This window comes from Pyrgilauda ruficollis, unplaced genomic scaffold, assembly GCF_017590135.1.
Source record: "Pyrgilauda ruficollis isolate IOZ18807 unplaced genomic scaffold, ASM1759013v1 scaffold95, whole genome shotgun sequence".
NCBI classification, from domain to species: Eukaryota; Metazoa; Chordata; class Aves; order Passeriformes; family Passeridae; genus Pyrgilauda; species Pyrgilauda ruficollis.
Window position 1 is genome coordinate 409,293 of NW_024531599.1, and position 61,034 is coordinate 470,326.

General features: G+C 52.8%; 3 protein-coding genes across 11 annotated transcripts; 2 read left to right on the forward strand and 1 right to left on the reverse strand.

The window, feature by feature from the left end:
* Positions 1-19,347: 19,347 nt before the first annotated feature.
* On the forward strand, positions 19,348-32,910 carry TMEM183A (transmembrane protein 183A). 2 transcript variants are annotated; one of them, XM_041489555.1, is made up of 8 exons: positions 19,348-19,502; positions 20,209-20,298; positions 23,328-23,483; positions 25,645-25,804; positions 27,223-27,403; positions 30,598-30,678; positions 31,305-31,460; positions 32,437-32,910. In XM_041489555.1, exons 1-8 carry the CDS (start codon positions 19,406-19,408, stop codon positions 32,620-32,622), a joined length of 1,107 nt encoding a protein of 368 aa, XP_041345489.1. In that variant the 5' UTR covers positions 19,348-19,405; the 3' UTR covers positions 32,623-32,910. The 2 variants fall into 2 exon arrangements, with proteins under 2 accessions (XP_041345489.1, XP_041345490.1); XM_041489556.1 differs by having other exon boundaries at positions 25,648-25,804.
* Positions 32,911-33,047: 137 nt separating this feature from the next.
* On the forward strand, positions 33,048-49,094 carry LOC121365391 (alpha-1,6-mannosyl-glycoprotein 4-beta-N-acetylglucosaminyltransferase-like). Of its 7 annotated transcripts, XR_005957008.1 has the most exons (5): positions 37,630-40,537; positions 40,828-40,978; positions 41,925-43,798; positions 46,458-46,597; positions 48,686-49,094. XR_005957008.1 is itself a non-coding variant. In XM_041489540.1 (4 exons), exons 2-4 carry the CDS (start codon positions 40,436-40,438, stop codon positions 43,064-43,066), a joined length of 1,395 nt encoding a protein of 464 aa, XP_041345474.1. In that variant the 5' UTR covers positions 33,048-34,019; positions 40,417-40,435; the 3' UTR covers positions 43,067-44,212. The 7 variants fall into 7 exon arrangements, 5 of the variants coding, with proteins under 5 accessions (XP_041345474.1, XP_041345475.1, XP_041345473.1 ...); XM_041489540.1 differs by lacking the exons at positions 46,458-46,597; positions 48,686-49,094 and adding an exon at positions 33,048-34,019 and having other exon boundaries at positions 40,417-40,537; positions 41,925-44,212; XM_041489539.1 differs by lacking the exons at positions 46,458-46,597; positions 48,686-49,094 and having other exon boundaries at positions 36,947-37,766; positions 40,417-40,537; positions 41,925-44,212.
* TMEM9 (transmembrane protein 9) lies at positions 44,347-50,952 on the reverse strand. Of its 2 annotated transcripts, none has more exons than XM_041489566.1 (6): positions 50,883-50,952; positions 48,478-48,579; positions 48,290-48,381; positions 47,750-47,858; positions 46,718-46,849; positions 44,347-45,433 (listed from the first exon to the last, which is right to left on the reverse strand). In XM_041489566.1, exons 2-6 carry the CDS (start codon positions 48,568-48,570, stop codon positions 45,284-45,286), a joined length of 576 nt encoding a protein of 191 aa, XP_041345500.1. In that variant the 5' UTR covers positions 48,571-48,579; positions 50,883-50,952; the 3' UTR covers positions 44,347-45,283. The 2 variants fall into 2 exon arrangements, with proteins under 2 accessions (XP_041345500.1, XP_041345501.1); XM_041489567.1 differs by lacking the exon at positions 50,883-50,952 and adding an exon at positions 50,610-50,842.
* Between the last annotated feature and the right edge of the window lie 10,082 nt (positions 50,953-61,034).

The window sequence follows — 61,034 nt, forward strand, 5'->3', positions numbered from 1 at the left end:
TGGTTTGGAATGGGTGGATGAATCTCAGCAAGGGATGAGCAGGCAGAGGTGGAGATAACCAGCCCCAGTCCAGGCTGGAATGGCCCCGGTGCCGTTGCCCCGGTGCCCGTGCCGGGAGGGCCAGGGCGGTGTCAGCCCTGGCAGCCACAGGACCTGGCAGGAGCAGCCGTGCGGGGACAGCTGAGGACAGCGACCTCACAGGGTGGCTCAGGCACTGGAGCCCTGTCTGCTCTGTCTAAATCCACATCAAGCAGGGTCACATCTTCAACCCACACCCTTCAGGGGCAAAGTGAGCCCCTAGAATGAGCCCCAGCCAAAGCCCACCTGGCACACCTGGCACAGCCAGTACACCTGGCACAGCCAAAGCCATAGTGCTGCAGAAAGGACTCATCCTACTCCTGTCTGGCATTTGAAGCCTTGTTTCATGCAAGAAGGACTTTCCAGGAGAGTCTCTGCCCTGCACATCCCAACTCCTGACACAGGGGAGGATGTGCCCACTCACGGCACCAGCAAGGCGGAGGGCCTGGAGATGCTATGCTTTAGAAGGAAAATTCAAGTTGTTCCTCCTTAGGAGAATTGTAGGATTAGCTCAGCCCTTATTAAGCATCAGAAGAACCACAAAAAGCACCTCAAAAATAGCCTGCTAAGGAAAAACTCCATCTGGAGCTCATTCCTCCTGGATGTAGGCCACAAGGAAGATATAAGGGATATAAAAGTTCAGATCCCTCCAGAAATCCCAAGTACTGGAAAAGATCAGGAAGAATAAATCAAGGTTTCCATTAATATGAAGAGCTGAGTTGGATCCAGTAGGGAGCTCTAAGCAGAGCCCCTGAGGGCTTCACCCAGCATGGAATGAGCAGAGGAAGGGACCACAGGAAACACCATGTCCCACCACTGCTCCCTTCATTTGGGGATTGGAGAAAACAGAGAAAAGGAAGGGTGTTGCTTCCCTTCCAATCGAGGGAAGCAACACCAAATTGCTCCAGAAAGTGTGGGGAGTGTGGTGGTTTGCAGAGGGGTGGCAGCCCTCCCCCATGGCAGCAGAGCTCTCATCTGGGCATGTATCATCTCAAAATCCAGGACCAGGTACTAGTTCCGCTCAACTTCCAACGTGCTCCCTCTCAAAATGTCAGCTCCATGGAGCCCATCCAATGCAGTGTGCTCAGTGTCCCCAGGGACTGCCCTGCCTGGCACAGGAGCCCCAGGAGCTCTGTCCTTGTCCTCACTGTCCACGTTGTCCTCATTGTCCACAGGCTCCCATGGCCATCCCAGCTCACTCAAAGAGGAGCCCCAACCATGGCATCATTGAGCCTGACCCCTGCTTCCACCCATCACCCCCAAAGGGCACCCAAGAAACACTGAACTCATTTCACTCTTTGGTCCAAAGCCCCTGGGAACACCACTCTGCCACCCCCAGTACTTTGGGGGCTCCTGCATACACTGAGTTCACAGGATCCCAGACTGGTTTGGGTTGGAAGGGACATTTAAGCCCATCCTGTTCTACCCCCTGCCAAGGGACACCTTCCACTCCCAGGCTGCTCCAGTCCCTGTCCAACCCAGCACTAGGAACCACCCTGAACCACCTCAGGATGTTAGAGCAGGATTTGGCCAATCCATGACACATCACCAGGAGAGAAGGACACATCTGCAGCTCAGCAGGCTTTCAAAGGAATGAAATGTGGGTGATTACACTGGTGCACCACTGGTGGGAAGAGTTGCAGGTGGGGTGGTTTCCTACCTGGTCCCCCTGTTTGCTCCTGTGGACACTCAAAAACATGGGGGCCAGGACATCTTAAACTCCCTTGGGGGGGAATGAAGGAAAGGGGATATCCCAATGCCTTGGAAAACATCTGCTGCCTGAGCTGAGGACGTTGTGTGCTCTCTATTAAAAGCCAAGAGCATATCAAAGCTCACAAGGCAAAGGGACACAGGTAGGGCTGGGAATTTCTCTCCACACACAACCCAAGAACAGCAGCTAAGCCAATGCTTTCCAGAGGGTTTAGTGACCATTTCTGCAGACAGCTTTAAATTTCTGGCTCTTTTGCAACACAGTTTTGGACCCTGCACACCTCCCAGTGCCTGCTCCTGCAGGCAGCAGGCAGAGCCCAGCTCCAGCTGCACTGGCTGGGGGGTTCAGGCTCTCCCTGAGTCCCAGCACTCAGCAGTGCCAGGCTGTGCTGCTGCAGAGCTGCAGCCCCCCCAGGGCAGCACAGGCAGAAAACCCAGCATGTGTCAGGAGTGGTGGGATGCTCACCCAAGCAGAAGTGGCTCCCTGCCCAGCCTCCTGTGCCCTCCTCCCACCTCCCCAAGTTCAGAGCTGCCTGCAGGCACCAGCCCACCTGAGGTGACCTTCACCTGTCATGCTGATATGGGGACATTCACTGAGTGATGCTCACATGTGAACACCTGATAGGCAGAGCCCCTTGACCTTGTCTCCTCTGGGTAAATGCACCAATTTATCTTCGCTAGCTCTGGAAGGTGCCTGGTTTGGACAACTACAATCGCTTCCCTGCTGAAATACAGTGATTCCAGACCTTGCCACCACCACGAGAGGACCTTCAGCCCATGCAGACATAGCAGCAACAGCTCCCTGGGAATGCACCCAGTGCAGGCGCTCAGAGGATGGAATTTACCCTGCATCCAACTGGGATGTAATTGGAGGTGGGATTTTTGTGCCTTGCCCTTTGCAAAGTGCTTGGCCCTGCTGAAGAACATGGACTCTGGGCTTGATAGGCAAAGCACTCCCAGAAGCTCTGGGAATGTACACTAACACCCATCCTGTAGATCTCCTACTCTCATGGCACAGCATGAGGTGCTGTCCAAAGGCCCTTTCTCCTCTCCAGCATCACAACCACAGTTGTTGGCCACCATCCTTCAGCTCAGCAGATCCACCTTCACCTGCCTGGACCTGCTCAGAGCTGACATGGAGCTCCAGGGCTGGGCTCACATCCAGCAGTGCTCTGCATCCTTACAGGCCATACAGGCTCTCCAGGGTGCTCCCTCCCCGGATGTGGAGTGGACCTGAACAGGATTCATCTCTCCCTACAGCCAAAGCCACCTTACTCCGAGGCACTGGGTCCCTTTGGCACCTTTGCATGTTCAAATCCTTCCATGCATAGAGCAGGGATGGATCCAAGCCCACCTTGCTCCTTGCTCTCAGGGATTTCTGAAGAGCATCAGCCAGTCCTGAGGGCTGAAATGAGATAAGGTGGAGTCTAGTTCCTGAAGCTCAAGAACCAAACACTCTCCCAGACTGGGTCTCACCATCTCCTCTGCCCTTTGCAAAGTATGTGGCCTCCTCCAGCTGTGTCTGGTCTGGGGAACATCGGACAGGGCAAGGCAAGAGGGTTTCTGGGTCAATCCAAGTCTCCTGAGGGGAAACAGATGGGTTTTCTGGTGGGGACTGATGCTCTGAAAAGCAATTACACATGAAGACATCCCCAACAGACTCTGCTCTGCTCTGGCCCAGAGCCCAAGTCATCCTGGGTTTGGATTTTAATTAGCCCCGTTTTGGTATCTGCTCTCTCTTCCCTCCAGATAATGATTTAATTATTACAGACATGTCTTCAAATTAGCAGCTTCCTCAGTGGTTTATTCAGATCTCCTCAATTACAGAGCCCAGCTCACCATCATCACAAGAGAGGCTGGAGAGAACAAAGAAAGCCCAAAATGCTTCCTGGAAAGAGGAACCCGCAAGCACCTGTACAAGCAGGGGTCACTGCCAAGCCCTTCTCCTCCATTTATCCAGGTCTCCCTCACAGCTGGACAGGAAACCTCGCTCCAAATCACGCCCAAAGAGCTGCATCGTGTGTGACCATGGCCCTGTCTTCCCACCAGGCCTTTGTGCTCAGCAGAGCACAAGCAAGGTGAAAAGGACATGGGATAAGCTGGGACGTGGAGCCACCTCTGTGCATCCCGCTCCAATGAGATCACAAGATCACATCCCCCAGCAGAAGGGACCCTGTGGGGACCTGGTAAGTGCCCACTGCCACACTACAAGTGCCCTTGTGCTGGCTGTCACCTAGTAGGCTCCTCACCTTCCAAGGGACCACAAGGGATGTGGGACCAGGCAGGGAACAGGGAACAGGGACCAGGAGGTGGGAATGGCAAGTGCAATCTCCTCCAGCAGTGGGACTGGACAAGGGCCTGGGGCTGAGCCAGGCTCCAGGCCTGAGGGATGCTGACTGAAGAGAAATCAGCAGAACAGGCTGCCAAAATAAAGACCAGAGGTAAATGCAATGTGAAGGAAGGGGGAAACCTTCAGAGCACAGCTCCACAGCAGATTTGGTGCCAAGGAGCAGGGACTCACCTGCACAGGAGAGGAGTCCCCAGCTGAACTGCCAGGCAGACATGTTGCTCCCTCACAGTGAGGTGTGGGCAGAGCATCTCCAGGCTGCACGAATTCCCAGCAAACTCTCCTCCCCAGCCTGGCACAGACTCACAGAATATTCTGAGCTGGAAGGGGTGATCCCTGTCCCCAGGACAGGAGGGGACACACTCAAGAGGTGCCCCATCCCTTGCTGCAAAGGGCAACAAGCTCCAAGAACACCCCAACAAGCACCTTGGTCCCTTTCCACCAACCAAGCACCTGAGCTCTTGACTCCACATCATGCTTCTCCCAGGACCCCCAAGATTTCCCTCACCAGCACTGCTACAATACCCACATTACTACCAAAGGAACCAGATTTTGCAGCAGCCACTGGGAAAGCTCTACTGCCTCTCCCTGCTGTAGCATGGGCAGGAGCAGAAAATCTCTTTTGGCTCCCCTGTCACTGCAGTTTACACTCCAGGAGACCAGCTTAAAGCAGCTGCAGCTCCTGCTGCTGCAGGAAAAGCCCTCGAGCACAGCCACGTGTGAGTCTGCACCTGCAAACACAGCCTAGGCCTCCCAAATCTCAGGCTAACCCAGCATTTGTGAGGCTGGATTCTCCTCTGAATCCCTCCCTGAACTCAGGAAAAGCTGCTGTGCAGCACAAATAGCCCAGTGCTGTGGCCTGGTATCCCAGCTCACATTCCTCATATTCCTGGCTGGATTCACAGCCCTGTTCTCTGGGCAATGAGCCTCAGCCCTGCACCACTGGTTTCGTGCCCCAAGTCCCTCTGGGGTGCTCCCTGGCTCTGTCCTCTCCAGCAACCATCACAAACCACTGAGCATTCCGAGCTCTCCACCCCATCAGAGACCAACACATTCAAGAGCAAGCAGGGGGAGAGTAAAGGTCACAATGGAGCAAGGCTAAATTTCTTAAGAAACCAGGCTAAAGAAGATGGGAGTGGAAGTGACACACAAAAAAACAACCAGAAGGATTTTCATCAACCCAATCAAACCTCCTGGAATATTATAACAGAGGCAATAACAGACACCTCCCCTCTGGCCAAGGACAAAGAAAGGCTTCCTAGTTATGAAGAAGATGAAGAAAATTGGAGTAGAAGAAAGGAAATGACTCAAAAATGGCTGAAATGTCAGCTGTTATTAAAAAGCCTTCACCTGGAGAGACCTATTGAGTGATGAGAACAGGGATATGATGGGGAAAGCTGAACAGACAGAGAACAAGTGGGGAAGCAACCACCCGAGAATGGTTCTGAAAGCCACGCTGGTGACTACAGGGGTGGGCTGACCTCCAGAGCTGTGCTTGCGGTGACCTGGGAGGAATTTGGGGTCCTGAGAGGCCATGCCTGTCATGAGGGTGACAGCACTGCAGGTGACAGCAGCCCCGGGATATCCCCCATCGACGAGCGAGTCCCAAAGAGACACAGTTAAATCCCCCCGGATTTTGAAACATCCTTCCAGAGGCGCTGATCCCGCCGTCCTGTCACCTCTTCTCTGCTGTGCCTGCTCGAGGACAGGAACAGGGACACTCCTGCCGTGCCAGCAGCACGGCCGGGAATGCAGCCGCCAGCATCCCGAGTGGAAAAGCAGCTGGCATCACCCAGGAGGGGACACCCACCCCTGTGAGCCCTGAGCCGGGGCGGCCGCGGCCTCGCACGGCCCCGGCGCTGCGGGGAGGGAGGGGAGTGTCGGGGCTGTGTCACTGTCACTGTCACCGTCACCGTCACGCAGCACTGCGGGACCGCCCGCTCCCGCTCCCAGCCACGGCAGCTCCATCCCCGCCGAGCCGGGCCGGAGCCGCGCTGCCCCCGCTCTCCCGGCGCGGACACAAAGCCCGTCCCTGCTCCCACCCCGCCATCCCTCCGGCATTGCCGCAGCTGCCGCGCCGGGAATTCTGGAGCACGAGCCGCTCGCATCCCCCGCGGCATCCTCCTCTCCTGACGTCTCCTTCTAGCGCCTACCAAGAGCTGCGTTTGCGGACACGCGGCTCCATCCATCCATCCATCCATCCATCGGCAGAACCCCGGGCACGGCCCCGGCTCCCCCAGCCCAGCCTTGCTCTGTCCCACGTTCACAGCCACGGTGTGGCCAGAGTCCTCCGAACCTGACAAGATTCACTTTTTGGACGCAAGAAGTGAGAGTTAAACCTCACACATTTCCTGCCGGAGTAAGGTCGGGGTAGCAGGGAGTTGGGAGCTGCACAGAGGTTGGACTTTTCCAAACCAGACTGTCACCTTCAGGGGAAAATACAGAGGCAGTAAAGCCATCCCAGCTGTCACCATCACCTTCAGCATTCTCCTCGCACCACCAGTCTGCACCAGCTCTCCCCTGCCAGCCTGCTCTGGTTACTGGTGTCAACAGCACCTGCCCTGGGCCAGGAAGTCCTCTCATATTTACAGATGTTTTGGGTACCACCAAGTGCACTGAGCAGCTGCGTCAGAGTGATAAGCCTCAATTCATGCCAGGGGGGACAGACAGGGACAAAAGGAAACCATGAGGTCCCAGCTGCCTCAGGGACTGGTTAAACTGGGCGCTCACAAGCAGCTTCTGATCATGGTTTAGTGGCCACAGTGGTATTAAGTCAAAAGTTGGACTTGATGATCTTGGAAGTCTTTTCCAACCTTAATGATTTTATGAGTCTTTGATTCTATGATTTGGGGATAAATCCTGCAAATTCTCACACTTTTGGGAGAACACATTCAGAGTGACCACAAGAGTGACCACACAGGAGCTGACCAATGTCATTCTCCTCTCCACCTGCACCAAGAGAAAAGAGAGAAAGCTCCAGGTGTAGGCAGCAGCATGGGAAGATTCTTCTGCTTCCTTCCCCACACCAGGGTTTTGGCACTTTGAGGCACCTCAGGGCAGCCCATGAGGAGTCAAGAGTCCTTGGAAGGAGAAAGTCCAGGCACGGAGTGATGGAGGACCTGACACACCTTGGTCTGACAGACTAGGGTGGCTCTTCCTGATGGGTCACTACATTTGTTTCCAGGCCAGGGCAGTGACAGCCCCTCCCTGGCATCTCCAGTGGTTGGATTTCCTTTGAGTTGTAGTAAAGAAAGGAGGAAATCAAGCAGCCAGTGTCCGCTAGCTGGTGGGGCTGGTGACTGGTTTCCTCACCTTTCCAGACTGAAAAATAAACATTCTTTTCTTTGCAAGACTGGGGGAACTATCAATGCCTGTGTCCATGGCCTGACCACATTGCAGCAGGGTGTAGGGCTCCCAGGGAGCAGCCAGCCCTGTGAATGTGTTCCTCGAGCCCCTGCTCCTACACTGCTGGATTCCAGCTCCCTCATGAACTTCCCAGCAGCAAATAGGGCAATCACATGGAGATGGAACAGGAAAATCCAAATACCTTCAATCCAAGGTCTCCTAAAGAAACACATCCCTTGAGACCATCACTCCTGTTTTACAGCTCAGTACCTCCCAGCTGTGTTGAACTTCAGTTTGCACAACCCCCACACCCAGCTCTGCTCCCAAATCCCCATCAGTGCCACAAAACCTGTTTGTCAGTTCCCCCCAAGATCACAGCACGTGACATCAGCCCTTGGCTTCATTCATAGTTCAAGTGATGAGCTCTCCCTGCTCTATCACAAGCCAGCAAGGTCAGGAGGCTGAAAGCTGCTGGAGAAAAGAGCCTGCTGCCTGCACACCAATCTGCCCAGTGCCCTGTGTGAACTGGAAACACCAGCATTCACCTCTGCATTCACCCACTGAACAGAGACTTGGCTCTCAAAGCAAAACCTTTGCCACCTTTTCTGTATTTCACATCTCAGAGCCAAATGTGAAAAGGAAACTTGTTTATTTACAAAGAGGATGGAGCAGACCCCCAGGACACACACAGAGAGTTAACAGAGGGTTTTGAGGGTATTTTGCTTGATGCTGCATGAAGTCCCCAAAACTCATCCTTTCCTCAACCAGTGATTTCCTCAGTGGCCACCAGAGAAGGTGCCATCATTTCCCTCCTGGACTCTACACCCCTGATCACGAACACACCTCACAGCACGGAGTAAAGGTAATAAATGTTCATTTACCCCCAAATTGCTGCAGCTGCTGCATTACCTAAAGGCTGCACCTGGAGGGCAGAGTGTGACACTTGGGAGCGCAGCACATGTCCTGCACTGAGCCATGAGCAGGATCTCAGGCAGGAATGGAGGCTGTGCAATAGCCAAGCCATTGGAGAATTCAAGCACTGGTATTTTTAGGCAGCGGGAGGATGTGTGGGAGAGCTCTCCCCGTGCAGGCTGATGCCATTTGCTGCAGGGCAATCAGAACGAGATTTATTGACAACGTGTGATTTGAAAGCGACACCGGTGCTCCCAGAGAGGCAGGCACTGATCAGCAGTTTAGGAGACAAAATTTTTCTATAAATGTGTAAACACGAAGGACACATGTAACAAAAGCCATTTCTGCTTGCAGGGATGCTCTGGCTGCCAACTCCAAAAATGGCCACTGTGAAAGTCTCCTAACTAAACTAACTAGAAGCAGATGATCAAAAGCGGGAAAAAATGCTCTTTTTTTAATATGGCAGCCCAAAGTGTTGGCTGTAATCAAGTGATTATCATCCAGGTTTTGATGCTGGGGAGAAGATTCTCTCCCTATCAAACACAATCTGCTCTCTGGGTGGCACATCTGGATGTCAGATAGATAACAGCAGCAAAGCAAACCTTTTCTGGATTTGGGATCAAAGGAAAGACAGCTCAGGTCAGGAGAGATGAGCCTTCTGGATCTAATTAAAACCTGATGGGTTAAAATTAGTAAAGTCATGTTATTGAGCACATGGTGCATGGAGAGCCCAAGCTCCCGGAAGGGTTCTGGGAGGAGGCTCTCCCAGGGACCCTGGCAGTGACCTGAGACTCCACCCCATGTCCCAGTAAAGGCACATCTGCTTCCAGGTGCTGCGATGCTGGGGCAGAACAGGGACAGCAGCTCTCCACAGGCACAGATTCTGGGAATCTCCAGAATTTCCACCCATCCACTCTCTAGCACACCAGGTTTTCCAAGCAGCAAAGCTTGAAAGTTTCCGTTGGTTAACACCTCTGTGGATCCTTCAGAGGCTTTGGTTTTCTGATCCTCTACCCCCACATGGCCTCCTCAACCCTCCCCAGCCTGCCTTAGCCCAAACTGCTGGCAGATAGCCCTGGCTGCAGGAGATGTGGGGATCGGGTGCCCTTTGCCCATCCAGCAGTGCATCCAGGCTGGACATGGCCTTCACTGATGCTCCAGTCCCACAGCAACCTAGAGGGACAGGACCTGTACTGCTGCCAGCATCTCTGCACAGGGACACAGCCAAGAGTGATTCCATCCTCAGCCAGGTGGGAGACACGTCATCAGCATGCTGGGATGGCAAAGGCTCCAGCAGCACAACATCCCAGTGATTCCCATCCTGGCAGATCCCGATCCATGGCCAGAAACCAGCTGTGGCCACACCAGAATGCCCCAGAGAAACATTCTCTTCTGCAGATACAGAAGAAAAGCAGGATTTGGCTTTGCCACCCTCACACTTCACTCCCACCACCCCTTCTCAAGAGTAGGAGCTCAGCTTCACAGCATGCCAGGGAAAGCAAACACAGGAGGGAAAAATCCAGGAGCACCAGAGCCACTACATCCTGCAGAGAAACCATCCCAGACACTGCGGCCCTTCCTGAGCCTCGAAACAACACCATGCCCAAAAGAGCCCTGAAACAACTCCCTGCACTCCTCAAATCCAGGTGTCACCCAGGGAGACCCCAACTGAGCTGGGTACTGCTCGGGATGGAGTAGGAATTGTAAGGCACAGAGGCTTCCACCACCCCAGGACACAGGGCTCAGGTCCATCCCCAGGGACAGAGGGTGAGAGGGCACAGAGCCCGTGTCCCCTGGCTCTGGCCTTATTTGAGGAGCCTGAGTGTGCTCACAGGACACGGAGCCTCCAAGGGGTTCCTGACAGCTCCATCCACAAACAGGAGTGTCATCCCCCAATGTCTCCCAGGGAAACCACACCCACACACGGAACTTGGTGTTATGTGGGGCAGTGTGGGACCAGAATAACTCCTCTCCTGGCTGATCAGTGTGTGAATAAATCAGCCACAGCCAAAAATAACCTCTGGACATTTTTTGACTCCTTCCTGGAAAACAGTTAGGGGCTGCTGCTTGACAGAAGCCCAGATCTACTTAGTTACAGCTGCCAGACACTGAATTACAGGGCAGATTAAGTGGATTATGGATTTTGTACAAGCCCATCTTTCCCCTCTGTGCCCGCAGCTCCTGGCACTGGGAATGTCTGCATGGGGAGCAGTTCTAGGCACCACCACCAAGCCTATTTAACTCATGATCAGCTGAGATCAGCTTTATGACACCTGTGTTAATGCCACAGCGAGGCTATAAACACCTTCCCAACTCTGGAACCAGAAAGGCCAGGCTTTGGCAGGAGAAAATCCATGTGAGGATGTTCTGCACTAATGAGACTCTGAAAAGGTGAGAGTTGGGCTTGGGCCAGACGTCCCCTTCTCCCAGGCTCCAGGCATCCCATGCTCAGCCCAGCTCCTTCCTCTGGGCTATGGACCCCTCAGGCACCCCACAGCTGCAGTGTTTGCCCTGTCCCAGCACATCACATCATGACGTGGCCAGGAGGGAATTTGGAATTGCAGAGAAATTTCCACCAGGAAAGGGTGGAAATGAGAAGTTTAAATGCACGCACCTGCCGCATGGGCAGCAATTCCGGGAGGGGGCCCCTTCCCCGCCGTGTCATCCTGCCCTGGCGAGGGATGCTCCTCTCTGGAAGGCGAGATGCGGAGTCCAGGCAGGAGGAGCCTCCTTCCTTTCTTTCTTCCCTCCCTGCCGCACATCCCTGCTCCCGCTATTTAAAGCAGCCGGCCCCGCTGACAACGCCTCGCCGCCCCACGGAGAAGCCGGCCCGGCCCCGCGCTCCCGGGCACGGATCTGCCTCGGGACCCCCGACAGAGGGGATGGACACGGCAGCAGCTGCAGGCACCATGCAGCAAAAATCCCCAGGAACTGCCTTCTCCTGGAAACCGCTCGACACGGACAGGAGGATGGGGAAACGAGCTCTCATCTGCCACTTGTTTTCTTCTTTTTTTAATGTTTGGATGCAATTAAAGGCAGCCACCCAGCCGGTACCTCCTCGCGCTTGCTAAGAGAAGCATGGCAGGAACTGAAAACCAGGAGCAGAAAAAAAAAAATAAATCTGCATTTCAGATAAATTCCAGCCTTGTCAGTCCTGCAGGATTACAGAGCTGGAGACAGCGACCCATGAGCTCCTTAAAACATCAGAGTGAAGATTCAGCTAAGGAAGGACAACAGGGTCAGTCCCCTCCTGGCCAGCGACTTTTGGAGAAGGTCAAACACCCAGCTCCCAGATCCTCCTGTGGATTGGGAATCACTGTGCTGCCAGTGCTGCCCAGGGCTGAGGGGCAGCAAGTTTTGCACAAAAATGAGAGAGATGAGCAGCTACTTCATTCATAAAACCACAGAATCACAGCATGGCTTGGGCTGGAAGGGACCTTAAAGCTCAGCTCATTCCAACCGCCTGCCATGGGCAGGGACACCTCCTACTAACCCCTACTAACCAAGCCCTGTCCAGTCTGGACATGGACACTTCCAGGAATTCAGGGGCAGCCACAGCTTCTCTGGGGAACCAGGTGGTGTGCCAGGGCCTCCCCACCCTCACAGGGAGGAATTCCTTCCCAATATCTAATCTAAATCTCTTCTTTCAGTGTGAACCTCTTGTCCTGTCACTCCATTTCCTTATGCAGAGTCCCTCTCCAGCTCCTCTGTAGCCGCTTCACACCCTGGAAGAGACTGTGGGGTCTCCACACAACCTCCTGCTCTCCAGGCTGAACTGCCCCAGCTTTCTCAGCCTGATTCAGGACATCCGAACCCTACAAATGAACTCAAGGTTTTTACCCTGTCCCCACAAGGGTTTGAACCTGCTTGACCACACAACAAACAGAAATAAAATCCAATTATATCAGTACAACTTTTTATAGCAAAGAGCCTGGAATAATTTCCCACAACTTCTGCTCCAGATGGGCCCAAGCACAGACCTGTCCCCCAACACTGCAGTTGTTCCATGTGATATTTTCCCTCCTCCCTCCCAAATGCCAGCCCGTGTGAGCACACCCACACGGGAGTCCACCTCCCAGCCTTTCGTCTGCTCACAGAAGAGGCCTTTAAGCACTGAAAACTCCCAGCCACGTCCTCCAGGAGCCTGGCCAAGGCTTGGACCCACCTGCAGGGCCCACAGCAGAGCCCTCAGCCTGGGTCAGGTCTGTCACCCCACACCTGGTGCTTGGAACATCCCAGAAACCATCCATAAGGAAGGCGCTGTCATTCACACCTCTCTAGGAGGGCAGCTGGGCAACGGATCCAACAACCTTCTCCTCTAGTTAATATTCAGAGACCTCACAGCTCAGTTTTGGGAGCCATCTGGGAAACCTCTGGCTCAACAAAGCATTATTTAGGAGGAAATTAATTGTGAATTAAGGTTTCAAGGTTAGATAAAGAATACAGTATCTTTCTGCTTTACTGAAAACCCTGAAATGGCATTTCCCAGGCAGAGGATGGACACTCATGTCACCGATGTGCACAGAGTGGAGCCCTCCAGAGGTATTCCCAGTTGGGCCCCAGTTTGAGTTCAGCTCCCTCTGAGGCTCCAAGAATGCCTCTCTCAGTTCCAGTGTGAACTTCCAGCTCCAGCACAGTGTCAGGCTCCTTCCCAGCACTGACTCAGGACATCCTCACCCAGCACAGTGGGACCCACAACTCACACTCACTCAGCCTCCTCCTCATCCCAGTCCTCATTCCCAGCCCCCAGTGGGAGCTGCCCCAAAGGACAAGACTTGCAAAAATGTCCCTCCAAAGATGCATTTGAGAAGGGTTTTGGTGGGGGTTTTAGCCCTGGTGTCTTCTGAGACAGCTGAGACAGGCAGGAACCCAAATCTCCAGCTGTCCAGTTCCTCTGCATCTGCACTGGAGCTGCTGCCAAGCTCAGCTGGACCAGTACAGAGCAAGAGCCACTCACCACGAAGACACAATGCTGCAGAGGGATGAGATGTTTAATCCCACATCTTCCAAACTGGACACTCCAGAAAGCTGGATTTGTCCATCAGTCCCACCACTGGTGTCTCAGGAACCTGCCAGTGCAGAGGCACCCCACCCTCCTGCTGGTGACACTGGCCCCAGACAGCCTCTGGTCTGACTCCTGGGAAAGAGCTGCAGGAGGAGCAAGCGCTGAAGCTGGGATGGCACCTGTGCACCTGTGCCCCACAGGGTGCCAGGGAGATGGCAGCAGGGACCTGTGCTGATGGCTCCCTGACAAATCTCCAGGGAAGTCCCTACAGATCAGTCCTGTTCCCCAACCAGCACCTGCAGGGAGCAGCACAGTGTGATGTCTCAAAGAGCACAGGTACCTGAGACTCTCAGACTGATCATCAGAGACACAAAGACACCAAACTTTTCCACCTCCTGCTGTGTGGGCAGCACCACAACCAAGAAACTCCCAAACCACACAGGCACATTCATCCAGGTCCCAAACTCTAGCTCACACTTGCCTCTGGACCAGCTCCTGCTCACACAGTGGCTTGGTGGTATTAAACCCACCAGGAGAACCTCATTCCAGCATCCAGCAGATGGTGGCAAATGAGCTAAAATGAACACTTTGCCAATCCTGACTTGGCCAAAACCAGGGCCTCCCCAGAAGGGTTTGCACAGCTTTAACAAAACCCAGCTCCCTAAGCCAATTGCTGCTCTAATGATGCAATTGAGGGGATAAACAAGCCCTTCAAGGATGGTTATTCAGGAACAAACAGTGCTGTCTGGAGGCAGCTTGCAGCAGCCCTGTGAACAGAGCTAACAGAGGCTGGGAACCAGTGTGGGCACAGCTGGAGCTAGCCAAGCTGGCCAGATGCTCTTCTGGTCCGGCCCCGAGCACACAGGCCAATGTTTATGCTGAACCAGATCCATGAGCATCTTCCCAGTTCCGAGCTGGCCCAGCTTGGAAGGCATTTACCTGGTGCTGAGCTCCAGGAGCATGTGTGTGGCAGCATCCCCACGAGCTGGTCCAGCCCAGAGCTCGGAGCCAGGTAGATGCTCAGTGGGGCTGACACAGAGCTCGGTGCTGGGTGGATGCTCCAGGACTGGAGGCAGCACTGAGGAAGGCAGGAGGAGACAGCACTGGGAAATCAGAGGACTAGGAGAAGGCCATGGTAGGACCAGGCTCACCCGCATTCCTGCCCTCCCCTCGGTGTAAGGTAGAATCTCGGGAAAGGGATGCAAAGGGACAGTTTGGGAGCATATGGGGGCCTGCCAGAGGCAGAGAGCAGCTGAAAATCAAGTCCCCCTCTACCGGGTTAAGGAATCACTGCCCCCTTTCTGTCCCCCATACCATGCGGCCTCGGGGGATGTGCCCACCCTTCACCCCCTGCCTGCACACCCAGTGGGGATGGGGCAGCACATCTCCCCGGTTCTCGGTCCGCGGCCAGCAGACTGAGGGGAGCAACCCTAGCTCAAATGCTCGGTCTGCCGGTAAAGCCGGGGCAGAGCAAGTCCCCCCTCCAACCCAGCTCGGGGTAAGAATGACACTCCCCAGCTCAGACTCAACCCAAGGGAAATGAGGGAGCTCAGCACACCCTGACTCAGACACCCCCTCCAAGGGGTAACGGGGTGGGAGATGAAGCACCCTTGGAGCGACTCAGCCTCTTCCGGGGGGGGAGGGGGGAGAGCATCTCCCGGGGCACGGCAGGGCTCAGCATCCCTACTGCGGCCCCGCCCGGGGGGCAATGGGGAGCATCCCCAGTAGGGGGGTGGGGGGGACGAGGGCAGAGCATCTCCGGGGGGTGGCAAAAAGGGCAGAGCCCGCCGAGTCCAGCGCCACCGGGTGCTGAGCATACCCACGGAGGGGGCCGAGCATCCTCTCGGGGGGCAGCAGAGCATCCCCGGGGGAGGCAATACGGGCAGAGCCCTCCGGGTCCGGTCCCACCGGGGGGCTGAGCACCCCCCGGGCGGCCCCACGGGGATCACGGGGGCAGAGCTCCCCCCGGGCGGCCCCGCGCAGGGCTGAGCATCCCCCGTGGGCAGCGCGGCCCCGCCCGCACTCACCGCCCGCCGAAGTCGCTGGAAGCCGCCGCTGCCGCCGCTGCCGCCCCGCCCTGCCCCGCCCACTGCGTCACGGTCCCCGCCTGGACACGCCCCCGAGCAGGCCCCTGAGCGGCCACGCCCCCAGGGGAGGGGGTCGGGGGTCAGGGCGGAACCGGGGGCCGGGGACCTCCCGGGGACAGGAACCTCCCTAGGTACAGGATCCCCCTGGAGAGGGGAGGGACCCCCCCTTTGGGCCTTAAAAGATTTTCAGGAGCGACAGGAATTCCCCCAGGGAAACTCTTCTTGAGGACAGAAACCCTCTTGGGGGGCAGGAATTCCCCCAGGAGGACAGAAGACTCTGAGGTGGGGCAGAAATGCCCTTGTGGCAGTAGGAAACTCTCTTGTGGGCAAGGTTCCTCCCTGGGGAATGGGCTTAGAATTCTCCTGGGGGCAGGAACGTCTTGGGGGTTTATAAGTCCCCACAGGGGCAGGACTCCCCAGGGATCTTGTCCAACCCCGGAGGGAGGGAGGCAGGAGCAGACATGGGCTCTGGGGTGTCCCAAGCCCTGGGTGCCCCGTCCCCCACCACCATGTGGGGAGCAGCGATGGGGCCAGGCAGTGACCCCCAGACTCTGTCTTAGCCCCCTCCTCACGCTGCAAAGCTCAGTTCTGAGCCCTGGGGGGATGAGATGTGTCACGCCAGGCCCCCCTCGAGGATGTCTTCAGCATCATAAATGGGACAGAGGGCACTTCAGTGGGAGCAGCCAAAAACCCACCTTGCTTCATCATCCTGCCCTGCACAGGAGCATCCTTCACAAACAATTAATTTGGGAGCCTTGGAAGCACAGCCCCTGGCACAGGCTTTGGGATCCCTCAGCAGTCTTCACCCAGCCAACCAAGGCGGAGCTCCTTTCTGTGACCCCGCTGGGAAAAACTGGGATCAGTAGCATCATCACAGAGCAGCACCCTCCTCTCTCCAGGAAGGACATCGAGCTCATCCTCAGGATTTTTGCTGGACCACCCTGGGGAAGTCTCACATAAATGCCTCCAACCCACCAGAGGAGGGAGTGTGCTGGATCCGCCAGCCAGACTCAGGAACAACTGCCTTCAATCCCAAGAACATTTCATCTCTTTTCCACATGCCAGAGTTTTCTAAGCCAAGACAAGCTTCACTTTTTAAAAATAATACTGTGATACAGTTCTCAAATAACATTGATGAATACAATAATCCAAGGAAAACATTTTCAAGTAAAGAGGGGTGTGCAGCCAGGAGTACCAGGATCTGCTTTATTGACTGCCATCCACATTAATTTGTATCCATTGCTTTAAGAAGAGATGGATTAGGAGTAGCCTTTCTGTCAAGGCATGGCATTTCCTGCCTGGGATGATCAGAAATTTTCTCAATCAAATATGTTCCTTGCTGATAAAATGCTCTTTGTGTATTTAAGAAACACTGAGAGAAATAGGGTCAGGCAGGGAGGTTATGGACATACCATCTCCTGGCCATACCTGGGAAGCAGAAGGAATGTGGATTTCTTGGATTTGTCCATATTCTGTGCTTTATCCTGCTCTGGGGAGGCCCAAGAGCTGACACCACAGCTGTGAAAACATCTCACTGTCATTCCAATCCTCTCCTGAAGTTTTGTAGGAAAGGGCACAAGTGGGAATGCAGCACTCTGGAGTGTTCAGAGTCATTGAGGGAGAATGGGGCAGGGCTGGGCTCTTCAGTCGCCGTGTAAACCCCAAAGGAGGGGAGCAGGATTCCTTCCACCCAGTTTACCCCAGGACTGGGCAGGACTCCCAGCCAGTTCCTGCCAGTGCCCACATCCCCTTGTGAGCAGGGCACAAGCCCTCAGGGGACACAGGCCCCAAAATCACCATCAGCCCCTGGGCTGCCAGTCACGATTTCCCTTTGCAGGTCCCCTGGAACCAATTCCTCCCCCATGGGGTGGCACCACTCCTTCAGCAAGCTCCAAGCACCCATTTCAACCCTAAAAAATAGCAAATGCAGTTTACAGCTGGTGCCCACCCTTCGCTGCTCCCACCACAGAGGTGTGGGTGGCACTGAGAGCCCGTGGTGTGGGCTGTGCTTGGGCACTGCTCAGTGGGTGTCTCCTGGGAGACTCCAAATCCTCTGAAATCATCAGGATCAACCCTGCCAAGACTGTCTTTTTAGTGTCAGTGGCATTACTTTATCCTTGGCCAGGGTGTGTGTGGCCAACAGAGTTCCAGCCTCCACACAGACAGAAATACAAAACCTTTCTACGTGTTTATACAAAACAAACAAACAAACAAAAAACCACCACCACCAACAACAACAACAAAAAAAAAAACAGGACTGGAGAGTGAAGTTACCTCAGGGGCTGTCGTTACAGGGAGGACGTGGGGGCAGTTCCCTCAGAGATCCATGTTCTGGGAGAAATGGGGACGCACTTACTCAGAGGCCCTCATTACTGGGAGCACTGGGGAGCCAGCACCCTTAAAGGCCTTTGTGACTGGGAGGACGGGGTTCTCCTCATGCCGTTCACCTCAGCGACCCTCAGTACTGGGAGGACTGGTGTGTGGGGATCCCCTCAAGCACCCTGCTTTACTGGGAGGGGGCAGTTACCTCACAGACCCTTGTTATAAATGAGAAGCTTGACTAGGCCAATATTCAAGCAGCAATCAATTTATTAATTAATATGGTAAAGTATGAGCAATACAGCGCTGGGTACAGTGGGGAAAATTTTCCCTCCAACTTCACGCCAATAGTTGGGGCTTACAGGTATTTATAGGGGTACTCGTAAGCTTTCTCAGCAGTTTCTATTTCAAATTTTTATGTCACAATTCTACACACTATTGTGATTTAGTTTTTCTCAGGATGTATCCCAGAAAGGAGTATCCCCAGATGGTGGGATCCAGCTTCCGAAAGAAGAAAGAAGTCTCCCAGCTGCTGGTGAGGACCAGATTCCAGATGTGGGTCCACCTTTTAATTGCAAGGACTATAAATCTCATAGCAGTGATGTCCAGCTTCCCTTGGTTGAAACCATCAATCCTTGAGTTGATGTTCATCTTCCTTTCTCAAGCTGCTTTTCAATGTTTTGTTAAGGCATCAAGATAAGCATGTTTCCTTTTTTTATATTCTAAAGCTATAGTTTCAAAGATCCTGACTACAAGCAATGTTCTAAAATTATACTTCAAAGGTTATTATTGCAAAACTTTTTTTTTGCTAAAGCAGAAAGTTCCTGTCAAACAGCAACATCCTTAAAGCTTTAATTCGAATGCTCCTAAATCAACTTAAGACTACATAATTGCAAACAAAGGATAGGTTCAAAGGCCTTCTTCCATGCTTTACTTCCTCAGTTATTTATTAGAATTTTTATAACTGTCCCATGGTCAGTTTCCACACATATCACAATCACAAATACACACGTTGCTTGTATGTACCTGACACGAAACACAGCTGTGTATTTCACACCCTCATACTGGACAGGGAGGATTACGGGAGCCCCATTACTGGGAGGACTGCGGCAGGCTGGAAGCCCCTCAGGGCCCCTGCTAATGGAGAACTGGGAGGGGGCAATCCCTCAAACACCCCCATTATGGGAGGGGCAATTACTTCACAGATCTTCATTACGAGGGGGGATCTCCTCAGGGATCCCCTTTACTTGGCGGAAATCTCCTGAATTTGAACGGGGGGAGTTTCCTAAAGTGCTCTTGTTACTGATAAGACTGTGAGGGGAGGGAGAAACCCTCAGGGACCCTCAGCACTGGGAGGGCTGGGAGGGGAAGCCCCTCAGGGGTCCCCGTTACTGGGAGCGCTGCAGAGGGATCCCTCAGCACTGGGAGGGGAATCCCCTCAGGGGTCCCCGTTACTGGGAGCGCTCCCTCAGCACTGGGAGGACTGGGGGTTATGTCACAGCCCTGGTGACGTCAGGGCGGCGCGCGGTGTCGCGGGGGTGACGCGGCGCGGGGCGGGCGCTGTGGCGCTGTCCCCGCTGTCCCCGCGGGGCCCGGCCGGACATGGCCCCGCGCGGCCGCCCCGCCGCCGCCGCCATGCCCCGCAGGGGCGCCCGCAAACGCCTCAAGTTTCGCGCCGACGACGTGTGCTCCGAGCGGGGTGAGAGCCGGGCCGCGCTGGGCCGGGCCTGCAGGGCCGGGCCTGGGCCGCGGCTGAGGGGGGCCGGGGCTGATGAGGGGAGCGGGGACTGTGAGGAAAGGCGGGTCTGAGGTGAGCTGGGCCGAGCTTGGCCGTGCTGGTGCACGCCGAAGAGGAGGCCTGGGCCCGCATTAGGGCCTGAGAGAGGAGATAGTTAAAGGGCCTGGGCTTGGCCTGGGTGAGGGGGATGAGGGGAAGGAGGACGGTCTGGTCTCACCTAGGAGTGAGTTGGGCCCTCTCGCGTTTGTGCGGGCAGAGAGCTGCATCCAGGAGGGATCCCCTAGCAGGGTTCTGGAGGGATGTGTGGCAATAAGACCTTTTTGCCTGTGGAGGAGGAGCCTGAGACCAGAGGATCAGCCAGGCTGGAGTTGGGCTGTGTGAGGGAGAATGGGATTATCACTGGCTGAGGTGGTGGGAGAAGGAGAATTGCATTGAGCTGGGTGGGGACGTTGGTCCCCTGAGCCTGGTAGCCTGGTCTGGAGTAGAGACTTTCTGGGGACTGCTGGTCTGCATGTCTCTGCTGAGGCTCATTTTCTTGTTTGTGCATCTCCTCCTCGAGCCTCTGCTCCTCTGGGGACTGTTCCCTTTAATCATCGTGACTCTTAGCCCTTTTGTCCCCTCCCCATAATCCCTAATCCCTCTGACTCCTGTTTCCCCCTCTCTGCAGTGACGGTGGCAGATTATGCCAACTCAGACCCAGCTGTCGTGAAGTCTGGGCGGGTGAAGAAGGCTGTGGCCAACGCAGTGCAGCAGGAAGGTGAGTATGCCACGGGGCCCCAGCCTTACCCACACTGCCTTCAGGTTTTGCTCTGCATGACATGGGAAACTCCTTTTCCTTAAACTGAGAAAATGTGTTGTCCTTTAGTGCTGAAAATGAACCCGTGCTACTCTGTAGACAACCAGATTTAGACAGAAGGTTTTGCAGAGATCCTGCTGCAAGAATTGCTGAGTCTTTGTTACTGCCTGAAATGGAAAGGCTTGGGTGTCATCTCCTGATTGAAGCAGAAAATAACATTATAAAAGTCTTTATTACCACATATTAAACTGTAGATAACTTTATTAGCAGGCTAGACAACCAGATGTTAAGGATTTAGACAGGAAGTTTTGCAGAGAGCCTGCTGCAAGGATTGCTGAGTCTTTGTTGGGTGTCATCTCCTGATTGAAGCAGAAAATAACATTATAAAAGTCTTTATTACCACATATTAAACTGTAGATAACTTTATTAGCAGGTAAAGTTCTTTGCCAGGGGAGTAAGGTTGTAATAGGTCTGTCAAACATGTGTTGTGAGGAGGTCTTGGGAGGGTGTTGCTGTTTTTTTTGTGAACTTTGCAAAGAAGGAGTTTTCCTGGAAAGGTAGTGCAGTATTTTGTTATCATCTTTCTCCTTGTCTGGGAGCTTTCTGAGCTAACACACCCCACTTGGTTGAGAAATGGTGATGTTTAGGCCTTTTAAATGTAGCTGTCACACGTGTTGGGGTGGATGTTGTGTTGACAGTGATGACTGAACTTTTCATCTTGCATTGTTGGAGGCAGTATGCATTTGGCATGAGTGCCTGTCAGGGGCAGTGGTGCTTCTGAACATCCTCTTCAGCTTCTACTTCTCAAGCTTTTAAGATCAGGACACTTCCCTCTTTTGTGGCCTCCTTTGTTTGGGGCTTCCCTCCTCCCAGTCCTGCTCCTGTTCACCCATCTGTGTTCTGTCTCCTTGAGGCAGAGTCCAGCACTTCAGCATCATGCTGGCAAACTGCTGGTGTTCTGTTCTCCCTGCCCCCAGCATCATCTGCTTCACCCAGTTTATCCCCTTTCCTGCTGTGTTTCTGGCTCACCTTCACCTCATCCTGGTGCCTCCAGGTCACAGCAGTTCCATGCCCACCCCTTTCCCAGGTCTTTGCAGTGCAGTCTCAGGGGTTTCCCCTCCGGATTCGTTCTTGGGATCTCTCCTCCCCAGCCCCAGGGCTGTGCTCCAGCCTTATCTGGTGCAGCCATGACTGTGCTGCAGCCTTATCTGGCCCAGCCTTATCTGTGCGTCTTGGGGTGCCACGCGTGGGGACAGGAGCTCCAACCTTTGGCCTTGCTGCCCTCCAGAAACTCCGCTCAGAGTAAACCCCCTGCTGGGTGGGACTGCAGCGGGCGGGGCGCCTCCCACAGCGAGTATCCCATGGGAGCTTCATCATCCCATGGGAGCTTCACCGACAGGGGAGCCGCGGCCAGGAGGAGCTTTTCTGGGCTTCTTTCTTACCCATTTTAGTGCCCAGGATGGGAGGATTGCAGGAGTGAGGTGAAGAGAGGGTGCCTCTGCAGGATTGCAGCGCAGCCATTCACTGCTCGGTGGACTCATGCTGTTGACTCAGAGGTTGACTTTTTCGTAGCAGAGTGGGGTGGACTCTTCTTCTAAACCCCACTCTGAGTCCCTGTCAGTTTTGTACTCTTGCTTGGCTGCATTTGATGTCCTAACTCACTGCCATTTGTGTTGCCACATATTTCACTCTCTTTTTACCTATGAAAGGTCATGTGGAGAGGGCAGTGGGTGAACAACTGCCATGAATACATCCAGGTGCCAGGAAAGCATCCAGTTTACAGAGCAAACTGTGCAAAGCGAGGTAGAACTGGTTTAGCAAAGCACTGAGGTGTGTCTAGTCAGTAGGTACAGTCAAGCCCTGTCTGAAGACTTTCTATCTGCTGTCTTTTCATTTTATTAAAACCTTGTTTGGTGGTTAGAAATGAGAATATTTTTCACCTGAGTATATTTTTAGTTTCTTGTTGTTGTTGTTTGTTTTTCTGCCACTCTGTGATTCAAAGAGCACATTTTGCTCTTCAGTGACTCTGGTGACTGCAGTGACTGGAACTGGCATGTATAAAACCTTCCTAGGCTTCAGTTTGTGCTGAGTAGAAAAGCTTGAACACTATAAGCCTCCTCTGACCTCACTGGTCATGTTCTATTCTTCACCCGGTTTGTTGGGTTGAAATTCAGCTCTTTAATGAATTTCACAGGCTGTTTGTTAGCCTTGGTGCTGCTGTGGCAGTGCTGGTCTCTGTGGCAGTGCCTCACACAGCTGTAATGCAGGGCCACACCTTTCTTTTCCAAGACTGTCATTACTGACTCTCATGTGGACTTTTCTGCCCTAATGAGCCCTCAGTTTACAGATTGAGTTTTAAGAATAATATTCCTGAACAGGAATATGTCTAAACATGTCCCCAGATACTGGAAAAAAACGGCGCCAAGCTCCAGCTGACTCAGCTGGCTGTTTTCCTTGCTAGGCCAGAGCCTTCCCCTTCACTAAATTCCAGGGTAAGTGGAACTCCTGTGCACTTGCCACTGAGTTCCAGCTCCAGTGGATTGTGTCATCGGCCACAGGACGGTTGTTCTGCTGCAAAGGGAGTGAGTCTTCTCCATGCTCATAAAACAGTTCCAGAGCAGGTGCTGGCTCCAGGCTGAACGTGGCCATGCAAAGCAACTCTGCTGTTAAGGGAAACCAGTTACCCCTTAGAAAGAGCCTGTTGTTTTATTTGGAGCTGTAAATAGCTTCAGCTAAATCAGTAGGATCTGCATAATGTTCTGGTAATCATCTTCATTGTTCGTTACTTAAAACAAGCAGCTGAATAATTATGTTTCCCATTCACTCACCCCTGCTAATCTTTCTCTGACAAGGTAATCCTTGAGCTCAGGATTTACTTGCTTGTGTCACTCACCAGAAGGCTTTAAGGCAGTGGTTCCACTGAAGCATCTCCTGGACTTGGATCACCTTTTCCTCTCTGCTGTTGTACTTACTGTCATTTTTCATTCCAGTAAAATCCCTGTGTGGTTTGGAAGCTTCCTGTGTCCCTACTGAGGAAGTTCTCTCCGTGTCAGGAGAATCCTGTGACAGCAGTGATGAGATGGATACCAAGGAGAGCATCAACGGGAGGGCTGCCTCGAGGAAAAAGAAGAGCAAAAGGCACAAAGGTGTGGTCACCTGTCATCCTAGGGCTCTGTGGGCTCCTGGTGTCCAGTATGGGGGATGCTCATGCTGGGGATTTACAGGATGGTCATGGGGCTCTTGGAGCATTCTGGAATTTGTGTGTGCACAAAGAAATGCCAAGGGTTTAGTCACTTGTAAATCTGCTGGCACTTGGTCACAAGAGCCGCATTTGCACAAAGGCACAGCCTGGGGCATGAAATCAGAGCCTGAGAGCTCCTTGCTTTTAACAAATATTCCTCAGCCTTGGAAAACAAACACTGCTATTCCAGAGTTGTGCAACATGGGGTGGTGGCAGCAGGTTTGCTTTGGGGTTGAAATGCTGCTGTCCATGATGCATTTGTTGGCAAAACACAAGCTCTGTTTTCAGTGTGTTTCCAAGGCTGTGGTTTGTTGCAAATGGGTTTACAGGGCTCTTTTTCCAGCAAGGAAGTGCATTTGATCCTAGTGGCACCTTAATACATTAATTCAAGGGAGATGTATCCTTCATCAGTTGCACTTTGTGCAACTCCATAGAAATCCATTGACAATGCAGTGTAAGCATCAAACAGCTCTGCTGGACTGGGGAACCCTGCGGAAGTTTCTAGTATCAAGTTGCTTTCAGGTTGAGAATCAAATTTTAACCAGTTTTCTTGAGCTTAATAGCAATTTACGTAGCACGTGATCATCCATCCACCACAGACTGAGGGTGGACAGTACTTCCTCTGGGAAGGGAGTTAAAAGAGGTTAACCTCTTTTATTAAGGCATCCTTCAGAATCCTGGCAAAATAATATCTGAGTGGCTGGAGCTGTGAGACTGGGAAGACAATATTCTGTTCTATCACAGCCTTGTCTTGTTTCTGCTACATGTTTAGGGAGGAAAAAATGGTGCTAGAACAGTGATGCTTCTGGCTGCCCTCTGAGTTCAGCAGTGTCAAGTTTGATGGCTTCTTGAGGCAGAGCTGACCCAGCAAAATGGGTGTAGCAGCCCATTGTGGGTGTGCCTGCCATAAATCTGAAGTGCTGTGGGGAAGTGATCACATCCAGAGCTTTCTTTGGCAGCTATCACATGAGGATAAAGAACTGCCCTTTGTATTAACCTGACGTCTCAGAGTTAGATCTGGCACCCTCAAGTTCCCAAACACCTCTTCTATGCCAGAGACCTCACAGCAGCTTTTCCTATTAGCATTGTGCACAAGTTGTGTTTTCCTTCTCTGTTCTTAACTTTCCTAATGCTCCATATTGTTCACCTACTTATATTCTTTAAAAGTATTTTTTACTCCTAAAGTTGGAGCAATTCTGTAGAAAAAAGTGTGGTGTAAACTACAAAACACTCCAGGAATGAAAGGAGTGTGAGCCCTCAGTTCCGGCTGAGCAGCTCTGACACCTCTGAAAGGAAGAACAGGCCTTTCTCTCCATCTGAATTGCATTAAAAGTTCACATCCAATAAGTTTTAATGAAATTAAGAGATTTAAGAAAATAAGCTGATTGCCAGATGCAGAACAGAATTTCCCTCCCTGACAGAGATCCTACCAAAATATTGTGACCACTGGAACAAAGACCTGGTGGTACCAACTGGACAAGCCTGGCAGTACCAATGATCACAGTCTTCATGTGTGAAGCTATTTTAGTGACCTGTTGAAAAATGTGCCCTTTTCATTAAAAATGCAGGAACTTGGCTCTCCTTTACATAAAGTTGCCTCTTTATTTGACATCCAGTTTTTATTTCTCAACTTCAGTGTGGTATTTCAGCTGTGCCAGGGTCAGGCATCACAACAGGGTCCAGAAAGGCTTTGTGGTTTCCATCCTTGCACACAGCACTCACTTGGACAAGATGCTGAACAAAATGACCTAATTGTGTATGCTTTGACCTGAGCTGCTGGATTAGAAACATCCAGAGAACCCTTTCAGCCTGAATTCCTTTATGAATCTGCCACTTTGCCCATTTGTGCAGTGGGGATAACAGTGGCAGGGGAGGTGTCATGGCTGCGTGGACACTGATGGGAACAGAGAGCAGGGCCCACTGAGGCTGTGCAGACTGGGGCTTGGGCTTTCCCTGTGTGTGTAAATCAGCGGCCCACGTGTGCTGCCAGGTGTGCAGCATGTGTCTCTGGGTGGGAATTGGTGCAGATGTGATGGCCCGTGCTAATACACCCTCGTTGCCTTTAGAAGATGCCGAAGGGGGAGGAGGAGAGGAATATCCCATCGACATCTGGCTGCTCCTGGCTTCCTACATCCGCCCTGAGGACATCGTCCGGTTCTCTCTGATCTGCAAGAAAGCCTGGACTGTCACTTGCACTGCTGCCTTTTGGACCAGGCTCTACAGAAGGTGAGACTCTAGAGGGTTTTAAAACTGGTTGTGGGAGGTGTCGGTAGAGAGCAGTTCTCTGCAGAGCTGGAAATAAGGGAATAATTCCCTGTAGGCCTGGGCCCTGTGTTTGCACATTGACGTGGTGATGTGGGCCGCTCTTGTGGAATATTCTTATCCCTCAAAAACAAACTGGGAGAGCTGGGGTTGTTCAGTCTGGAGAAGAGAAGGCCTGGAGAAAACATCCCTGTAACCTTCCAGTACCTTAAGGGGGCGTATAAAAGGCAGGCAGAGAAACTTTTTATGGGTGGGTGGTGACAGGGCAAGGAGTAATGGTTTTAAATTGAGGGCAGAGGGCAGGGTTAGATTGGATGTTAGGAAAAAATTATTGACTGTGAAGGCTGTGAGGTCCTGGCACAGATTGCCCAGAGAAACTATGGCTGTCCCATCCACAGTGGTATCCGAGGCCAGGCTGGAGCACCCTAGGATAGTTGAAGGTGTCCCTACCCGTGGCAGGGGGTGGAATGAGCTGAGCTTTAAAGTCCTTTCCAACCCAAACCATTGTACGATTCTAAAATCACATCTGCTTTGGGTATGGAAATGGATCTTTGTGGTGTATTCCTGTATGTTCCCTGTAAAATCTCAGAGCTTTATGTCCTTTTCTGCTTGCCATGGCCCAACACTTGTATATATCAACCTATCCAAGTGTGTATGGCATGGTCGGTGCTGAAAGGCAAATGTCATTGATGGACAACTTGCCCTGCCTCAAGCTTTAATCACAGTCACCTCCGTGTAATTTGGGAATTCTGGAGCTGTACAGTGACAGGAGTAAGTGAAAGCAGGGAGGGCAAAGGGGTTGTCAACACTTGATACAAATCCTTCTGTCCCAGTACATTCCACTGGGATATTCCTTCAGGAGAGAATATTTTCTTTACACAGCTCTACCTGTTGCCCAGGAGGCACAAGCAGCAGGGGCACAGAGTAGAGTGGCTGTGGTCATCCTTGCCCCTGGTTTTTAGTGTGACATTCCCTAGCAAAGGCTCCTTTGGAATGTGATCAAGTAATAGCCCTTGAGTGCAGGTGTTCAGGCTGCTCAGGCAGTACTGAGAGCTGCATTCAGTTCACCTGGGAGTCCCTGGGAACCTGCAGCAACCTGCAGCCCTTTGTGCAGCCTGCAGCTACATCCCCGGCTGGTCTCTGGGCAAACTACAAATTATTGGGAATTGTAGTAGGATGTGTGGGCTGGAAGCCTGCCTGGGGCAGGTCAGGGCTTTGAGCCTGCCATGTGATGTCCTGTCAGCAGCACGCCCTCCTCACAGCCCTCAGGGTTGACCAGAGTCCTGTAGTCTGTCATACGTGGAGTTTTCCCCTGGCACGGCTCTGTCCCTGCCCTGCCCTGCTGTGCCCTGGAGCTGACACCATTCCTGTGGGTTCTGCAGGCACTACAGCCTGGACGCGTACCTGCCCCTGCGCCTGCGCCCCGAGTCCATGGAGAAGCTGCACTGCCTGCGCGCCTGCGTCATCCGCTCCCTGTTCCACATGTACGAGCCCTTCGCCGCCCGCCTCTCCAGGAACCCAGCCATCCCAGACAGTACTCCCAGCACTTTAAAGAATTCCAGAGTAAGTGGCATCACTCAGGAGCTGGGATTTGTCTGAGGTGTTGCTGTTTCTGTTTGGTTTTTTCTTTCTAGAAGAAAAACAGATGATATGAAGATGGTCACCAGTGAAGCTGGTGTAGGATGTCATTAACTGGGTATTCTCAGTGGGATTTGTAAAAGTGGGCTGGTTACTTGTACCTGTAGAGTTACTCTTTGGAGTAACTTCTGCTTAAGTCCTACACTACACTATTTTAACCAGCAAAAGGGCCCTGGTATCACTGGATATCAGAACTGCCAGGGATGTTTGCAGCTTCCCTTCTTCTGATCAAGGCTCCATAGGATCAGCTTTTATATGTTTTGCTTTATTCTGACACTGCCAGAGTACATCTTCTCTCTGTAACAGGCCTCTGGAGAGCTCAGGAGTGACACTGATGTCAGGAGCTGTGTCACCCTGCTTTCCTGCAGGTCATCCATGGTCTGGTGTGTGGGTGAGGTGGGGTGGTGATGCTGGGGTGAGCATGGCAAATGTGCAGAGCCAGTGTCTGCTTTGGGACTGGGCTGCACTTGTGTTGGGCTGTGAAGGGTTTGTCTGTGGTGTGGGCAGGTAATTCCCTGTGCTATCCCAGCTTGGAGCACTTGCATATCATTCCTCTTTAATTGCTGTTGACCATTAACTCTGAAATGCCTTTGTGTCTCTTGTTTGGTTTGAACTTGCAACTGGCCAATAATCTGTGAGCAGCTTAAACAACGATGTGAATTCTCTACCCTCCAAATCCTAGGTCAAAAACCTGTTGAAAGAGGTTTTTGGAGCCACACTGAAGTTGGTTTCGTTGAGGAGTTGTTCTTTCTCTTCTGTTCAAAATAGAGGAGCCTCATCTATCTGTACATGACATCCCACCTTTCTTCCTTCCTCTCCCTGTCACAGGCTGTCATGGGCTTGGGGAGCATCCAGCAGCACACAGGAGGTGGTGCTGCAGCACAGGGAAAAGCACATGGCTCTGTGTGCGGTCTTACTCTGCATCCAGAGCTCCTCATTCTCTTCCTGAGTCCCCAGGCTGGGGATCTTCGTTCTTACCAACTGAAAAAGCAAAACACTTGGAGGAAATTCCAGTAGTCCTGAGCCCAAGCTGCCACTGCTAGTGGCTGTAGGAGCTGAAACCCCAAGGCAGTGCTGGCAGGGTTGACATTTCGGGAGGATTCCTGGTGACATCATAACGGCTTTGGTGCCCACTGCTAGTGCTTCTCCTGTACTAACAGATGGAGGAGGATCCTTTAAGTGCAGTCTTTCATTGTTCAGCTTTTAAAAAAGGAAATTAAATGGGGACAAGACTTTGTCAGAGCAGTAGAGGTTTGACCTAACCCCTTGCAGCATGAAAGAGCCACCCTGAGTGTGGTCTTGCTGTACTACTGCACTGCAGGACTCTGAGCTCCACTTGTGTGACTGTGCACACAAATCCCTCAGCACAGAGGGTTTGGAGGAGGACCTGGCACTGCCTCCCCACGTTCTGGCTTTCCTGGGCTTTGGTTGTACCTTTGTGGGTTGCTGACACTAACGGCAATGCCTACCTAAACTGCATGTGGCTAGAGGAGAGCCCAGCCCCGGGTGTTATCCAACCTAGCTTTTCCTCTTTAATTTCCTTTTTTCTTTCCCTAGCCTAGCTTGTGTGGGACACTGGAGCCGTTATGGTGTCAGCAGAGGTGTTTGCCCTTTAAAGACACCCCATTATTTTGGGCGGAGCGGCCCCGCACGGCGCGTCTGAAGGGCAGGACGGCTGACCCGAGGACGACATCCTCTGCCCCTTAGGAGGTACTGACCTTTTGTGCTTCACTACTTGCCATGACCAAACAGGTTGCTAGACCAGGCTGCCTCTGCAGGTGAACTACAAATCCCACTGATGGTGGAGTTAAACTCAGCAGCATTTGCTGCTCATCTGAGTTCAAAGATATGGAGAATGTTTTTATTGGAAAAAACCTGAGGGCTGCTTCCTCCCAGGTGGAGGTATTCCATGCGTGTTTCTGAGCTTTACTCCACAGAGCTTTGTTGTTCACCTCATGAGGATTGTGGAGAAAAAAGGTCTTTTAAGGACTTGTTTGTGGATGTGACTCAGAGTTGAAGTAGAGGGTCTTGTATCCCCCTTGGTCTCTTCAGAGCCCCTGTAGTGGAGGCTGGCTCTGGCTTAGTTTTATTAGGATCACTCCGTCCTGGAATGAAGTTAAATGTGTGCTTTGTCCTGCAACCTAGTCAGGCCTTCTCTCTTCAGGACAGACTGTGTATGGATCACAGGGATTTCTCTTTACCCACATTATTATTCCTCCTTTACCTGCTGACACTGATGAAAGATAAGACCAGCTGTGATGGGCTGGCATCTGTGGTGTGGAAAAGCTTTGTGGGATGGCTGGACTGACTTGTCAGGTTCTTTCCTTAGCTGTTGAAGGCTGGTTGCTTGTACTATGACTGGCAGGCAGGGATTTCCCTCCTACAGGAGTTTTTCTGAGCCTTCTGCTCTAGAATGAGCTCCTGGGCTGGAGCCTGTGGCCCACACAGTGATAACCAAGTGAAATTGGAGCAGTCCTGGTGTATGTCTGCGTGAGAGAGCAGTGCTGGTGACTTCTGAGGCTCTTTGAGGCTGGTTTCTCATTTTCTTTTGAAAAGAGACAGAAGGTTGGTCAGACTGTGCTGTCCTGGCAGTGGTTTTGGACTCGAAATGATGACAGTCAGTGCTGGTAATGGCAAGGTCAGGGTCTCCATTTGACACCACAATGGCTTAGGAACTTCTTCATCCATCACCTCATAGCTCATGTTGGGGTCTTTGCATTTCCCTCTGGATCCTTTCCTTCTCAATCCTTATTCTGTTCTCTCTTGTTCCTCGCTTTAACCTTGTTTGGAACCCAGTTTAATGGGAGTTGCTGGTGGGTAGAGGGAATGGGTGAACCTGCGCCACTCATACCTGCCCTAGGAAAGGGACAAATTGCACATCAGGATTTTGCTGTTTGGCACATCAGTGACTACGTGTTGCATGAGGAGTTGGCCAGCTTGAAACTGGGAGATCTACACTACTGACAGGGTTCTTTCAACATAATTAATTTGAATAAGCGGCTCCTAATTACTCCTATGTAATTGTGTTTTCAATTGGAAGCCTTCATGATCTGTTAAAACTTATTTAAAGTGGTGCTTCTAAGGGTTTCATAATTTTGTGTTTCTTTTTTCCACCTCAGTGTCTGCTTTTCTGGTGCAAAAAGATTGTAGGGAACAGACAAGAAGCAATGTGGGAATTCAACTTCAAGTTCAAAAAGCAGGTATGAAAGAACCAGATCAGCTGTGACTTGTTTGAAGCAGAAATTATTTTTGGGGGGTTGGGGGGGTAGAAGGGAAGTGGAAACTTTTTGTCCATTCAGAGAATAAATACAAACAGATTCCTGTGGTAAACTGAAGCACGTTGTGCAACTACACTCAGTTTTCAGTCTGTGTTATCAAGACATTTAGAATCCCACATTTTTATTTCCTCCTTTGGTATCCTTTCCCTGCTATAAGATGTGGATCATCACCGCTGATTGTTACCAAAAACCAGACTGTCTGACTGCAGTGGTCAAAATGTTGACCAAAATCTGAAACTTCTTGTTATGCCATTGCCAAGATTTCTCAGAGAAGTGAAGGCAGCCAGCACTGCCAGGGAAAGCCTCCAGTAGTGGGTGTTGGGAGAAGCCAGTAATTTCAGGCAACCTTGGGAATTGTGCAGCTTTCCCCTCTAAAGAAATGGTTCTGAAAATTGCCCATCCTGAGTGACGGCATTTTGTTATTATTGTGACACTTTGCCCAAATACCTGGGGAGGAGGAGAGAGACCCTGCCAGGCCACACTGGGGAGGAGCAGCCAAACCCAGCAGAGGTTCCTGCTTTTCTAAATCGGCCTCTCTTTCTTTCAAGTCTCCCAGATTTAAGAGCAAGTGTTGCAAAGGTCTCCAGCCCCCAATCCAGTATGAGGAAGTGCACACAAACCCTGATCAGGATTGCTGCCTGCTGCAGATCACCACCTTCAACTTCATCTTCGTGCCAATCGTCATGGGCATGACCTTCACCTTGGTGAGTGGGAGAAAGCTGCCAGGCTTTGCAGATGAGGTTCCTGTAAGGACATGAAGTGAGCACCTGGAATCTCCTGTGTTGGAAGGGACTCACTGGGTCCCCTACTCCTGGTCCTGCACAGGACAACCCCAAGAATCCCACCCAGTGCCTATTTTGGGCTGTATAAATCCTACTGCTGTATCAGCAAACCAGTTCTGGGAATCATATGGTTAATTAAGAGAGGAAGTGCTCAGAATCTCAGTTTAACTTCTCCATTTCCGTTGGCTCTTCCCTGTTTGGTGCACTGAATAGAGAGGATGTAGAGAATGTGCCAGGAGCTGTGGCTGTGCAGCGTCTGGCTGCAGGTGTTACCAGAACTGCAGCAGGTACAGGAGACAGGGAGCAGTACAAGTGGAGGTCTGCCCCTCACAGGAATATCTCTTTATGGCAGTAAATTCTGAGAGGAAAATCTCACATGAGGAAACTCTTTTGACTGTGTGTTTGGTCCCTGATTGGAAGTAAGGGTTTCAGAAGTGGCCAGTACTCAGTAGAGGTTCTGTGTGGCCTCACTTAGGGGCTGGGCAATGAGTTCCAGACTTCTCCTGACAGCCGCTTGCTTCCAGGTTCACTTAGAATCAGAGTCATAAAATTACTTAGATTGGAAAAGACCTTTAAGATCAAGTCCCAGCACTGCTGTGTTCACCCCTAACTCATGTCCCAAGTGCCACATCCACAGGCCTTTTGAACACTGCAAAGGATGGTGATGCCACCACTGCCCAGGCAGTTCCAGTGTTCTTTGACATCCCTTCCAGCTTCCGGCAGGATTATTTGGGACTGCCAGCCAGCCAGCTGGTTTGGATACAGTGCTGTAGCCTAGAGAATGTGACTGTGAAACACCCTGTACAATTCAGAGGAATTTATAGTCTAGAAGTGTCATGTTGAGAGCTCTCTTGGTCACTGTGACTCTCTGAAGCAGCTCTGGTCTCCTCTCTTGCAGTTCTCCATCTCGGTGAGCACGGACATGCGGCACCACCGCGTGCGCCTGGTGTTCCAGGACACGCCCGTGCGCAACGGGAAGAAGCCACGCGTGGAGCAGGGGGTGCAGGTGGTGCTGGACCCTGTGCACAGTGTCAGGCTCCTGGACTGGTGGCACCCACAGTACCCCTTCTCCCCAAAGGCTTAGTGCTCTCCTGAGGCTGCAGGAGCCCACAGGGGACTGAATCTGGCAGGCTGAAGAGAATTTCTAGGAACCAGGAAATCCTATTTTTATTTCTGAAATAAATTCTGCAGTCTCCTTGCAAGTGGTTGAAGCTGCTGAGCTAGTTTGTATGTATATAACTTCTGGTCAGTAATGAGCAGAGCTGAGTGTAAAGCAGAAACTATTTGTAAACACACTTTTATGTAAAATTGACATTTTATGATTTGAAAGGAGCTCCCTGGAACTGTTCATTTAAAATCCTTTTGGTGCTAATCAAAGTGGTCTTGTGTTCTCTTCTTCGGGATGAAGTAGGAGGTTTTGCTTTCCAAGAACTTTCCTTTTTGCTTTCCAGGAACAATCAACAAACAAAATCCATGTTTGTTTTACTGCAGCAGAATTGTGTTCCTGCACAGTGTGATATTTCAGTGTCTGAGAAGCAGTGAGCAAGACAGCAGTCATCAACAATAATCTTAATTCCCAGCCCAGCAGATCCCAGTTTAAGGAAAGAAAGGCATAAATGATCAAACAAAGGAATTACTTGAAAAAGGAGTTGTAAGGCAAAAGTATGTAAAGGTACTTAAGTTCTCACACTGGTGTTTTTCTTTGAAAATGAGATCTAAACTTTTAAAACTAGAAAGTGCTTTTCAGAGAACATAAACAGGGAGGGAGAGGAGGGGACAAAGTAAAATAACTGAAGCAGTGATGAAGGACTCAACCCTTTGTCTTTTCAAAGAGCAGTGTGGAAATATTCTCCATTGAAAGCCCCCAAGCAACCACTGATCTGGCTTTTGATTTCTGTGAGGAAGAAGCAACCATGAAGCTTCCTGTGGTTCTGGGCTGACTGAGAAGTGAGGGGTACAGGGCCTGTCAGAAATGTAGTCTGACCAGAAGGAACGTGGCTGGAGGTTTAATTGAACACGTGGCTCCCTGGGAAGGTTCACAGGAGGTGCTGCAGGGTAGGGGAGCAGCTGTGCAGGTACAGACCCTGGACTGAGCTTTGCTGCTTATCAGATATCAGCTCCTCAGTTATACTGCACAACACATCTGGTTCCAAGCAGGAGGAACAGTACTTGTCCTTGTAGAATGTTCAGTGAAGCTCACGGAGGAGAGGGAGTTCTGCCATCTCGGTTTGGACTTGGTGGTCTTTGAGCTCTCAGTGGGTCCCTTCCAGCTCAGAATATCCAGTGGTTCTGTGACCCCACATGACCCTCCTGTAGCTGATCAGGAGTTTCTTGCCACTCTGTAAATCACCACTAAAGGACATCTGCCCTGACCTTGGATCTATGTTGGAGGCTCTTCGTGTTGACTTCAAACACATTTGTGACAGCTTCTGCCTCACAGTTCCCCTTTCCACCACTGCTGAACTTCTGTTGATGCCACAGGTAAGTTTTGAAGTTAAGTTGGTTTATTAGAGATAAAAGGCAAGAAAAATGTGCTGTCTCTGTGCTCCTGGGGCTGCCATGATAGCAGAGCCTGGGCTGTGTTGTGGTTGTGGTGCAGGAGAGGCAGGACAAGGTCGGGGCTGGAGCTGTGTGTAAGGGCTGCAGGGGCTGCAAGGAAGCTGCTCCAGGGCAGTGGGGGACAACAATCTTTTGCTGTGGGGTTAAACACCACTGAAGATGGGGACAGGTGGTAAAGCTCAGGCAGTGAAATGTGGTCAGGCTGTAGTTTCTGGTTGTCTTGGCGGCGGGGGGAGTGAGGTGGCTGCTTACTCAGAGCATGGTTCTGGCTGTGCTTCAGGCTGTTACCTGCTCTGTTCCCTGAAAACTCTCATGATGATGCCACGGCTATGTGCCTGGTGATTGCTGTTTATGCAGGCTCTGGAGGGTGGGAGCAGAGGGGTTTGGTTCCTGGCTCAGGCTGATGGCAGGGGCATGGAGCAGGCTGGTGTCTGTCTGAGGCTGTGCCCTTACCTGTGGGGAGCTGCTCGGGCTGAGCAGGGCTGGGAACGCCAGCCTGGGCCCTGCTCTGGCTTCTGTGCAGAGCTACAGAACAGCTCCTAGGGCTGTGTGTTCCTGCCATCTGGCAAAGCAGGAATACCTTCTGATCAGGCATATGGCAAATCCGGGGGCAAAGGTGCTTGGCAGCTCCAGAATTCCCTGGCTGATCCCAGGCGGTGCAGCCGGAGCAGGCAGCACAGGCTGTGACAGCAGGAAGCAGGTGGATGGGATGTTTCCTGCTACCAACAGACTCGCTGGATTCAAATATGAATATTTAGATACAGATGCCCCTAAGCCAGAGGTGCCCCTCCCAGGCCAGGCTTTTTGTAGATTGAAGTGTATAAAACGTACAAGAACAATTCTCAGTCTTTTCCTTTACGAAGCTCCCAGTGATCCTGGTGCTGGAGCTGTGCTGATCAGCAGTGTTGGCAGGGAGTGGGAACCTGTTCTGATCCATGCTGGGAGGATGGGGAGTGGCAGGGATGCAGTGGAGGGGGGAAGGACCCTTGGTCCTTACCCAGAGCTTCAGACCCTGAACCCTGGGCTGAGGTTTGCTCAATGAGGGAGTGACACCAAAGCTCAGCCATGAGCAGGGGATTTCCCTGGCCCCTGAGCCCAGCCTGTCTTGAAGCTTGATTGCCAAAAAAAGTTGTCTTCAGTGTCCTCCAGGGTAGGATGCAGTGAGTGCACTGGCAGGAGTGGCTGTGGTTTGGTGCCACCCATTTCTGTAGGACATGGCTCAGAGGGGTCCTTGGTGGTGTGGAAATGGAGCCCCAGATCAGCATCACGGTGGCTCTCCCTTCTGTGAGGCCCTGTTCTGCCTTTGCTTTGTCCTGCTCCTGAATAATGGAAGGGCTGTAAACAGATCCTGCCTAGGTTTCCTAGGGGAGACAGGAAGACTTGGCCACCACCTTCACCCTGCTCCTGATCTTTGTCAGGGATCCGGTGTCCAACAGGAGCTGAGCTGGATAAGGTGAGGCCTGCAGGCTTGGGGAAGGGGGCTAGGTCCTTCTGTGGGCCCCCTTGTGCCTGTCCTATCCCAGTCCCTCCGCTCTGGCCTCAACTGGGAGAACTGGTCCTCCCTAGCCCTCTGAGCTGGGTGTGCCTGTGCAGCCACAGGGCCCTCTCAGAGCAGCCTTTGCACCTGGGGCTTGTCTTTCTTCTTCAGCTTATTATAAAAGCAAGCAAAAATGTGCCTTTTAGCCTCATTTCAGCCACCTCCCTGTTTCCCCTGGTCAAATATTAAGGTGAGCAGAGTATGTTTGGGTTTGGGGCCAGAGGGAAGTTTGAGAGCAGCCTTTGGTGCCAGGCTCTGGTTGGTTCCTGGGCACTGGGGCTATGCTATGGCACTCACAGGGTGGCAGGTGAAGGGACACTTTTTCAGCACCCAAAAACCATTTGGGACTTGCTCCATAACACAAAGCGGGGACTGGATGAACTGGCTCAGGCTGGACTTGTGGCACTTGCTTTGAGAGCAAGAGGACCTGTTTGCCTGGGCACCAGGAGCTGTGTCCTAGACGGATTCCTTTCCTGCTCCAGGCCCACTCGTGGATGTCCCTGAAGAGGGTCAAATCCTGCCCTAGCACTGCACCCTGAAGCAGCCTGTGGGGACCAACAAGGAATTTGGTGGCTCTCCTGCTCCCCTTGGCAGTGCTGGCTGTTCTATTGGCAGGGCTGCTGCACCCCAAGCGTTGGGGACCCAGCGCTGTGCTGGGTGTCACAGCCCTCCCCCTCTTCCTTTCTGCAGGGGCAGGAAGGACCAGATTTCCTTCCTGTGCAGGGGTGGGGGTCAGGGGCAGCTGTGGTGAGAAAAGCCCTCCCCCTCCTGCAGCTGCCGCCAAGCCCACAGTCCTTCCCACCCTGGGCCACTGAGCAGCAAAGCTCTGCTGGGCTGCACCATCCCAGCTGCCTTGTCGCCCCTGGAGTCCTCCAGCCCCTGCGCAGGTGGGAATCTCAGACTGCCTTTGCTCCAGTGCAGGTGGGGTGTCCCCACTGGGAAAAAGCCACTGCCATCCCACCATAGGAATTTAAGGATTTAAACCCAAACGATGTAGGAAAAGCAAAAGCCACCAGATCCGGGAGCCTGGGGACATCTCTTCTGCCTTCCCAGCACCATCACCTGCTTCCTGCTCTGCCTTATCTCTCTCACAGAGGTGTTCCAAGCTCCATGTGCTCCCACGGGAGCAGCTGGGGCTGGAAGTTGTCATGGGGGATTTGTAGAAGATGGAGCCTGGCAAGAGATGCAAGGTCTCCCTGAAGGTAGGAGCGGTCCAGGCCAGCAAGGAGAGAAGGGAAGTAGGGGGAAGGGGAAGGGGAAGGGGAAGGGGAAGGGAAGGGAAGGGAAGAGGTTTCTGCTCCATTGGGCTGCTGTGGGAAGGAGCTGATCTGGTTGGGAGCTGGGGACAAGCAATGCCATTGATGACTCATGGATGCTCCAGAGCCATGTTCCTCCTCTGGGTCTGGAGGAGGGAAGCAGTGGGAGAAAAGGCTGGGAAAAGGGGGAGCTGGGAACAAACCGGGCCCCATGTGGCCCACATTGGTTCACTGGGATCAGAAAGGGCTTCATTCCCAGCCCAGCTGTGATGCCCAATGCTCCAGTGAGGAGCTGGAGTGTGTGGGGAAGCTGTGGTGTCCTGGGGCTACATCCCAGGTGGGATCCAGGCTCTGCCCTGGTCCAGGGTGCCAGGCGTGCAGTTCTGGCTCTGCAGCCCCAGAGGTTTTTGCCACCTCAGCACAAGAGCTGGAAAATAAATGGGCAAAAAGCTGTGCCAGCTCCGTGTCACCAGCTCCTGGCTCGGTGAAGCGTCAGGTTCGTGCCAGAGTTTGGGATGCTGGGGCTTGGCAAAGAGCCCCCAGCGGGGGTTAGTGCTGCCCAGGAGACTGACTGGAGCTGCCTGCGAGGATGGGGTCGGTGGGACACAGCTGATGCCATCCTGGGATGCCCGTCCGTGAGGCTGTCGCAGGTCCCACAGTGGGCTGGGGGCCCCTGGTCCGTCCCATGTGGGTCCCCGCCGACCTGGCCGGTTCCCCGAAGCTCCTGGGACTGAGGCCGCCGGCGGACGCTCCTCCTCTGCGGGAGGCAGGCAAGGACTCGGGGTGTGGCTTTACCGAGCAAGAATTCAGAGTCCGGCCAGCCTGGGGAAGTTGCGAGGGCCGAGCACGCTGGAGAGGCGAGGCTGCCGCCCACCCGTGAGTCTCTGCCCTCGGTGGGTGCGTCCAGAGGAGGCTGGCCAGGAGCCATCTCCTGCTTCCATGGGAGCGGGTGCCTGGGGACCGGGGATGAGGGCAGGGGGCTGGGCTGGGGGTTCCCCAGCTGTCAGCGGTGGAGACAGGATCGGTGTGTCCCTCCCTGCAGGGACCTCCCTGTGCTGTGGGACACCTGAACCGACCGAAAGCTTTGTCCCCCGGAGCCGTGTGCTACTAGAAGAGGGTATTTCCCCTCCTTTGTCCCTGTAGGACAACCCCTGGAGCAGAGACACGTACAGTGGGGCCAGACCCTGGCCTGACTCCCAGGGGGCCCAGGAGCCCCCATCCCCCACAGTCCCGAATGGCCACAGTTTGCCCATGGGGGCCGTTGTGCTACCACGATTTGCAGTGTCCCCCACCCATTTCTGGTGCTGGGTTCCATGCCAGCCCTTTCCATCCCGGGGACCCTCAGGGCGGGGCACTGAGCTGTGCTGCAGGAGAGCTGGTGTTTACCCTGCTGGGTGACACAGCCTTTGTCTGTGCCTCAGTTTCCCCCAGCATGGAAAGGCACTCCTGGCTGTGGGAAGAGACCCCTTGCTGGTCCCTTCTCATTGTGCAACCAGCCCGGCTCTCCCCAGTGCTGGTGGAAGCAGCTGGAGCTGCCTGCACACCGGGAGCTTCCTCCGAGCCTCGTGGGACTGAGGCTGGGAATGGACTGTTCCTTCCCCCTGCCCTGGACTGAGGCTGGGGAGGAGTTTGGCTCCACACAAGTGGCTCTCAGCTCCTCCTGGCCAATGTCCCCACAGTGAGGTGGCTTTTGGGGACATCTGCAGTGGGGTGCTGGGCTGTGGGGAAGGTGCATGAGGTGCTTGGAGCAGAGTGTGGGGTCAGGGATACTCTCTGGAGGTACTTTGAGCTGGAGCAGAAGGATGCTGCACCCCTGGTTGTGCCCACTTACTTGGGCTGCTTTGTTCCTCCATGGAGGCAGAAATCCAAAGTCCAATTACGGGGTTAATTATGCAGCTGCACTCCTTACCTTCTGTTCTGTGCCGGTGACCCCTGTTCCCCATGGGCTGCCTGCTCCTTGGGTGAAGCTGCTCCTGTGGGAGCTGAGGGTGCTCAGCAGCATCTTGTTTTCCATGCAGGATGAGCCGCTAGCAGCCAGACATTCCCCAGCAGCCAGAAAAACCTTTGGCCATCCAGAGTGGCCAAATGCCCAGCCTGGCATGTGGCCAGGTCTCGCCCTTCCCAGCTCACCCCGTGGCCCTGGTTGTAGATCCCGGAGGTCCAGGCTTGGAAATCCACGTCCAGGGTGGCATCAGGGTGTGATGTCCCTGTGGCTCGGACAGATCCCTAATGCTGCTCCCCCTGAGCTGGTGAGGTCCCCCATGTCTCCAGATCTGTAAGGGATGGAGAGGCCACACTCTCTGCTGGGACCTGGGATTTTGACAGAGATTTTTGAGCAGCTCCAGGAGCTGCTTGTCTGCTGCGAGTCAGCCCTGCCCTGCCGGGGAGCGCGGCTCTCTGGCTCCGAGTGTTTATCTCCAAGGGAGGAGCCGTGTCCCTGGGCGGGGTCAGTGCTCCAAGGGCGAAGTGCCTGTGGATCGGATCGGGGCCACCTGCTCGGCGCCAGCCTCTTGGGGAGCTGGCAACCCCTCCAGAGGACTCCTGGGCGCAAAAACGAGGGTTCTCCTTAAAATAAGCCCAGCACACGCTTCAGGGCAGTGGCCCCAGAGGTGCTGTGCTCCAGTCTGTGGGCCCGCGGGTGGGCTCAGAGCATCCCCTCCACAGCGGTGGTTGGGGCAGGAAAGTATTTAGGGCACCGTCCTAGGAAGCCCAGCCTTAGTTTGGGAATGCTTAGGAGGGCTTTTCCTCCACGTTTCCATTCAAAGCTGCTTTGACAAAGCCAAGTCACTGTAAACAGTTTGGATGGGGCTCAGGGTGTCTGCCCCTTCAAGCTGGGCACTTGCCCAGGCTCAGCTGCTTCTCTTCCAGGGCAGCAATGTCATATTTATAATGGAAAAAAACCAGGCAAACACAGGAGCCTTTTAGCCTCCTGCCACAACTCTACAAAGTACAATATCTCAAGTTCACTGCAACTTACTTGAAGGTGACACTATCCCCTCAGGCTCACTTTTCTTGCTGGGACAGGGCAAGCTGGTGCCTGCCTGGAGGAAAGTGGGGAGCTGCTTCCTCCTCACAGTGCTGGAAGAGCACCCTGGGCCCATTTGAGACCTGAGTGTTTCCCAGGGCTTGGTGACAAATCCTGGGGTGTTGGTGACTGGTCGTGGCGTGTCTCCATGACCCAAAAGTTTTTTCTGAGGCCCTGTCCACCTGCATTTCTTCTGCTTCCAGCTCCGGAGTGCTGCTTGGGGTGTCCCAGGGCAGCCGAGGTGTCCTGGGGCTGGTTTGGAGAGATTTTGTGCCTGGCTGATTTTATCCTGGTCAGGTTGGGGTGTCCCTGTCCCTGCCTGCCCAAAGGGGACAGTGCACAAGTGTCCCCTGATGCCCCATGGCTGCCCACAGGTGTGTACCTGTGGGTGCTTGGAGCAGGGGGTCAGTCCCAGGGGTGTATCCGGGTGCTGTCCCATTGTCCTGTCCTGGGGGTGGTGGCTTTCCACAGGCTGTGCCCTGACATGTCCCCTCTCCCCAGGCCTCAGCCAGCAGGGGCCATGCGATGCTCCCTGAAACGCTCCCTCATGGTTCTGCTCGCTGCCTCCTTCCTCCTCCTCCTCCTCCATGGGGGCAGTCGGCAGGAACAGGATCCCCTGGAGGTGAGTCCCCAACCAGTGACTTCCCACTGGAGAGGCTAGTGGGGCATCCTCTATCCCTTCCTGCCCAACATGAACCCCAGCCTCAGCTCTGCTCTCTTCCCTGCTCCATGTCATCCTGAACCCCAGACTCTGCCTTCTCCTCTCCCTAGGGTTGCCCTGGGCAGCTGGACCCCCCTGGATCCAGGGAGGGTAGGACAGGGGCTCCCCTTCACTTCTGGTTCCCCTCTTGTCATGCCCCCTTGCTGCATGGTGCTCTGGGGTGTGACCTGTTGCCTGTGACTCCCATGCAGGTGCAGCTCAGCCTGGCTCCCTTGCAGGACACGATCCTGCAGCTGCTGCAGCCAGAGGGAGCCCAGCACATCCTCAGGGACACAGCTGAGCTCTCTGCACTCCACAACATCTCCTACCGGCTCCTCGCTGGCTCCCCGGCTCCCCGAAAAAGTGAGTGGTTCTGGACCCTCTGGGTATGCACATCTGGGTGTGCACAGCTGCACATCCCAGCACGGACCTGCCCTCTTACTGCTGCTGGGGCAGGGAGGGGCTGTGTCCCGCCTTTTTGGGTGGGGACCTGCTCACAACCTCCACAGCCTTCACTGCTCGCTCTGGGGATGGAGGGGTTGGGGAAGCTCCACATGCTGCACGCTGGGTCCAGGTTTCTGCAGCTTGGGACTGGGGTGATCACAGGTGTTTAGGTCTTTCCAGACCTCTCTTTGAGGGGTTGCTGAGATCCCATCTCCCTGGGGGTTGAGGTTCCAGTGGAGATGGTGAGCTGGACCACTGGGACAACCCCAGAGTGTGGGAGGAGTGAGCCAAGCTCTTGGACAGGGCACAGGAAGCAATTCCCATGCAAACCCTGTGGGAAGTAGCTCAGGGCAACCTGTGAGGCTGTGCTGGAACCAGCACAGGAATGGTGTTGTCCTAACCATCAGCAAGAAAAGCTGAATCAAGGTAGCCATGGAGAGGACACAAGGTGCCTGATCCCAGTGCAGGTGCATCTCCATGAGGTGTGGAGTGGGGAATGCTTTCAGGATGTGCACCCATACCAATAGGCCATTCCTGCCCTATGGACTCTCTCTCTGCACTGTTACTTGCCTTGGTATGGCTTTTTTAGGTGTTTTTCAGGAATATTTCTTCAGTGAAGCCCCTGCCTCCTCAATCTGCCTCTTGCTGCCATTTGGGCCAATTTTGGGCCCCTCCTGAGATGCTGAAGGCTTCAGCTTCAGGAAGGAGCCACTGGCCTTAGACATGGGATTACAAACAGCACTGACCCTGGAGGCTGGCCATGGGAAGAGGTTTTTGGAGCCCTTTCATTACATCTTGAAGGGAAGAAGATGTGGTGATCCCAGGTCACCCCTCTGCCTGTTCATGCCTTTCCTTTACCTTGCAGAATTCCTGGCAGTGGGAATGTCATCTGTGCAAAGGCCACGTGGCTTCTACCTCCTGGCCACGCTCCAGTCCCTCTTCAGCCAGTCTACAGAGGAGGAACTGCAGGAGATGGTGGTGGTGGTGCACCTGGCTGACACTGATCCTGGCTGGAATGTGCGTGTTGCCGCCACCATCGCCCAGAAGTTTGCTCGCCACATCCTCCTGGGACGGCTCCTGCTCATCCATGCTCCCCCTGAATTCTACCCCACCCTGGAAGGCCTGAAGAGGAACTTCAACGATGCAGAGGAGCGGGTGAGGTTTCGCTCCAAGCAGAATGTGGACTATGCCTTCCTGCTTGCCTTTGCCGCCAACCTCTCCTCCTACTACCTGATGATTGAGGATGACGTGTGGAGCGCCAGGTCCTTCCTGACGGCCATCCGCAGGGCAGTGGCTTCCCAGGAGGGCTCCAACTGGGCCACCCTCGAATTCTCCAAGCTGGGCTACATTGGAAAGCTCTACCGCTCCAGTGACCTTCCTCGCCTGGCTCAATTCCTCCTCCTCTTCTACCAGGAAATGCCCTGTGACTGGCTGCTAGTCCACTTCCGCCAACTGCTCACTCAGAAGGACGTGATCCGCTTCAAGCCATCCCTCTTCCAGCACATGGGCCTCTACTCCTCCTTCCAGGGCACCATCAACCGGCTGGAGGACGAGGATTTCCAAGCCGACGCCTTGGACCTCCCAGACAACCCGCCAGCATCCCTATACACCAGCATGTCCATTTTTGAGAACTATGAGCCCCTCAAGGCCTACAGTTCGGCACAGGGGTACTTTTGGGGCAAAGACCCAGCAGCTGGCAGTACTTTTTCCGTCGTGTTCCAGCAGCCAGCCCGAGTCAGCCGTGTCCGGGTGCGCACGGGCTCCGTGGAGCGCCCAGGTGATTTCCTGCGTGCAGGGCTGCTGGAGCTGGGCCAGCGCCGGGACCGCAGCCGGGACTGCTCCTCCTACATCCCTGTGGGCTCCTTCGAGAAGGGAACCCTGGAGCAGCGGGGCCTGGAGAGGGTCCTGCCTGGGCCCGTGGAGTGCGTGAGGATCCGGGTGACGCAGGACCAGAGCGAGTGGCTCATCATCCAGAGCATCGACATCTGGACCACAGCAGGCACTTAAGCATAACACCTGTGGCAGGATGTCAAAGCCCCTGGATTTGGTTCCTTTATTTTTCACATTGCCGTTTTGGATAAGAAATTAAGTTATTGGCTCTCACTGGTCCATGTCTGGAGAGATGGGAACCACTGATGTGGGCTGTGGATGGGTTTAGGAGCAGGGCACATCAGAATGTACCTGCTGGAGGATGCCCCAATGAGCCAGGGAGGGGGGCACAGGAAGGGAAAGGGGCTTGGATATCAAGGCTGAGCAGTAGAAAACCTTTCCTCCCAGGAAGGATGATGTACAGGACAAAGCTGATCAGCCAATTAACAAACCAAATAATTAATCAGGCAGTGGTATTTTTTGGAGCCTCTCCACACCTTACCTGCTTTAAGTTTTCTAACCTTTTCCAAAACTCGATTTCTAACTCCCCCCTTTCTGATCCCATTTCCTAGCTGCTCCTGGAGGGGTCAGGGGAAAGTCTGGGGGTGCTGCTCACCAAATCCTTCACCCTGCAGGTTCAGCAGGTTCGTGGCCGCAGCAAGCTCCCACTGGTGCCCGGCCGTTTCCCGGTGCCGATCGGGGGCGACGGCCACCAGATGGACCCATCGGCCCGGCCCCGAGCACCGCCTCCCCCGGCGCTCCTTGTTCCCGCCCTCGAAGGGAAAAAAACAATTCCCAGGGACCTCACTTTGTGGTTTTGCGGGGTTCACACGGAGCGAGAAGGACAGTCAAGATGGGGCTTCTAGAAAGGTGAGGAAGGCACAGAATTGAGCTCTAGGGAACAAAGATAAGCCAAGGAAAATGTGACCTCGGTGTAACGAGAAGCTGCGGGTCCTTTTTAGCCCAGTGAGGTGCTGAAGGGTAATTGGGGTACACAGCTCCCAAAAGCTGCTGTTTGGGTTTGTCTGGCAGGGTCAGCTTGGAGGGCTGGATGCTCCACTAGCAGCTGCGGGCCCCAGCATGGAGGGCAATGACTGGCACTTCTCCCATTTAGGCTTTTAGCAACAATTTCTCAGCTTCCTGCAAAGGAAGAATTCTAGTCTGCTCAGCATTCCCATGGGATAGCCCAGAGAAATTAAGTCACTAACCTGTGCTAAGCAGGACTCTGGTCTGCCCATGTTCCAAGCCTGGCTTTCCTGGAGCAGGACAGGGACAGTGCCAGGGACACTCATGCAGCGCCGTAACCACAGCTCTGGTTTGAGGTGGCATGAGCTCACCTGCTGGGCACTGGCAGGCAGATGGAGAGCCCCAGACCTGGCATGATGGGGTTTTTCCCCTGAAAAAAAAACACTCAGGTAGTAGATCTTTGCATTTAATATGGAGGTGCTAGACCATAAACTCCAAATGTTCTCAGTGGGATCAATACACACGGCAAAACCACTGCAGCTTCCTCCACACAGCCCAAGCCCTGTCAGAGCTCTTGGAGTGTTCTGAGTAGCACAAGTGTCCACTTCCCAGGGCCCTGACGGGTGTTTCTAGTGCTCCAGGAGAGCCTGTGCCCCAGTTCTCTTGGACACAAATGCTGCTGCCCACTGTGGGAGAACACCAAGGGTCACCAGTATGGGTACAACTCAAGAGGTTTCATCCCAGGAAGTTTTTATCTACTGGTAAAGTGCAAAAAGATAGAAATGTAAATCAGCTTTTTACCTGTTGGACTCTTACTGATGTAGGTACTAACAGGTTTTGTGATATCACATGCCCAGAAGCAAGCTGCAGTCTCAGTTATGCTGGTGTAAACCTGGACAGACTCCAGAGGTATGGAAATCTCTCCATTTACATCAGGATAAGCAGAAGCAGCAGTGCGCACTGGCAGAAACCCCCTCCCCTTTGTTCTTGTGCTGTTCCTGTGTGGCTCAGCACCACAATGCCCAAGGACCATCAGTGCACACTGATGGAGGAGGAGGAGGTGGCTGCTGTATCCTGGAGAAACATGACATAATTTATCCCACATCAAAATTATCCCACCATTTTTATCCCAGGAGGACTGAGCCAGCTTGCAGCACTCCGTTCCCAGCCCCTGTCCCTGCTGGGGTGGGCTGATGGAGTCCCGTGTTCGGCCGAGCTCCACAGGGCAGCCAGAGCCCAGGGGCCAGCGTGGCTGGGCAGGGAAAGGGCAGGGGACACGACCAGAGAAGCCTTTGGGGCTGCTGCTCCCTCTAGAGATGGTGAATCAGGGAGGGCTGGAGGTTCCATTCCAATGCTGGGGTGTCCTGATGCGGCAGGGCCCAGCAGGGCCTAGCTCAGCATCTTGTGCCGGTCGAACACAGTCTTCCTCTGCTCCTGCACCTGCCGCTTCCAGCGCTGCTGTGCCCCCTCCACCCGCTCCAGCACTGTGTTGGCCCTGGCACCAGCCAGGGTGGGTACTGCGGCCAGGGAGTGAGTGTCCTGCAAGGAAAGGAATGGGGCTGGAGACCAGGCAATGCCCAGCCCAAGCACAGAGGGAGGCAGCTGACTTGGGGAGAAACTGCACCTGAAAGAGCAGTTCAAGGTTTGAGTTGTTCTGATGAAAAACCTCCTTTTCAGAGCTCCTCAACATCAGCCCTCAAGTCCTTGCTCTTGGGGATCACCCACGACTCCAGATAAAAGTTCCCAGCAGAGGAACTGCACGAAGTGTAGAGCTCTGCTGGAAACCCACTCTTGGAGTCTACAAGGAGCCACAGTGCCAAGGTGAACCACATCCCCTCACTAAAACCAGGCTGACAATGGATGGAGATCCATTATGGCACAGGAACAAGGCCTATCCCAGAGGACTTAGTCCAGCATACTGGAGTGAGATAAATATGACTTAACACCAGGCATTTACCATGTGCACCTGGATCTGAATTACTGCTGCAAACCCATGACTTTGGGATACAATTCATCTCCTCCTGCAGGACCTCCTTTTTCAGCAGAGGGAGGCAATGGATAGACTGTGGACACTGGAGCAGCTGCTCTTCACATCCGAGTATGAAGGAATTGGGCCAAATAGTTTATACTCACAACAAAGTACAATAGGACAATCTAACCCAGTGCTGCAACTGCATTAATTTTATGTAGCAAGAAATTTTTCCTCCCCCAAAACTAGTGTGTGACAGAGAGAAAGAGGGAGAGAGTGGCTCTTTCTTTGCTACTGGGTCTTAATCATTTTGCCCACGGTTTGTACACCAGCGTTGCACAAAATGATGGGGTTTGAATGAAATTGTGCTCTGGGCAAACCGCAGCACAGGAGCACAAGGAACAGCAGCCTGGATACAACCCAAGGCCCAGCCCCAGAGCAGGATCAAACAGCACCTCATAGGCCAGTGTTTTAAGTGTCTAGAAGATGTTTTAGCTGACACTTAAGCTCATCCTTCCCTGGAAGCTCAGCACCACAAAACTCCATCTGGGACACTGCTCAAACAGGATCTGTTTGACTTTTTTTTCCCTCTAGATGGACAAACCAAATTCAGGCCACCTGCTACAAAGTCCCCTCTGCCTCTGAGGGCAAGGCTTGCCTTGGGGTCGTTACACAGAACTCTGAATATTCCATGTGCTTCTGCATGATGTGCAGAGATCCAAATGTTCACCTGTGTAAGTACTCACAAAGCAGTAGTGCTGGTCCCTCAGTGGATCAGAGGAGACAAGCAGGAGGTCACTGTTTCCCTGTCCCCCATTCTCCTGTCCCCCTGTCTGCACCCCCTGCCCCCTCACCTCGCTGTCCTCCTCATTGTGCAGGGGCTGGGTATAGGGGTCTGGCTTGCGGATCAGGGGGTCCACGAGCACCAGGAACGCCATGTAGAGCAGCAGGGCCCCCACCACCGACAGGTAGATGATGATGATCACCTGCAGTTGAGGATAGCGCAGGGGGAAAGGATAAGCAGTGTAGATAAGAAGCACCACAGAGGTCAGGAAGGTCCTTTGCAGCTGCCTCTGATGTTTGATCTCTTGTTTTCATTTTGCTCACAAGAGTCTCTAGCTCTTGCCAGGAGGCCAAGGTTGTGCCATCACAGCACAAAGTGTGCTGACTCTCTCACGCCAACTGAGGGCATGTTCTGCACATAAGGGACAACAAGATGGGGCCCTGATCAGAGATGCTTGGCCCTCTTGTCACACTTGTCCACGTCCCCAGCAAGAAGACTGGGCTCCCACACAGCTTCTGACTACCAGGAATGCCCCTGCCTCAAACATGGAATCACAGAAATCACAGAAGTCACAGAATCCCTGAATCACAGAGTGAGGTTGGAGAATATGTCTGAGATCATGGAGTCCAACCTGTGACCAATCCCCACCTTGTCACCCCACCCAGAGCACTCAGTGCCACATCCAGTTGTTCCTTGAACACCTCCAGGGACAGTGACTCCCTGGGCAGCCCCTTCCAGTATCCAACACCCTTTTTGTGAAGAAATTCTTACTAATGTTCAACCTAAACCTCCCCTGGGGCAGCTTAAGACCACGTCTTCTTGGTCCTGTCACTAGCTGCCTGGGAGAAGAGGCCAACCTCCATGTGGCTACAGTCTTCTTTCAGAGAGTTATAGAGTGAGCCCCTGGCACTGCCACCATGTACTCGCTGTGACAGTTTCCTTTCTTAAAGAAAACTTTCTGGGCTCTTCTCCAGGAACCTACCAGTGTGGCAGTGCCAGCGCTGCTGTGGCACGGCAAGGGGCAGGGCACAGCCAGTGACTGCAGTCACCCTGGGCTTGTGTGGCACAGCAGGGGGCAGGACACGGGCCTGAGCTCAGGTACCTTGATGGTGGTGGTGCTGCGCTCCTCGTACTTGCACTCGCAGAGCAGGCAATAGGCCTCCACGTCATTCCCGGGCACTGGCATGGGCTCCACCACGTGCAGACAGTTGCTGCAGCACAAACCAACCACAATCAGCAGCAGCACAAGCTGAAACCAGTGCTCTGTGCAAGGACACTGGGGTGACTTTGTCTGTGTCCCAGTTTTCCGGTCAGGCTGATAAGACTGATCTGGTGTTAAGAGCTCCCCTCACAGCCTAGCTGCCCGAAGTGCCTGGGATAGATTGTCCCTCAGCAGCTTTTGCAGAGATCCAGTCCAGGTGGAAAGGATTGGAGGGCACACCCTACATCTGCCAAGAGCGGTGGGTAAATGTATCATCCCAGATTCCTCAATTTGTGTTTAAAAAAATGCCCCTGGCCTAGGTTGAACACCAAAGCAGCTCCCTCTGCAAACATACAGGCAGGGAATCCGTTCTCAGCATCAGCTGGGAACTCCAGAGCCTGCCTGTCACGGACCGACCCCTGAGGCTGCCCACTCACTCACCAGTCCTTCTGGGACACGTTCTTGTTGTAGATGTGCCCGCTGATGTTGCGATACGGGGGGCAGATGCACTTGCAGCGAATGTCCTCAGAGCTCTGCAGGACACAGGAGCCATGTGAAGGAGAGGACACAGCTCTGTCCCCTCACACCCCACTTCTGCTGTGCCCCACACATGGCTCGGTGTCACCCACCTTGCTGGCCTGTGCTGGGGGACACAGGACACAGCCCAGCAGCACCAGCAGCAGCATGGGGCTCACAGAGTTCCGGGAGCTCTGGGCAAACATCCTGGGAGCCTGAGGGAACAAAATTCACATCCAGGATAGAGCATCTCAGCTGAATGCAGCCACAATGAGGTAGTCAGGAGATTTTTTTTAGCCCACTTGCCTCTGTTTTGCCCAGGAAGAAGAAATTTATTCCTGAATCTCAGCTGATGCCAGCCAGAAACCAACACAGATCCCAACAACGCTCCTGTCAGAAGAGCTTCCACCCTGTACAGCCACACATCTAAACTACCCCAGCCCTGCAAAAATATTGCTGATTTCCTTACAACTGGACTTGCAGAAAACCTCCTGTTCATCTCTTACTACCCTGGAGCCCAGCTGCAGATATTTTGGTGCTGACAGTTTTGCTCACTAAAAGATGCAGAACTGGGTGACCTAAAGCAATACACTGGGGCCTCCCTGCTGCATTGCCATGAATGGCAAATCATTCATCTTCTGACACTCAAAGTCTTGCTGCTGAAGGGAATTATGTATTTTCCCGTCAAGAGCTATGGGAAAGGGGTGGAATATTCCAAACCAATTCCTAAACCTCCTTTATCTCAAGATACCTGTTCAGTAAATCCTGATTTTAAAATTACTTCAAGCTGGTAGCTTGGTGAATTCATTAATGCCTTTTGCTACATATCACAGAATGGTCTGGGCTGGAAGGGACCCTAAAGATTATCTCCTTCCAGCCCCCATGTGTGTGGATAAGTTGTTCCAGAGATGTGTGCTTCCATAAGTCCATAAGAATATGAATTTATTCCCTGTGCCACAAAAGGCAAGTTTGCCTTGGTCAGCCTGGCATTCACCCTCAGACAGAAAAGGTGGAGTGGGTGTTGGGGGACCTTGGGACAGCAGGGAAGAGCTGTTTCAGCAGAGGAAGGGGAAGGGAATTTACACCTTCATTAATCAGCTCCCAGGTAATCCCACAGCTTACTCCAGGTACTTGTACTCCATCACCTGACCTGATTCCACTGGGATTTAAATCACTGCAATATTCCATCCCCTTTGCTTTATCTTAAGTCAACACTTGAGATTCACATAATGGATTACAAATACCAAGTTCCTTTCTTCTTTATCTAAACAAAACACCAGCAACTTCTAATAAGCTGCCAGACCTCCAAAATGCATTCCAGTCTTATCACCTCATCCCATGATTTATTAAGGTTTTGCACCACAGCTTCAAAATCTTCTCAAACAATGATCCTTTCCAGGGAGACTCCCCTGTACATTCAGATCTTCATCATGGATCTGGGGAACAGGACTATCTAAGCTGCCCAGTGCATGTTACCCATTTTAAGTGGGTCTGGACTTTTGTCTGAATTTTTAACACAACAGTGGGACATGTACAATTGCTGGGCATGCAATGCCCAACTCTCAGCTGAGTTCAGAATATCTGAACAACTCATGAATGTCACTTTTAAAAATAGGAGGGGAAAACACGTGATCTATTATACCATAAACAAAAACTTAGAACCTGGGCAGAGTTCACGCACCATGAACTGCCGAACATCCTCAACCACACAAAGGATGATTAAGGCATATTTATCTCCAATTTATTTGACAGCAAAGGGACGCATGCACACATGCCTTAGAGCTATTTTTTCCAGACTATCAGCCCAGGCCACAACAGCCATGCAGCCAAAACCAGCTGCATCTGGACCAAAACCCGCCAGCGCAGTAAGCACAGCAGAAGGTGCACGGCTGAGGTGAAGTTCTCGGGGGCTGTGAGTGTGACAGCTCCCAGGATGACCCCCCCAAAAGGCTGTCCAGAGCATGGCTGCACACAACCACCCCCTCTTCTCCCTGGGATTGCCCAGTAATCACCTCATCTTTAACCTCCCCAGCCCTGGAAGTGTCCAAGGCCAGGCCGCACGGGGCTTGGAGCAGCCTGGTCTCGTGGTCCTTGCCCGCAGCAGGGGTTAGGACTGGATGAGCTTTATGGTCCATTCCCACCCAAACCATTCTGGAATGATTCTGGGAACATCACATGGAGCACTTCTAAGACTCCAGCCCGTTTCCCTCCCCGGACCTGTGCTCGAACCACCCCCTCCACCTACCCGGACCCAGGGCAGGGCCGGACCCAATTCCCGCCGAGGGCCCGGATGCCGCCTCAGTCCTCCAGGGGCTTCCACCGCCCGGTCCCACCCGAGATGCCTCCGGCAGTGCAAGCCACGGCCGCACCGCGAGCCCCGGGTCCTGCACAGCCCCGCACGGTCCCGCCCCAGGTGCGGGGAGCGGAGCGGAGCAGGAGCAGGAGCAGGAGCAGGAGCAGGAGCAGGGCCCAACGCCCCTCAGCCCCCGGCCATACCCACCCCACATCTGCCCCTTACCTGCCCCTCGCTCCAGCCCGAGCGCAGCCCCGCCCTGCAGGCCCCGGCCAGACCCTCCCCGCGTGCCCATTTGGCCATGGAGCGTAACGCCCAGTGACGGACAGCTCCGCTGGCCAATCGGAGGGCAGGCAGCCCAGCCGGTGCTGAGGGTGGCCCGCGTCCCGCAGAGCTGAGGGGATGCGATGGCGTCGCCGGCCGTTGCCGTTGCCGTTGCCGGAGGGGCATTTAGCCGATGTGTCCCGCGCAGTTCCCGCCTGGCTTCCCGGGGCAGCGCCTGCGGGGCTGCGCCTCCTCATCCTGGGGCTGAGATGCGGGATAGCCCCGATCCTTCTCACCTCACATCCCCGTTTCCCCCTTACACCCCCTTCTCCCCTCACACCCCGCTCTCCCCTCACGGCCCCGCTCTCCCGTCATGGCCTCTCTTCTCTCGCAGTCTGCGTTTCCCCCTCACACCCCATTCTCCCGTCATGGCTCTGCTCTTCCCCTCCCACCGACGGTGGTCCTGTGACTACCAGAGGGAAAAGCCCGGGCCGCAGTGGTGCCCTTGCTTCTGGTTTTGGCTGATTTGTGGTTATAGATGATATCATTGCGCCTTCAGTTTCAAAGGCTTCGGTCTTGCTATGAACCTCTTGTGTTTGAGACTTGTGACTGATTTTAAAAGCCTGGTGCTTGTGCCAAGAGGAACATTGTGCCTTTCCAAGGCCACAGTGTGTGGTGTTTGCCCAGAGAACATGCCTCAGATGTGGTTCTTGTAGCACCTCGGGTTTGCCCCACTTTCCGTGTCGGCACCCTTCAGGTGTGCAAACACCCCCAAGCCTTGGCTTTGCTCCGGTGGCAGCTCCCAGGAGGTTCCATTCAGAGCTGGAGGGATGGAGGGTGTCAGGAAAATTCCACAAACGCCAGAGGTTATGTCCAAAAAGGAGAGAGAGGAGTCCTGCAACTTCATTCCAATAAAGGGAGAAAGTCCATCAAAGCACACACCCACGGACCTTTCTCTGCCGAATTTTGGAGGGCACAGCCTCCTTTTATTCCAAACTCCTGGCCCCATGTTGCCTCTTCCTTTCCCCATTGGCCGAGGTACTAGGAAGGTACAGCCTTCCAGAACCGCCTACCACATGAACGCCTTTGAACTCATTATTTTACCCCAAAGTTCAGGCTTGTGCAGACACTTGTCTGTTTCAGGAGCCAATCTGTCTGGGCCCATACCCTCACCCATCAAATTGTTCCTAAAGACATTAGCTTTCCTCTCAAGGGGCTTACCTGCTTCTCTGGCACTTTGCTGCTTTACCTGGTGCAGATTTACCTGGTCTGTGTTGCTGGATAAAGTCAGACCTAATTTTTTTTCAGGTAAAAAATATCCCTTGATGGAAAAAGAAGAGACCCAAACCCCTGGTTTAACTTCTAGAAATAGAATCACAAAATCAAATAGTTTTGGAAAGACCCCGAGATCATCATGTCCAACCTATGCCTGACCCCCACCTTGTCATCCAGTCCAGAGCACTTAGTGCCATGTCCAGGCGTTCCTTGGATACCTCCAGGAACGAGGACTCCACCACCTGGAGTCCCTGGGCAGTCCCTTCCAATGCCTGACCACCCTTTCCATGCAGAAATTCCTCTGGATGTCCAACCTGAACCTTTCCTGGTACATCTTCATGACATTTCCTCCTGTCCTGTCCTTGTTCTCTGGGAGCAGAAGAGGCCAACCCCACCCTGGCTGTCCCGTCCTGTCAGGAGTCGTGCAGACCCAGAAGATCCCCCCAAGCCTTCTTTTTCTCCAGGCTGAGCCCCTTTGCCAGCTCCCTCAGCCACCCCTGGTGCTCCAGACCCTTCCACAGACTCCATTCCCAGCTCTGGACTCTCTCCAGCCCCTCAATGTCCTTCCTGAACCGACCTGGCATGGACACCTCATGGGACGGTGTTTCCAGTCTTGACAGAGTTTGCTCCTTTGATGAAAATAAAAGTGAAAATAGCAAGGTGAGATACATTCAGCCAGAAATAGGTGTAGATCAGAGGGTAAATGTCTGTTTGGCAGATAGTTCTTTCCGATAGTTTTAACTTTCTAGAAATGAGTAAATAATTGAGACTGCTTGTTTTAGGCCTTGTAGAATGTATAAGTTGTGAACACTGCTAGGTTTTAAAATGTCCCACACTGTTCCATGCCCCTGGCATAGGAATTACTGATGAAAAAGTGCTTCCTTAGAGTCATAAAGTCATGGGGTGGTTTCAGTTGGGAGGGGCCTCAAAACTCATCCCATCCCACCCCATGCCCTGGGCAGGCACACCTTCCACTATCCCAGGTTGCTCCAAGCCCCATCCAGCCTGGCCTTGGACACCTCTAGGGATAGGGCAGCCACAGCTTCTCTGGGCAACCTGGGCCAGGGCCTCCCCATCCTCACAGGGAAGAATTTTTTTCTATTACTTCATGTAAACCTACTCTCTTTCAGTTTGAAGCCATTCTCCCTTGTCCTGTCACTGCATGTTCTTTTACATAGTCTCATAAATAATATTCTGAAGAGTTTTCTCACCCATTGCTGTAATGTTTAAAATCCTGGCCCTCTCATGGCTGCATTCTACTCCCACTCACTGGAGTCTGTATAGGATAGTAGTCTAAATCAGCTGGACTGATCCAAGGAAACATTCCATGAGAATAATCCTGGGTATTAGATGCGCAAAGGACTTCTAATTCCTTCCTCCTACTCCAGTGTTGCTGAGTGAAAGAAGCTCTTTGGTGCTAAATCAGAGCTCTCCCTTCAGAGTAGAACCCTGGGCCTGCTCATGGGACACTCAATGCTGTGACACAGCTGAGTTTTTTCAGGTTTAAAAGCCCGTGGCCACAGGGATTTTCTGTGACTGACTTTCTTCTGGCTGGTGAGGAGGTGTTTTTGTGTCTGACATACCTGTTGTCACAGCAATCTGTTCTTCTGTGTCTTTTGCAGACCAAAGGTCCGTACCACTGCTTCTTGTGGGGCTACAGAAGACACTTGGAGGAAGCAGCCTGGACTGGTGACAAGACCCTGGAAATGCCTTTGGAGGAAGTAAAGGAATGGCCCAGGCAGATGAGGGACCACATCCAGGGATCAGGTTTTTTGGGTGAGCCCCTCAAAAACAGACTGACCCAATACAGGATGAGTTTGAAAGTTGCATTTCAGTTCAAGTGCCTTTTCCAAGAGGCTGGTTTCAGAATTCTTGGATGGGAGAGTGAGTTGCATGTACACTTCCTGCAGTGATGAGTGGGAGATCTCACACACACTTCCAGGAGACTGTTTCCTGTTTCCTTGCTGACTTTCCCCCTGGCAAAGCTGCCTTTTTGTCTGTCCCAGATAACTGGGATTCAGCAGGCTCAGTTATCTCCTGGATGTCATCCCCGTTGCTGTGTTTAAAGCCCAGCAGCAGTGGGAAAAGTGAGTTTGTCTGAAGGGAGCAGGATTTGCTGCTTTATTTTTTCCTACTTGTTGCTCAGTCTTGTCCTCATTCCTAAGTGCACCACTGCACACACCCAACAGATGTGGTCATGTTTCCTGAATTTCTGTGTGTGCTGAATGCAGGTGCCTTCAAAAATCTCTCCAGCAGTGGGTTCTGAACCCTATAGAGATCTTGCCCTGAATTCCCAGTAATTTGGGTTGATATTAGCCACTGACACCACCCTGTAGGGATCTGTGACACACACAGGGTCTGGGAAGAGGCTTTGGAGACTTTGGGACTACTAGCGACACCGTGGGGCTGTTCATTCCTGATTTCTGCCTCCCACTTTGCTGGCAGCACTAAGGTGAGAGGTGCCTCAGAGGAGCCTTCCATGGGCAGTGCCCTGGGAATAGAGGCCAAACAATTCACGTGACACAGAGGGAGAGGGAATGGGAGATAGGAGACAAACACAAATGTGTAAAAGAGGGGAAATGCAACGGCTGTTAATACCCTGCCCTGTTCCTGTCCCTTTACCCACGTAATTAGGCCTTGCTGGCACTCATGGTGTCAATCTGAAGGACAGGTGGCATTTTTGTTAACAGCAGTGGCTGAGGACACACAGGAACAGCTTGTCCTTGTTCCCTCTGGACAAGGGTGTTGGTGACAACACTGCAAACCTCCTTCCGGCCCAGCACCGGGGTCACAGCAGCTGGCACATATTTAAAGGGCAGTTTATTTTAAATTGTGAACAGATACATTGACTTGTAAATATTCTAGAAATACATCCTGCCATTATAAAAAGCATCCTATAATTCAGGGGGAAGAAATTTCATTCTTCACCTGCAACAAGATTATTTGGTCTTTCTATTGCCTATGAAATGAAATGCTTTGGGAATTGTAAGCTGACAAGAGAAGAATCTAGGGTGCCTGGGCATTGGGCCAACCTGTGGGACTCTCTTCCTTGTGCAGGATGGGTAGTTAGACCAAATAATGGCAATTCTCCTTCTCTTTATGCTGTCAGCTCCCTTCCAGCTCCAAGGAAGTGGTTTGTGGTGCTGTGCCTCTGTTTCCTCAGTCAAATGGTACCACAGCACTGGGAGGGGCTCTGTGAGGGTGGTTGAAGAGCTCGTGACGGTCACAAGAGCTGCTTGTGATGGTCCATTCTTGAGGGCTTCTCTCACCCTGAAAGACCTGATGGTCTTAAAAAGCCTCATGGAGATTTGTGAGCACACATTAATGAACAAACAGTGTCAGTCCCAGGCAGGAGCAGCTGCTGTGTGCGTGGGAGCTGACAGAAGATGTGGCTGCCCAGCAGGCTGGGCTCTGATAACCTGGGAGATCCAGTGTCAGTGTGTGCCCTTGGGCCATGCACATGCAGGCTGGGGTTGTGCAGGACCCTCTGTCCAGCATGACCTCCCATGGCATGGACAGGCAGAGAACAGCCATTAATGTCCAGCCATGAAGGGTAACTCTGGACAACGGAATTTGGAGCTGGTTCTTGTGGGTCACAGCTGTGTGGCCATGAAGGTGTGATGGGGAGGACGCTCACAGCTGGTGAGGGGATGGCTCTGGGCTGGTGAGGGGGAACCAACCCACACATGGCTGACCCCTAAAGGGGGGACTCCTGCTTCTCCACCTGTGCTGTGTTTAATAATTTCTGCCCCTAGACAGGAGACCACTGCCAGTCACAAACCTTGTGCCAGGGAAGGCTCAGATTGGACATTAGGAAGAATTTCTTCACAGAAGGGGTGATTAGATATTGGAATGCGGTGCCCAGGGAGGTGGTGGAGTCACCATGCCTGGAGGTGTTTCAGGAAAGCCTGGAGTGACACACAGTGCCATGGTCTTGTTGACAAGGTGGGCATTGGTCACAGCTTAGACTCAGTGATGTCAGGGGTCTTTTCCAGCCTCAGTGATTCTGTGGTTCTGTGATTCTGTGAAACAGGATGGCTGAGGAACAGGGCCTCCTCTGGGTTCAGCCAAGACTTCTGCAGTACTGAGACTAAAGGAGAGAGTGGCTGCACCCCAGAGCAGTGCTCTGGCCCACATTGCTTCCTCCTGCCTGATTTCCCAAGGAAACAGAGGGAAGAGGGAATTCTCTGTGGCCTGAGGTATTTTTCAAGAGCCTATGCTCTTCTCTGGAGCCTTGGAACCTGGGTGGTGGTGCAGTCCTGCTGTGAACCAAAAAAGAGCTTCAGCCTCCTGGGAGGGAGCTGCCATGGGAAGGGGTGGGGAATTGTGCTCTGATGGACCTGAGGCAGGTGGAGACTTGGCAAAACCATACCCAAAATACTTTCTTCTTCCAAGCCAGGGGTATAGAGCACTGCCCACAGTGTGGATGCTTCCAGCTCTTTGGATGTAGAGATGTCTGGTGAAGCTGCAGTGCCACCCTCCCTACTGTCCTCCCCCTGCCATGTGTGTGATGTGAGGGAAGAGGGGAAGGAATAGAATCAGGATGGCTGTGATGGATCCTGTTTGTGAGGCTGAGCAGATGCAGCCTCTGGGGACTGCTCTGTGCTGCACCCACTCCTGTTCCGCGGGGGTGTCCTGGGATGTCTGGCTCCTCCTTACTTGGCAGAGAATCAGAGCCATTGGCAGCCTTTTCTGTAACACCTGATTCAGCCAAAAATAAGTTTCTCCAAGACTTTTGATGGAATTGCATGAACAATTATGCGTAAGTGTATTTTTGGCATGAGGCCTTCTGGGGCTTGGTTTTGCCTTCTAAGGTTGTGCAGGAGGGCTGCAGTCACCCCAGTACATTCATGCTGTGACTGCTCCTTAAACCTGGCCAGCTTGGAGCTGTTGAGCTGGGCTGATAATCGGGGTCTCCTCCTGCCTCCCAGTGGGTGTCCTGGTTTAACCCAGCGGCCAAGGCAGCCCCACACTCACTCACTCCTTCACAGTGTGATGAGCAGAGAGTCAGAGGAGTGAAAGTGAGACATCTTGTGGCTTGAGATAAATCAGTTAATAAGTAAAGCAAAAGCCATGCACACAAACAAAGTAAAACAAGAGATTCATTCACATGTCCCAACAGCAGGAACAATGGGGGGAAAGACCAATGAAGTCTTTGCAAATAGAGGTCACTGCCTTTGGGGAGTGATGACCCTATGTTTTGGAAGGGTTGCTCAGTGCAGTATTGGACCACATGTCTCAGACTTCTTCCAATTTGCACAGTTGGGGTTTTGTTTCCCTAAAAATTCCCAAGTGGATACAGAATTCATCATCTTCTGACCTGCCATGCTGAGTTGCTGTTAAACAGCTGCTCTGTTTCAGAAAGGATAAAAGAATTCCTGGGGAGACCCCCGGGCAGGATTAATTTCTCTGTTTGGTGGGACTGGGAGGGCACTGCGGTTACAGGATCCCACCTTTATTTGCCCCCTTGGAACAGGATGCTCTCCAGAAAGCTTAGTAGAGGCTTGGAGAAGTGACTCAGCTGTGTTCGGAGGAAGTGATTTCAGTGCAAGTAAAGTATATGCTCATTTCCTCTGACACAGAAGAGAACATAAATGTTACTGGGTGGGCAGGTTCCCTCAGTGTGACTAAATGTGCTTTCTCAGCTCTGCCATCAGCCTTTAATTTGGGGGCCCCAGATGGGTCATCTCTGTGCATCCAGCAGTGTGGGTGGGAGTTTTGCCTCTCGCTGCAGGGCGGACCTCAGGGAGGAGGAGAGCCAGGGAAGCTCCAGCTCCAGTAACTGGTTGTCTCCTGTAGGGCTCGGCGCAGAGAGAACTGGGGGCTTGTCAAGGGCTTTTGCAGCCCTTAGAAAAGGAACAGGGAATGAGTACAAGCCTTTCATTTCTGTATTGCTTGGATGAAATGAAATGTAAACCAGAAAAGCAAACACAGACATGCAGGTGGGAAGCTACCAAGGGCTCCCAGTAATACACTGGTCATTTTTATCTCCACATCTTTTGTTGTCAGCTGTAGTGACAAACATATATTTATGTTCAATTAAAGTGACGTGTTCCACTCATCTGACATCATCATCAGTCACCCAGCTGTGCTGAACTACCCCAAACTGTTGTGTTTCCAGCTGTGGGGCTCCTAGCCCCAAGGGATTGTCTGTGGTGTGGGGTTTCCCTGGACATGATCTTTCCAGGTCAGATGTCTTCCCCAGAAGGCAGTGACACTTTTGTTAAAAATTATTCCCTCCTGTCTAAATTAATATTTTTGCTGCTAATTTGGGAAGTAACAAGATAGTGGTGTGGCAGGCGGTGCTCTCAGCACACTGTAGGTTGCATTAAAAATAGACATTAAAATATAATTTCTTGGGTCCTTTTAAAATTATCTGGACCTTTGTCAAGAGAGGTCCATGCTTTTCCTCCCCCAGCATTCCCCCCTCCTTGGAATGCTACTTCCCTCACGATTTTTTTATTAGCATTGCTTGCTGCCATAGGTTTTATTTCTCATATCATATTTCACCTTCCCCTTCTCCATGTCCCACTGCAGCCACTGACCAGGACAGTCCCTGGCCAGGTTGGGCAGGGCAGGACAGGATAATGTTGCTGACAGAAGACTTCAAGAGGCAATTAACAGCTTCTCCAGCAGGCTCTGATTGGATAGAGGTTATTTCCAACTTGTCAAAGAGCCTTCTCCTTGGAAGGGAAGATGAAGGAGGACCTGGACACAGAACCTGCTCTACATTTCTACTGTGATGGCTTTCTCTTTGGGCAGGATTATTTCAAGAGTTGGTTCCAAGTGCTGTTTTTTGTCAGGAATGACCTGTGCTCGTGGGTTACATCACCAGTGAGTGCTTCCACATCACTGACCCTGTGCTGGATGGTTCTGGCCCTGTGGAACAGATGGGCTCAGGAGCAGTAGGAGTGAGCCAAAAGTCCCATTTCCTTCCACTGCTGTTCTGGGCTCAGTGACAGAGGGCTGTGTAATGCAGGGAGGAGGTTGTAATGCAGAGCAAGATTCAGCCCGTGGCTGTAGGAGTGAAGAACATCTGTGGACGGCTGTGCTTATCCTTCCTGTGGAAACATGGGGGACCTACAGTGCTGGGAATCACAAACCTCTGAGAGCAGCCTTTGTGCTGGGAAAGGGGGTGGGAGCTGCTATGCCAACAGGTATCTGCACTGGAAGATACTGGTAGATTATGGGAAGGTGCTGGCAGGAGGTGGTCACATCCTGTCAGAATGCACTGGCAGGGATGGAAAGACTGACACCAACATCAGCAAGCACTGCACTGGATGTTCTGGGCGTGTCCTGAACCATAGTCTGCTGCAGGGATGTGGAGTCTCCACTGGAGCCTTGCTGCAGGTGTTGAAGCAGTGCAGAGGTGCTGTGAGAGCAGAGAAATACTCAGAGCCAGCTTGCTCCAGAGGGAGCTCTGGAGTGCTCAGTGATCCACCAGACTGCTCCAGCCTTGGGAGCCAGGCTTCTCCTGCCTGGTGCTGTGCTCTTTACACCCTGAGCTCCCTCCAAGTGTGGCCTGGCCTCATAGGTATCTTGTGGGTGGCAGTGCACATCCCAGCTCCACTCCCAGCTGGCCCTATTTATGGAGTTCCAATGTTGGCAGGTAGGGAAGTGAGACATTTGAAGCATGAGGGCCTCTCCTGGTGAGGCAGGAATATTTATTTGAGCTGATGAAACTTCTTGTCATTGCCCAGGGTTAGGAACTCTGCACATGTGTTCTGAACCATCATTTCCAGGGCATGAGTGGGCTCAATATTCAGGACAAAGCAAACAAAACATTGTTAGAGTGGGAAGAGGGATTTCTACCCATATAAATTATACCCCGTTATCACCACATAGAGGGCAGTCACACGTCAGAACATTTCTCCTGAGGGCTAAGATAACTTCACTCCCTTTTTATTTCAACAGTCTGATCTTCCAGAGCTGTGCAATTTGTCTTTTCCATGCACGGGAAAGCTGTGGGGGGAAGCCACTCAGCCATAGGTCAGATGGGCAGAAATGTCTCCTGTGGAAAGACAGGAGACATTCAAAGACAGTGGAGGGAGTCTCTTTCACTGCCCCCATTCCTGCTAGATAATAGGGGAAATTCTCCTGAAAATTGAACTTGATGCAATAGGCAGATTTCATAGCTCCTTCCCAGGCTTTCCTTGTTGGGGAATGCTCATGATGGATAATACAGGAATGACCATAGTCCCTAGGAGTGGTCCCAGCTCTGCAGGGTGTCCCAGGAGCAGGGATCACCACTGTGTTCACAGCATCCAGCTCTTACTGGTGCGGAGAGCTGCGATCCTACAAACCACTGCTGTTTTTTAAGTTCACTTCCACAAGAGCCAAAAATGCCTGAGCAGGTAGAGCTCTTGAAGAGTTTGGGCTTGGATTAGGGACTTCAGAAGTTCCTTCCCTTCTGTGTTTCTGTTCTGTGACACAGTCATGATTCAAGGCATTGCACAGGGATTAGTGACCAGCAGAAGCCCCCTGTGTAGATGTCTGGTCCAGAAGGGATTTATTTCAAACCCAGAGCAGATAATACTGAAGTGTCTCTGCCAACTCACCTCCTGTTTGCCCCAAAGCAATCTCAGCCCATGCAGCCCTTGTCAGACAGGGACAAGGGAAATGTGCATGCCTTGAGCACTTCTCACCCAGGTAACCCACAGCCCAAACAGTGCTGCCACCATCACCATCCATCACAGCTACTGAAAACATCTCAGATACTTCTGCTGGCTGGCAGCTCTCTTGCTCCCTGAGACCCAGGAGGCCTCTGACACAGTTCAGAGAGCCAGGACTGGAGCACCAGAGCTTCTGGAAAAGAAAGGGACTTCATTTGATTGCTTT

Excerpts from the sequence above, each read along its gene's own strand:
- TMEM183A (XM_041489555.1), top strand. The coding sequence starts at position 19,406 with ATGGCCCCGCGCGGCCGCCCCGCCGCCGCCGCCATGCCCCGCAGGGGC. Across the intron at positions 25,805-27,222 it reads TGGACCAGGCTCTACAGAAG|GCACTACAGCCTGGACGCGT; the intron begins GTGAGACTCTAG and ends TGGGTTCTGCAG. Across the intron at positions 30,679-31,304 it reads ACTTCAAGTTCAAAAAGCAG|TCTCCCAGATTTAAGAGCAA; the intron begins GTATGAAAGAAC and ends CTTTCTTTCAAG.
- TMEM9 (XM_041489566.1), bottom strand. The coding sequence starts at position 48,570 with ATGTTTGCCCAGAGCTCCCGGAACTCTGTGAGCCCCATGCTGCTGCTG. Across the intron at positions 46,850-47,749 it reads GCAGCACCACCACCATCAAG|GTGATCATCATCATCTACCT; the intron begins GTACCTGAGCTC and ends CCTCAACTGCAG. Across the intron at positions 45,434-46,717 it reads ACAATGAGGAGGACAGCGAG|GACACTCACTCCCTGGCCGC; the intron begins GTGAGGGGGCAG and ends CTTTCCTTGCAG.
- LOC121365391 (XM_041489537.1), top strand. The coding sequence starts at position 40,064 with ATGACCCAAAAGTTTTTTCTGAGGCCCTGTCCACCTGCATTTCTTCTG. Across the intron at positions 40,538-40,827 it reads AGGAACAGGATCCCCTGGAG|GTGCAGCTCAGCCTGGCTCC; the intron begins GTGAGTCCCCAA and ends ACTCCCATGCAG. Across the intron at positions 40,979-41,924 it reads CTCCCCGGCTCCCCGAAAAA|AATTCCTGGCAGTGGGAATG; the intron begins GTGAGTGGTTCT and ends TTTACCTTGCAG.